The following is a 72,089-nucleotide window of genomic DNA, read 5'->3' as shown; positions in this document are numbered from 1 at the left end:
TCGGGAAATAAATTTTTTAAAAATGGCCTTTTTCAGATACAAATTATCCTTGGATAATGAAGTCTTCCAGTATTTATGAAATAATATAAGCATGTATAGAGAGATAAATAAACACAGACAGAAAATAGTTGAAACTGAAGGATTCTGCTTTTGAAATATACCCTGCGCATGCACGGGTTTCCTGTTGATATTTTTCTGCAATACTCTTTCAAGTTAGATGCTCTCAGGGTTCAAGCTGTAGGGATATGATAATGACAAACAAATGACATGGACGATGATTGGTTTCTGGAGATCAATATTCAGCTCATACTGGCTGTCCGGGATGCTGGAAGCCCACATTTGTCCCCTGCCTCTGACCTCTGGGTTGATCCTTTGCTCTAAGGCTGACAGTCCCATGATTCACCTTGGCCCTAGGTCCCCTCCGTGTTCACCAGCTTATTCAGTGTCTTGGGGGCATCTAGGCTCCTAAGCCATTCCTCTCTTGTTGGGAGAACTGACAAACCAGGAAAAGAGTGGGGTGTGATAAAGTTAATTTGTATATGAGGACCCACAAAATGGAGTCCAGGGGCTCCGGCGGCCCCGCCCACATCACAGATCTAAACGTAAGTCAGCCCGCACTCGTGGGAAATACCTGCCAGGGAACCCTAATGGATACCAGTCACAACCCTCTGGCTCCGCTTCAGCTGGCCTACCTTACCCTAGAAAATACGACCTGCTAGCCTCGCAGAGAAATCTCTGACTTCTTAGCTGATTGGGCCCTGTTTCCATGCTGCCTCTTTTAAGACTCTGCGAGACTTGCCCTTGCCCCACATCTGTCAGGAACAGTGCTCCCCTGCCTGTGAGGCACTGTCCACCACAATCCATGCGTTGTTTCCCCTTGAATAAAGGACATCAACCTTGTTATTAAAGTGTATTACTTTTGCTGTTTGACAAGCGTTCGGATAATTCTAGAACGCCCTCTCCGGGGGCGAGCATTTGTACCCCTTCCAGTTCTTCCTTTCCCCTTTTAAAAGCCTGGACTCCGGGTGAGGAAAATCTGTGATCGGCAAAGGGATTCCCCAAGGCCATCACTGAGATGCTAAATGTTGGCTTGGACAATGACTTCAAGGCTTAAAGGGTTCTATTCCTCACAATGAAGTGGAGACTTATGAATATCCATCAATATACACCGTGGTCTTGGATTCCAGGGACCGGAAGCAGAGCACATGCTCCTTTGTACGTGTTCTGTGGAAGCTACCTCGAGCCCGGAGAGGGGAAAACCGACCCAGTAATGTCACATTGCTTTCCTAGGCTTTCCGATCCCCACCTGATTCCTTTTTTACTTTCCTGCTGCTACCTCTCTAATGTTCTACCCTAACTGCTACAATGCTTGTGAAGATTGGTAGTTGAAAGGTGCATTCACCTCGTCGCCAAACACTTCCCGCTTCCATCGGGGGCATGGTACAGAGTCACGTCGCCAAGACTAAACTCACGTCCAAAAAAGTATGGAAGACGTATAGAACGTCACAGAAGTCTCTTAGACTGAGGGGAATATGATTCATAGCACACAGCCAAATTTCTAAAAACCACCAGAATCATCCGCCCCTGTAGTGTCAACTCATCACAGGGTGACAGCACTTCAGCACCGCCCCCCCCCCCCAATCTCTTTAAACGCTCACCTGAAACTCCCCGGCTCGTCTCTGCCTCACTGCCTTTTTCTCTAGTGACGGTTTCTTCTTAAGAGCAGTCCCAGGTTGTCTCCACAGAAACCCACCTAGCCTCTCCTTCTTCCTGAACTCTTCCTCCCTGCTCCATGTGGGGAAGCAGGATGGCTGTGAAGGTTCATTTTTACCCTCACAGTCCCTTCATATTTCTGCATTCTGAATATCTCGTCTCTGTCAGAATCCCTTAAGGGAACTCTGTCACTACCTTGACCAAAACTCCTGATTTTTCTCAGGGGACCCTGAAAGTCCCCCTGAAGTTTCTCTCCAAAGCAGGCTCAGCAAATGTTCTCTGTAAAGGACAGGATGGTAAATCTGTCTGGCGCTGCAGGTTATAAGGCCCTGAGGTACCTAGTCAAGTCCGCCATTTTGGCAGGAAAGCAGCCCCAGGCGGTATGTAAATGAAGGGTGGCTCTGTTCCCATAGAACTTTATTTGCAAAAACAGGGCTTCTCAACAGTGGCTTTGCATGAGTATCACCTGGGGAGCTTTCTAAACCCCAACCCCCTAGTGCCCCGGGCCACAGGCCAGACCAATTAAACTAGGATCTCTGGGGGTGGGGGTGGGGGTGGGGGTGGGGGTGGGGTGGGACCCAGGCTTCAGTATTGTATGGAAACCAATTTGACAGTAAATTACATTAAAAAATAAATAGATACAATAAAATTTTAAATAAATAAATAAATAAATAAATAAATAAATAAATAAATAACATTCCTCAGGTGGGTCCAATGTGCAGTCAAGGGCCTGCTCTAAAACCCCTCAGGGGCAAGCCAGCTGGCCATCCACCGGCCCTGGATCCCAACCTGGAGCATTTTGATTCATTTGGTCCTGAGTGGGGGTAGCAGGTGTACATAGTGACCTCCTCACACCTTGGGGTGACCAGGTGGGTTCTCCCACGAGCAGCCCCCCCCCCCTCACTTTACCCCAGTGGGCCCTAAATGTGTGGTCATTTTCCATTTGGACTTTGACACAAAATGTTGGGAAGCGAGGACTTCGGAAATCAGCAGCCACAAATGCAAACACTCTGTTAGAGTGATTGAAATTCCTTGCACAGGGGTAAATGGAGCATTTTTTTGGATACAGCTAAATTTAACTATTCACCCTCTTTCAAACCGAGAAATATCAAATGCATTCAGCTGACACTTTTTCTTGGTCCTACGTGCTACATTTAAAACTGAGATTTTAACAGGATTGTCTCTCTCTAGGGAGATTAAAAGGAACTTTGTATTTTCTGCAAGTGAATCAGAAATTCACTGCTGAGTCCTCGGGTGTGCTTCTTTTCAAATCTTCCGGAGTATGTCTGAGTTTGCCAGTGGAGGAATGCATTAGACTAATACCTCCCTATTTTAATTGGAGCCCGGGTTCAGGTGGATGGAAATGCCATTGTCAGTCATTCTAAAATCCAATTGTCCGTGACCATTTTACCTGAAGCACATCAATTTCTAAGCGTGAATTCTCCGTGGCTAGGACACCACTGTACCCAATTACTGCTTTCCCTGCTGTCATTTAAGAAAACCCTGTAGGTGGCCCCAATGGAAACAAATCAGCTGCTTTTCCCTTCCTTGGCCATACTTGGACTGTCGTGTACTTTCCAGTGTCCTCAAAACATCGACCTAACAAGAAAGCACTTCCCTCAGATTTCAGAGCTCGCAAAAACACTTCGTCCAGTATTGAGCTAGGATTATGAGGATCAAGAAATAGTAAGCCCCAGTGCACATCCTTTTCTCCCTCCTTTTGGTTCATGGAACACATGATGGCTCATGGACTTTGGGGCGAGTCCCTGCAAAGCTAGCTCATTGCCTCATGTATGTCTCATGAGCGGCTTGTGCCACACCCCCTCCCAAGGCCCCACTGGGTTGATTCCAAAAAGGTTCTATGAGTTCACTGCAGTAGGCTCAAAGGCTGGTAAGGATCCTTGGAGAAAAGAGTGCAAGTAAAGGTCTTTTTGACATCTCAAAAGCGTCTTTGGAGAATTTCCATGAGAGCAATGACTCAAGATGGTCCCCTCTAAGTTTCCAGGTCTTTGGGTGGCAGTTCTAGGAGGAACAGAAGAACGGTGACCTATTTGGAGGGTTGAGGGACCTCAAAGCTAGGGTAGCAGAGAAATGAATATTATCTTGAGAAAACATTACTGGTGGGCATAAAAAATGTGGGAGGGGATCTGATGGAGCTTGGGGAAGGAGATAAAGTCCCCGCACTTGTTAGCACCCCCCTACCACCTCCCTGGGCATTGCTACTGAGTTATTTGGATTCCCAGCCCGAGTGATCTTGAGTAGGCCTAGAATCAGGCTGGGCATTTTGCAGTGGTTAGCTCTGACTTGAGTGAAGAATTGAATAGTAATGGGAGGAGGAAAAAAGTATGCTGCAGAGGGTAACAGGTTCCATTAGTGTCTTTACTCAGACTTTTCTAGAAGACCCAAGCAAAGAAAGACTCTGTACTTCGCTTGGTTAAGCCCCATCTTTCGTACTAACTTCTGTCTTAACCATAAAGCATTCCACGAGTGTCCCAGGCCTCAGTAATTGACCTTCTTCAGGCTTTCATATTTATTCCTGTAATGAAAACAGTTACTCTACTTACAGAAGGACTGGAAGACTCTGATTTCTGTTATCCTCATTTCCCCCCTGGGCTAATAATCCCTAAGACACTTTCATGAAACCCCCAAGGCTTCAAAATGAAGCCTTGGTTTTCAAAAACCAAATTTGAAAATCATTGCCCTTTATAATTTTCTGGCCCATACCATTAGCTATCTTGTGTTGTGTTCTATCTATGGATTTTCTGTATTACAGAAGTAATATATATGCATTATAAAAATTTGGAAGATACAGGTATACGGAAAGAAAAAAATGAAAGTCCCTGTCACCCTCAGACTGAGATGAACACTAACAACATTTGTCATTTTGATCATTAATCGTGAATCTGTATGAGTATCTAGACTCATACTGTACATACTGATTTAACTTTTTTTTTTAATGTTTATTTATTTTTGAGAGAGAGAGAGAGACAGAGTGCGAGCAGGGGAGGGGCAGAGAGAGGAAAACACAGAATTCGAAGCAGGCTCCAGGCTCTGACCTGTCAGCACTTGAGCCCGACGCGGGGCTCAAACCCACACTTTGCAAGATCATGACGTGAGCTGAAGCCAGATGCTTAACCAACTGAGCCACCCAGGTGCCCCTGTACATGCTGATTTAAAACTAGCCCTTTTATAACCCAACAATCCAATCTGAATCATTTTCACGTCACTAATTATTTTTATACGAGAGTATTTTTTCATCTTGAACAGCTTTATTGAGGTATAATTGACATACAGTAAACCACACTCATTTAAAGGGTACATTCTTGTAGATTTTAACATGTGGATATACCCATGAAACCATTACTGCAATCAAGATACTAAATGCCCCAAATCTTGTAGTGCCTCTTTATAATCCCATTTTCTCCCTTTCTATACCCTCCCCCCACCCCAAGACAGCTACTAGTCTGTTTTCTGTTACTGTAGATTAGTTTGCATTTTCTAGAATTTCCTATCAATAAACTCATACGCTGTGTACTGTTTTGCCTGGGTTCTTTCACTTAGCACTCTTACTTTGAGGTTCATGTTGTTATGTGTATCAATAGTTAAAGTAATAGTTAATCCAGCAATACTGTTGCTGAATAGTATTCTATTGTATGGCTATATCACAATTTGTTCACACACATGCTAACGGACATTTGGATTATTTCCAGTATGGGGCTATAACAAATCTGCTATGAGCATGCATGTAAAGTCTTTGTATAGTCATATGCTTTCTTGTTCCTTGGGTCCAAGGTAATTTTAATGGCTGCATAATATTCCATTGTGAATGTATCATAGTTAATTTAACCCCTATTTTTGATGTTTAGGTTGACTTTTGAGTTCCCTCAAAGCAAGTCCTGAAACAAGACTTTGGGTCCAGGTAACTTATTTGAGAGATGATCCCAGGAAACGGAAGAGAAGGGGGCAGAGGGTGAATCAGGGAAAGGAGCAAAACCAAAAAAGAGTGTTAGTAAGCGGTTGATCGCTGTGAGCAAGTGGGGCTCAATCCCGTAGGGTCCTTCTTAGGAATCATGTAGAATAGCTCCCAAAATAGTTTCATCGAAGGAAGAAGTTGGGGCGTTCATACTCTCTCTCTTCCTCCCATTGGTGGAGGGTGGTTCCCTGGAAATATTAACTATCCCTCCATTCTCTGCTACGTCTGGTAGGATGGCCTTCTTGTGGCATCCAAGAATGTCCTAGAGCAGAAAGCCTTGAGCCACCAAGGTGAGCCAGGAGTGGGAGGCTGGGACCAGGCATGGAATTGTCCACCACAGGTGTGCTAAGGGCAAGGGTCTGAGGAGGGTGGCGTGGAACGTCCATGTGTCTGCTTCAGTGGTTTCTTATCTTGCCTTGCTGCTCTATAGCATCAAACATCTTTGCACTTAGACTTTGATGTATGCCCTTGGTCATTTCCTTGAGATATGTTCATAGATACAGAGTTGCTGGATCAAAGGGGAGGTTATTCATCAGACATGGGGTTTGGAAACGAGCACATTATTTATTTTTAATTTTTTTTTTAACGTTTATTCATTTTGGAGAGACAGAACATGAGCGGGGAAGGGGCAGAGAGAGAGGGAGACACAGAATCCGAAGCAGGCTCCAGGTTCCGAGCCATCAGCACAGGGCCCAACGTAGGGCTCGAACTCACGAACCGTGAGATCATGACCTAAGCCAAAGTCGGATGCTCAACCGACTGAGCCACCCAGGCACCCCTGGAAACGAGCACACTTAAAGCACAAAGATTTGTTCATAGTGATGGGACATCAGGCTTCCAAAAAGTGGCCTGACACTAATTTCTGAGTCGTTTTTCCCAGCCAGCTCCTTCCATTGTGACTTCCAGAGTTGCCAGGCAATTGCCATTTTTGTGTTCAAAAATACTGGGTCCTGGGAAGTGTTTCCCTCAACTTTTGCCTTACTGGTTTGATGCTGGGTCCAGACTTATCCCTGCACCTGACCTCTGTCCTGTACGTCTCTGCCATAACTCCTTGTGTCTTACCTGACAGCTTGTCTTGATTGGAGCCTACTATGTAGTGAAGGTGTATAGGACTTTTTGACTGTTGGTGCTCACAAAACTCAGGCCAGTTGCTTTGCCTATAGACTTCATTACGTCCGGTGTGGTTCAAGAGGTCTGCCTCAAGACCCTAAATCTTGAGACACGTGGGAAGAGTTTTTTCAGTACAGAGAGAGAGAGAGAGAGAGAGAGGGATAGTTGCTGACATCGCATTTTGGGATTGCATACCCCAGGCCATGACTCAGTGTCTCGGAGCTTATGGGCTCTTCTCTGTCTGGCTTTCACCTGTTGGGCTGGCGCTGCCTGTGGCCATGACACTTGGCGCTCGCCTTCCCCGACAGCTGTGCTCCAGCAGGTGGTGTCAGCTAGCCTCATCGCCCAGCTGTCTACACTGACATTTGATCACTTGAAGCTCTTCGTTTGCTTCCCTGTGCACATTTTACCCTCTGTCAGCTCACTGCCCAGCAGTTGTTTACAAATCTGTGAGCAGTCATTCCCCTGACATTTATGCTTAGCTTTGCAGAGCTGACCACAATTATTCCTGCTTCAACACCCCCAGATGGCTATATTTTGGGACTTATTATGACTTGCCGTTTGGCCTATTATCAGGCAAAGGAGGTGAAGTGGTGAGTGGAGAGAATTCATGGACAGAAGATACAAGCGGGGCCAAATCTGGAAGCTTCTAAAGAGGACGGACAGTATTTGTTTGAGAAAATCAATAGTCCTGCTATCAGAGACTGACCTACAGGGATCCCAAACATTTCCTTTTCCAAATAATCTCTGGTTAATGAGCAACGTTTTTACGTTGTCAAATTTTCTTTTTTTTTGGAGGGTGTGGGGAGGACCATCATGCAGATTGTGATGACAGATGAACAGACTATGGACCATGATGTGGGCTACCAAAAGAAACTGAAATTGTCCATTAGGGCATGTTCAGTAAATATGATCTTGCTGTGGGGAAAGAATATGAAAGAAGAGGTATAGAGAAAGAGAAAGAAAATTGACTTCCCTAGAAATCTGTTATTACTGATGAAGAGTCTAGAGAAAGACAACTCTATACAAAAATCTACAGCTGTTCATTAAACCAGCAATGCCCGATACGAAACTGTAATGGAGCCTGGGGGTGGGGGGGAGACAATTCGTCACAGTCTAAATACATAGAGTTATTGAATAAATTCTAACAAAAATGCTTCTAAATAATAGAGGAACTCAAAAATAAGAATGTGAAATCGACAGATACCAGAAAGGAAGAAGAATCTGCAAACCAACAACAACAAAAATAGCACAAACAATATAAGTAGCAAGAAGAAACCCACATGACCAACAAAGATATGAACATCATTAGAAATCACGAAAATTCACGGGGCGCCTGGGTGGCTCAGTTGGTTGAGTGTCCGGCTGCGGCTCAGGTCATGATCTCACGGTTGATGAGTTTGAGCCCCGCAACGAACTTGCTATTGTCAGTGCAGAGCCTGCTTTGTATTCCCTGCCCCCCTCTCGCTGCCTCTCCCCTGCTTGTGCTCTCTCTCTAAAAAAGAAATAAAACATTAAAAAAATTCACATCAAAATGAGTGTGTTTATAACCAACATATTAATAGACATTTAAATCGGAGTGCCCGGGTGGCCCAGTCGGTTAAGCACTGGGCTCTTGATTTCGGCTCAGGTCATGATCTCACGGTTCATGGGTTTGAGCCCCACAGCCAGCTGTATGCTGGCAGTGCAGGGCCTGCTTGGGATTCTCTCTCTCTCCCTTTCTCTCTGCCCCTCCCCCACTCATGCTCTGTGTGTGTGTGTCTCTCTCTCAAAAAATGAATAAACAATAAAGAAAAGCTTAGAAAAGAGAATAGAAATTCTCATTGGCTGCTTATGGGAGCAGTGCTTCCCAAACTTTTCGTGGTGAAGAATTAGGTTCTTTTATTCTTTGTTCTGATAAAAATGTATTACACTACCAATCATACACCACATCCAGCCCTAATTACAACGTACATATTTTTTCACAATATAATATGAAAAAATTATTACATTTTTTACAGTCATCTGTAATGTCTCTTAAGAAACTTTTCCTAAGATATTTATTTTCAGACTGAAAAGCTCTTGAAATCATACTCTGAAAACTATAAAACACTGATGAAAGAAATTAAAGATGACACAAAGAAATGGAAAGGTATTCCATGTTCATGGATTGGAAGAACACATATTGTTAAAATGTCTATACTACCCAAAGCAATCTATACATTTAACGCAATCCTTATGAAAATACCAGCGGCATTTTTCACAGAAGTAGAACAAGTAATCCTTTTTTTTTTTTTTCAACGTTTATTTATTTTTGGGACAGAGAGAGACAGAGCATGAATGGGGGAGGGGCAGAGAGAGAGGGAGACACAGAATCTGAAGCAGGCTCCAGGCTCTGAGCCATCAGCCCAGAGCCTGACACGGGGCTCGAACTCACGGACCGCGAGATCGTGACCTGGCTGAAGTCGGACGCTTAACCGACTGCGCCACCCAGGCGCCCCAGAACAAGTAATCCTAAAATTTGTATGGTACCACGAAAGACCCCGAATAGCCAAAACAATCTTGAAAAAGCAAAGCAAAGCAAAGCTGGAGGCATCACAATTCTGGACTTCAAGTTATATTACAAAGCTGTAGTAATCAAAGCTGTGTGGTAGTTGCACAAACATGGACACATAGGAGAGAATAAAAAACTCCAGAAATAAACCCACAATTGTATGGCAAGTTAATCTTTGACAAAGCAGGAAAGGATATCCAATGGAATAAAGACAGCCTCTTCAACAACTGGTGTTGGAAAAACTGGACAGCGACATGCAAAAAATGAGACCGGACCACTTTCTTACCCCATACACAAAAATAAATTCAAAATGGTTTAAAGGTCTAAATATGAGACTTGAAACCATAAACACCCTAGAAGAGGGCACAGGCAATAACTTCTCTGACATCGGCTATAGCAACTTTTTTCTAGACAGGTAGCCTGAGGCAAGGGAGACAAAAGCAAAAATAAACCATTGAGACTACATCAAAATGACAAGCTTCTGCACAGTGAAGGAAACAATCTGCAAAACTAAAAGGCAACCGACAGAAAGGGAGAAGATGCTTGCAAATGACGTATCTCATAAAGGGTTAGTATCCAAAAGATATTTTAAAAAACTGATAAAACTCAACACCCAAAAACCAATCAATTAAAAAGTGGGCAGAAGACACGAACAGACCTTTCTCCAAAGAAGACATGTAGATGGCCAGCAGGCACATGCAAAGATGCTCGTCATCACTCTGTAGGCGGGAAATGCAAGTCAAAACTACAGTGAGATATCACCTCACGCCTGTCAGAATGGCTAAAATCAACAACACAAGAAACCACAGGTGTTGGCGAGGATGTGGGGAAAAAGGAACCCTCTTGCGCTCTTGGTGGGAATGCAAACTGGGGCAGCCACTGCGGAAAATAGTATGGAGCTTCCTCAAAAAGTTAAAGATAGAACTACCCTACAATCCAGCAATCGCACTACTGGGTATTTACCCAAAGAATATAAAAACACGAATTCAAAGGGATACATGCACCCCTATGTTGATAGCAGCATTATTTATAATAGCCAAGATATGGAAGCAGCTGTGTCCATTCATGGATGAATGGATACAAAAGAGGTGGTGTATATGTGCAATGGAATATTATTGGGACGTAAAAAAGAATGAAATCTTGCCACTTGCAATGAAGTGGATGGACCTAGAGGGTATGGTAAATGAAATAAGTCAGAGCAAGACAAACACCACACGATTTCACTCATAGGAGAAATTTAAGAAACAAGACAAAAGGAAAAAAAGGGAGACGGAAAAAGCTTTTGATGTCATATAATCAATAGTCTCCAAATGGAATCTCCCCATCGTTCTTTTTTTGTTTTAGCATTATTATTTTATTTTTATTTTTATTTATTTATTTATTTAAAAAAATTTTTTTAATGTTTGTTTATTTTTGAGACAGAGAGAGACAGAGCATGAACGGGGGAGGGTCAGAGAGAGAGGGAGACACAGAATCCGAAGCAGGCTCCAGGCTCTGAGCTGTCAGCACAGAGCCCGACGTGGGGCTCGAACTCACGGACTGTGAGATCATGACCTGAGCCGAAGTCGGATGCTTAACCGACTAAGCCACCCAGGCGCCCCTAGCATTATTATTTTAAAATGATCGTTTTTTTTTTTATGCCAGTACTTTTATCAAATACAAAAATCACATGTTTGGATATTATGGAGGTATGAAATTACGATAAGTGTTTCTAAACACTCTCCAGTTGTTTTTATCTCATCGCGGATCAGTAAGTAACAGCTCATGAACCAGACTATAAATTCATCGACAAAGGACTAATTGAAAGTATCTCTTTAAATTAAGCTACATTTAAAAAATACACACTTACCTTATACTTCAACAACCTATTTCTAGAAATTTATCGTAAATATATGTTGGTCCAAGATACAAGGAAACAAGCTGGAAATATATATTAACAGGGGAAGGGAGGATTATAGAATGGCCATATGGTGGAATATTACGCAGTTGTTGAAAAGAACAAGCAATATGTATACGTACTGAGTTGGAAAGAAGTTACGAAGATGGGCTCACATTATTCAAAGATGTGCATATATTTGAAAGGGGTAGAACACAAGTATAGAAATACGTGTGTTTATGAGTATGTGCATGCCTAGATACATACCCGCCCCCTCCCCCAAATGGTTAAGGGTGTTTATCTCTTGTGACAAGAGCGGTGGGAAACACGGATCTCAAATATTTCATTTTGTAACAAGTAAATTGTTCTGTTTAGAATATTTCTCTGTCAAGTGGAACCCAGCTGACACAGGTGCTGCAATTGCCATTTATTCCTCGTGTGTCACCGAGGACAGACGGTAGCATGTGAGGAAAACCCAAGTGTCTGCCCAGGGGCCAAGGTAGAAACCCCAGGCTTCTGGGGAAGCAGAATTGTGTAGACACGTGGCCAGATCCAGAGACAAGCCGCCCCAGTCTGTTTGGGCCTCCCGAGAATCCAGTACAAGACAGATTCTTTCTGGCCCTGAGCAACTTCCCTGCTCTGTGCCAGGGGCTGTGGAGACCATTCCCAGAGTATCAGACATGTTTGCACAGAATGTTGTCTTCCCAAGTTGTTTACCAGCCGCCTTGAGAATCCAGACAACACAAATGAAGTCATTTAATCAGGACCCTGCATTATTGGACAAAGAACCCAAATAGGAAGCCGGATGCCATCAAAATCAGAAAGAAAACGAGGCTCTCTGCACCATTGTATTAGCTAATACAATTCTAGAACAGCTACAGGAGCATTGTTACTGGAAACGAGAAAACAAAATGTATTATTTGGAGATATATAATTGCCTGTTGCGAAACCCGAAGATAATTAAAAAGCGGTTATCTTTATGGGAGTTTATTAAAATGCCTGGTTACAGATAAATGTACCCATACAACCAGCTTTCCAGCTCTCCCCAAAGTAACTAATCAAAAATATATATGTTAGCGGAACAACACTCTACCTGAAAATATGCAGATATAACCTCAATGCAAAAAGAGACTCTAGGTAAGGAGAGTTATAAAATTTACCGAGAGAGTACAAAGAAAATAGGAATAAATGAATACATAGCCCACATAATGGGAAGAGAAGACTGAATATTACAGAAGTATGTGTTTTCCAAATTAGCATCCTGATTTCACACAACTCCAAGAGTAATTAAATGAGTTTCTTTGCTAGATATAAAGGCATACTGTAAATTAAAAAAAAAAAAATTATGGGATGGGAATGCAAACTGGTGCAGCCGCTCTGGAAAACAGTGTGGAGGTTCCTCAAAAAATTAAAAATAGAACTACCCTACGACCCAGCAATGGCACTACAAGGCATGTATCCAAGGGATACAGGGGTGCTGTTTCGAAGGGACACATGCACCCCCGTGTTTCTAGCAGCACTATCAGCAATAGCCAAAGTATGGAAAGAGCCCGAATGTCCATCGATGGATGAATGGATAAAGAGATGTGGTATGTATATATATATATAGAGAGAGAGAGAGAGAATGGAGTATTCCTCAGCGATCAAAAAGAATGAAATCTTGCCATTTGCAACTACGTGGATGGAACTGGAGGGGATTATGCTAAGCGAAATTAGTCAGAGAAAGACAAATATCATAGGACTTCACTCACATGAGGACTTTAAGACACAGAACAGATGAACCTAAGGGAAGGGAAGCAAAAATAATATAAAAACAGGGAGGGGGACAAAACATAAGAAACTCTTAAAAATGGAGAACAGAGGGTTCCTGGAGGGGTTGTGGGAGGAGGGATGGGCTAAATGGGTCAGGGGCATTAAGGAATCTACTCCTGAAATCATTGTTGCACTATATGCTCACTAACTTGGAGGTAAATTAAAAAAATAAAATAAAATAAATCACATGTAAAAACATTTTGACAGAAAATTTTAAATTCCTTATAGTTTTTATATCATTTTCTTCTGTCAGTTAATACATACAGGCATCATTTCAACTATTTTCTGCATAGAAACAACATCCTATAATTAGCTCCTGCTTTCTGTTTATGATTTTAGTTACGATAAGTTTTTAAACATGAAATAAAATATTTATTCAAAATATTTTAAAATGCAATTTATTTCTAGAAGTCTCACCTTGCATTTGTATTTTATTTTTTTAAAGTAATCTCTAAGTGCAATGTGGGGCTGGAACACGACCCCGGGATCAAGAGTTACATGCTCTACTGACTGAGCCAGCCGGGTTCCCCTCTACAAGTCTTAAAGTGTTTTGTATATATACTTATATTTGTTTGTAATGTTATGTAATATGTCAATTGAAAGAGTGTGTGGAGAGGTATATTACCACAGCTGTATCTGCATTCATTTTCGTTAGGTCTCTAAATGTTTTGGGGCGCCTGGGTGGCTCAGTCGTTTAAGCGTCCGACTTCAGCTCAGGTCACGATCTCGCGGTCCGTGAGTTCGAGCCCCGTGTCGGGCTCTGGGCTGATGGCTCTGAGCCTGGAGCCTGCTTCCGATTCTGTGTCTCCCTCTCTCTCTGCCCCTCCCCCGTTCATGCGCTCTCTCTGTCTCAAAAATAAATAAACATTAAAAAAAATTTAAATGTTTCTAGTGGGTAACAATAAAAGGAAAGTGTTTACTAAAAAAAAAAAAAAAAAATTACGGGACCCTGGTCCAATATTTCCTTTGGAAAGAGATGTGTTAGGGGTGCCTGGGTGGCTGAGTAGGTTAAGCATCTGACTCTTGATTTCGGCTCAGGTCATGGTCTCATGGTTCGTGAGTTGGAGCCCCACATCGGGCTCTGTGATAAGAGCATGGAGTCTGCTTGGGTTTCTCTGTCTCCCCCTCACTCTGCCCCTCCCTTTTTTTCTCTTTCTCTCTCTCTCTCTCAAAAATAAATAAACATTAAAAAAATAATAAAAAAGAATGAAATGCAATATTTCATTGTTCTCCTTTTGTTTGTGTGTTACACACACACACACATACGCACACAAAGACACATTTAACAAATGACAGAAATGGTAACATCATGACACTAGCATGAAAATGGATCCATGGAAATAAAGTGATTGTAGAGAAATAATCCCAATCTATTTGAGGAGATAATATATAATAAAGAAAACATCACAAACTAATGGTCAAGAGACTATGCCTCAAAGAGTTAAAAAGGATCAACTATCCGTGAGGGAAATGTTAAATTTAGATTTCACACCATACAAAGAACAAAATGCAAATACTTTTTTTTTTTCAACGTTTTTTTTTTTTTTTTTAATTTATTTTTGGGACAGAGAGAGACAGAGCATGAACGGGGAAGGGGCAGAGAGAGAGGGAGACACAGAATCGGAAACAGGCTCCAGGCTCCGAGCCATCAGCCCAGAGCCCGACGCGGGACTCGAACTCACGGACCGCGAGATCGTGACCTGGCTGAAGTCGGACGCTCAACCGACTGCGCCACCCAGGCGCCCCTGCAAATACTTTTAAGAAGTGGAGAAAATAGTGGAGAAATGTTGACAGTTGAATATTTATTGGAGTGGGGAAGGGCCTTTTAAGCACAAGTCAGAGAAAAGTTAAAAGGGGTAAGATTATTATAGAATAAGGAAACAAGGTTGTTTCCTTAAGAAAATAAAAAAAAGGAATGATATTGGAATTAAAATAAAATCTTAAAAAAGAAAATAAGGATTAAAATTATTATATATAACTACACAAGAATATAAAATTTACTCATGTCAAAAAGATTGTATACACATACCATATGATATTTCAAGTGGGGTTTCTCTTAGCACTGAATAAATATTTTAACTTTTAGAATTCTATTCGTGGTATATCTCCTATTTATTTATTTTTATTATTTTTTAAACATTTCTTTATTTTTGAGACACAGAGGGCATGAATGGGGAGGGGCGGAGACAGAGGGAGACACAGAATCCGAAACAGGCTCCAGGCTCTGAGCTGTCAGCACAGAGCCCGACGCGGGGCTCGAACTCAATGAGATCATGACCTGAGCCGAAGTTGGACGCCCAACTGACTGAGCCACCCAGGTGCCCCGGCTTAAGAATTTTTAAAAAAGAAGATAAAACAGTCATTTGTAAACAATATGATTATCTCCATAGAAAATTCAAAGAATCTATAACAAACTTTTAGACTGATAAGAAAGTCTGGCCAACATTTGTGGGTCCGCAACCCTCTCGGGAGCTTCCCCGGGTGTGAACTGAAACCTTGGAGGGCAGGGAGAAAGGGAAGAAAGAGGCAGTCCACGCCGGGGTGGTAGGTGGGAGTTTTAATAAGCAAGGGGAACTTACATACGAGGCTCGTCTTAGGCGGCAGCAAGGCAAATGGATCCTCCCACCTACCCGCCAAACCTTAAAAGTGTATAAAGAGGCCTTAATGGGGTTTAGCCACGTGTCCTGCGCAGGTGTTCTCAATATCACATCACTGTGTCAAGGCCATGTCCTTGGAGCAGCCTGTAGGAGCCGGAGAGCCAAGAGGAACCCACATTCCATGGATGGGTAGCGGGGGTTGAAGACGACCCTCCAGTGCCTGGGTCCAGCTGCCCAGTGCCTGGGCAGTCGGTGGTCAGACCTTTTCGATGATGTTCCTCAACACTGTTGAATACAGAATCAACACGCTAACCTGTTTAGCATTTCTACACACGGTAGTGACCAATTAGCAACGTTTGAGAATAAAGCTCTCGTTTATCATAGCAACCCAAACTACAAAATACCTAAGAATAAGTTTGCACAAGATGTGAAAAAAATCTCTTGTGGAGAAAATCACAAAACGGCACTGTAGGACGTAAAAGAGGATCCGAATATATGCAGAGATAGCAGGTTCGCGGAGGTCAAGATCATGAACATGGCACGTGTCTCCAAATTAATCTAGAAATGTAATGGAGTTAAAAGAAAAGGCTCAACAGGGTGTTCCCTGGAATTTGACAAGCTGACCCTAACACTTGTATGGGAAAGACAAGAGACCGGAATAGTCAGAATTCTCCAGAGAAGCAGAATCAATGAGATACAAAAACAGGTTTATTATGAGGAATTGGGAATTGGCTTCCATGACGGTGGAGGGTGAGAAGTCCTACAATCTGCTGTCTGCAGGCTGGGAACACAGGAAAGCTGGTGGTGTCATTCCCGTGCTGACAGGACAGCCGATGGCATAAATCCCAATGCCAAGCCGGGAGAAGACGGATGTTCCAGCTCAAACACGCAGGCAGGAAGGGAACAGATCCTCGCTTTTTCTGCCTTTTGTTCCATTTAGGCCCTCAACGGATCAGATGATGCCCATCCAGAAATAACGTTTAATCTGGGCATTCCGTGGCTCAGTCAAGGTGACACATAAAAGTAACCATCACAGTAGCTAGGACGGCCAGAGAGCTTGCTTTGCCAAATATCAAGACTCAATAAAAAGAAATAGTAATGTAGACAGTGTGCTATTTAAGTTGGACAAAGTGAACCCAGGTATATATAGAGACTTGATTCAGGATGGAGAAGAACCTACGAATTCATGTGGAAAGTATGAACTAGTCAACAAAAGAGTCTGGGAAAATTAGTTATCCTTCTGGAAAGAAAATTAAGTCACTATCTTACACCTCACAAAAATAAGTTCCAGGCAGACGATCTAAATGTCAAAAGAAACCATGAACACTTCTGGAAAAAAATTCAGGAAAATCTCTTAATCTTGAATCTTTGGAAGATTCCATCGACACGCACAAGAAAACAAAACCCTTACTTAAGGACAAGGTAGACAAATGTAACTACACTGAAATTATAAACCTACACACACCAAAAAACGCCTGAAACAAAATATTATATATATATTTTTAAAAAGACAAGTCATAGAAAGATATTTGCAATGCACATAATCAACAAATGTTAGTAGGAAAATGTTTACAATTCAACAAGAAAAAGACAAATGGGCAAATCGGCAAAATGTATCAAGAAGCAAATTCATAGAAGAGGAAACCTGAATGTCAAATAAGTGAAGAGCAGCTCTATTTCTCTATCAGGAAAACGCCATCTTGTAGCCAACAGGTTGGCAAAATGGAGACCAAAGAACTTTCATACATCGCTGGTGTAGGTGTGACTTGATAAATCGTGATGGAAAGGCATTTCTCGCTCTACCCTTGTGGCTCTGTAACCTACACAACTCCTCTGGCCCGCGCAAGGAATCACACACCAGATTGTCCTTTGCAGCATTGTTTGTGATGGTGGAAAACGGAAATAGAGTACACGGGCATCAACAGAAGCACACGCGAGGAGACTGTGCGATCGAGATCCAGTAAGGGAATAGTAGAGGGCAGATCAGAAGACCAACAAGGGTGAAACTCGCTGAACAGTGGTTGGAAAGGCAAGCCGCTGAGTGACGCCTCATAGGACGCCATTTTCATAATGACAGTCTTCATTCATATGGACATGTGCAGTAGTAGGTATAAAATATGTACAAGATTTTACATATTTCTGGATACTGGATAAGATACATATTTCTTATGTAATTTACATATTTCTGATAGTGGATAAGATACACGGGAAAAATAAAAACATCTTCAGAAAACTTTACCAGTCTTACCATCCTATGAATTCTAAGCTGAAAACTGTGTATCTGCTGTGCACACACAATTTCAAACACGCGTGCCTTCCCCTTCCCCGTGCTCAGCTCCAAACCAATTGTAGCTTCCGCGTCTGTCCCGGATTGATATTCTGGGGGGGTCACCAGCGCACGCAGCTTTCCAAACAGCAAGGGAACATAAGCGATTCGGCAGCTCCGAGGCTGTCCTCCATCGATGGCCAGAGTTCTCACTGGAGAGCTACGAGATCAACAGTGCATGCGACCAAGCTGCTTCTACTCTGTGTATGTTGTGAGCATAAAACATCTTGGACCCGGTTAATGCATCGCTTCCATCTGGCATTTTTCATATTATGTAAAATTGTTATGTCAGCAACAGATGATAGAACTAAGTGTTAGGAGATTTTACTTATGCCCAATTATCAGGTTGGCAAATCTGAACATCAAACAGCTCGCAGAGTTTTGCGTTCTTGTCTGTTTCTCCTTTCGTCCTCTCTAACAAATCTTGATTTTGTTCGGACATCATCATCTGAGCGCCTGAGCGGATCCCTCCGCCATGAGTCCAGCTGTCGATTACCCATCAACTGCCCTGCTTCCGGATTTGACGTTTCGTCCGATGAAATGTTCCCGTACTGTTCAAGTTTGTGTGAGCTTGGATTTCTTTTAATTAGAGCCCAAAGCATCCCGGTAGGAGATGGAGAAACGTTCATATTCATTAATCCAGAAGTCTCTTGCTATAAAATGCATGAAATACAATGAAAAGGAACCAGAGACGTGCGTCAAGAGCATTCGAGTTCCTGCTTCTCCGCTTGGAGGTCACTCCACTGTCATTCATTGCCGAGGCAGGAGCTCTGAAATCCAGCCTGGGACGGCATGCTGATTTATAGGTCTTACATTTGTTTAGCACCTTACAGAATTTTTTAAAAAAAGTTTATTTATTTTGAGAGAGAGAGGGAGAGAGCATGAGTGGGGAAGGGACAGTGAGAGAGGAAGAGAGAGAAAGAATCCCAAGCGGGCTCTGAGCTGTCAGCACAGAACCCGACGCGGGGCTCAAACTCATAAACCGTGAGATCATGACCCGTGAGTTTGTGACCTGAGCAGAAATCGAGAGTCGGCCACTTAACCAACTGAGCCACCCAGCTGCCCCAGTACTTCACAGTTTTTAAAATACTTCCATATATGATTGTCTCATCAACCGTGTGAGGTGAGCTGTGTAGGCATTTTTTTTTTTTTTTAAACTAGCGGTTCAGGGTAGTTTGGTAACATTATCAAGGGCAAACAAGTAAGAAACAGATCTCCTACACTTAGGACCCTTGAATTTTCTTCTGACTCCTAACAACTGTTCAAATATTACATGTGAATAAGTGTGTGCAGAAGACAGGCCATACCAATACTTAATTATGTGACAATAAATGTTTTGGAAACTGTTACGGTCATGCTGCAGTCATAAATTCCCCCCAATCTCAGTAGCTTGTGACAGGGGATTCTCTCTCCTCAATGGGAACAGTTGGGTTGGCGACACCCGTGGGTGCCCCAGACGGGGGAAGCCATCTCTAGCTGAACGCGGCTGGTCACCATGGCGGAGGGAAATGTGCGTAGAAAAGCACAAGCTCTCAGACCCCTGCCTGGAAGTCACATGAGTTGGGTCCACTCACGTTCCATTGGCCTAAGCAAGGCTGACATTAATGGCGTGAGGCGTGAGCACTAGGGACTACGAACACAGAAGACGTCTCATTTTTCAAAGGAACTTCTGTTTTCATTCCGTGTCCCTAGACCCTCAGCCTCGAGAACGAACAATTCACAGGGCTGTGATGTCACTCACGATTTGACGTAAACCGTGACTGACCCACGAATGATGTAGCAAAGTGTTTCTCAAAGCCTGGCCTCGAGAACGCTAGTTGCGTGAAAGGAACGTCCCTGAAGAATGGTTTGCGTGGCCTTACGATTTGGGAAAATGCTGCGTAGCAAATTGTCCCCTGTAACTTGGCAATAGGTGGTAGTATGTTCAAGTCTCGGAGACGTCCTGAAAATGCTTTCCAAATCTAGTTCATCATGAAGCTTTTCTTTTTTTTCTTTTTTCTTTTTTCCTTTTTTGGCTTCGTAACTTTGTTTTGCATCACACTGCCTGTTCCCTGACTACACTTTGGACCAGGCTGCTGCAGTGAAACCAGACTTGAGGTCAGGTCTCCATTTTAAGTCCACTTCTTTCACCAAACAGCCGTGTGAACTTGGTGTATCATTCATAATTCTGTTTTAATTTCCACGTTTGTTACACGGACATAAGATCAGCCCGGAAGCCTCTAGTGAGATCATTAATGTGAAAACACCCTGAGTGGTATAGTGTGTTATATACGCAAGCACCCGGCCTTGGACGAACGCTTCAAGATCCATGTTTATCCGAGTCCTGACCCTTCTTTTCACACGGTTCACGAGCCCATGCCTCTGGGCCCATGTCAGAATAGGGATAAACCCACACGTGGACTTGATCTGAGCTGAGCTATGGGTCATCTTTATGAACCATCTTTATGGTTCAGCCGGGCCGTAAGCACTGAGTTCTCCTCCCCCTAATGGTTCACAGATATGAGCCATATGTGAGACAATATATAGGAAAGGGCTTTGTAAACTGTGAAGTGCCAAACAGATTCATTGATTGATGAATGATCCGTCCCCCTTTATTATATATTAGTTCTTTTCAGGATTTTGTTTTGAAAGGCAACAGTAAGTTGCCTTTCAAGTGCTACATTTACTTTTGGATTGAATAACGAGTTTTCGTTGGACATTTTGAAAATGTCCACACACCTGTTCATTCATTTATTCTCACAGCAAACACATTTTGAGGGTCAATTTAAATATATGTGAATTTAAATAAATATTTCTAATATAAATAAATATATATAAATATAATAATTTATATATAAATATATATAATATGAAATATAGATTTTATATTTATATAAAAATCTATTTTTATATTTATATAAAAATGTATGTTTTTATATTTATAAATATATTTTTGTATATTTATAAATATATATTATATATTATATATATTTATATGATATTATTATATTATCATATATTACATATTAATATATGATAATATAATATATATTATATTATAATATTGTATATATTTATATATTTATAAATATAAAAACATACATTTTTATATAAATATAAAAATATAGATTTTTATATAAATATAAAAATATATAAATATATATATAAATATAAAAAGTATATAAACACAAACATATTAATAATATAAATATATTTTTATATTTATATAAAATGCATATATACTTGTTTATATTTATATACAAAAATATATATTTATATATATATACCTGGTTTTAGCTCCCTCTAAATTTGAAATGGATTGCAAGTATCCACAAGGCACAATAAAACAGGAGGTAACTAATTTGATGAAAAGGTGGGGGGAAGCTTGATCAGGGGTATTCAGCTCCCGCAGTAGATTCCAGAAGGTCCTGCTTTGCTTTTTCAGCCTTTGGACACAAGCTTGACTTTGAGCTCTCCAGGCCAATACAAAGACCAAAACACACTCCATTACAGATTTCCTTCAAGAAAAGCTAGAAAGCAAATGATGGTTTGCTATAGTCCAAGTTTTTCAATGTCGTCAGCTAATTTAACTTGGTTTAAAAACTGTGGGCTGAACACAGTCTTGGTGAAAGCTGACTCTAGCCTACGGGTCTCAAGGCTGCAATCTCAAATGCGCTGGTCGTGAGAGGGTGGCTTGCGTTCAGGGAGAGGTGGGGACGCTGGGGCCCCTCTGGAAAATGGATACAGCACAGAAGGCGGAGGACGGGAGTGCTGTGGACTGAACGTGTCCTCTTCCAATTCACACGTTGAAGCCCTAATCCCCAGGTTGACTGTATGTGGATACGGGGCTTTTAGGAGGTAATTAAGGTTAAATGAAGCCATTAACGGTAGAGTCCTAATCCAAAAGGATTGGTGGCTTTTTACGAAGAGGAAGATGGCTGTCCACGCGCAGGCACCAAAGAACGACCACGTGAGAACACAAAGGGGAAGAGGCCGTCTACAAACCAGGAAGGGTGCAGTGACCAGAATCTGCCCGTGCTGGCACCTTGAGCTGGGCCTTCCAACTTCTGGGACTGTGAGAAAATCTATTTTGATGGTTTAAGTCAGCCAGTCTGCTACGGTACTTGGTTATGGCAGCCAGAGCAGGCTAACCCAGGGAGCTGAGTCCAATTTCCTGGCCCTGGTGACGGATGGGCTGCTGAGCTCAGGGGCCCGTTTTCCTCTTCAGTCTTCTGGAGATAGGTTTTGTCCGGAAATGAAGAAGGAAAAAGACTTCGGAGGAGTCTTCAATTTGAAGGCTGGGTTTCCGGAGGGAGTGACACTAGGGCTGGTGGAGATGAGCAGCAATGAGCTCCCGGATTCAAGAAGACACGTGCCACCGAGTCTTGGGTCCCTATCACATCTGCTGCTGAAGGTGTATCTCGTAGTTGGTATCAACTGTAAGAAGTTTAGGAGCCTGCCTTTTTGGGTAACAGCCTTTAAATAGCCCCATTTTTCAGTCATGTCCTCCTCATGCTTTTAGGGGAGCAGAGGAGATTTTGTGAGTGATCTGTGTTAAAGCCAGAGAGAAAAGAATATGTCGCCTGATTCTTAAGCTACCTGGAGAGCATAATACGCTATCTGATCAACTTGTGCATTTGGGACGAAGTCCTTTCGAAGGGTGGTAGAAAAGTTGCTTTCAGACGAGTTCCGTTGCGGATATAATTAGGATTTGATACGAATGAAAGTTAGTCCATGCAAAAGAAAGATATCATTTGGGAGGCTTCTAATACACCTTCACATTATACGACTGGACTTTTCATACTTAAGTGAACTTCCCTCAACTTACATTTCCAAGGTCTTCTCTTTCCTCTATCCTCCCTTCAGTTTTGGCCAGTCGTGTGGCTTTTCAGACATACCTGCAAATACTACCAAATATGTCCCTACATATGTGGAGGCAGCAGATCGTTGGGTTTAAAAGCATGAACTCTAGGGGCGCCTGGGTGGCTCAGTCGGCTGAGCGTCCAACCCTTGACTTTGGCTCAGGTCACGCTCTCACGGTTCGTGAATTTGAGCCCCGTGTTGGTCTCTGTGTGCTGACGGCACAGAGCCTGCATGGGATTCTCTCTCCCTCTCTGTCCCCTTCCCTTCTAACTCTGTCTCCCTCTCAAAATAAATAAATAAACTTAAAAAAATAGAAAAAAAATAAAAGCATGAACTCTAGATCTAGGCTTGCGAGTTCAAAGCCCAGCTATCACAGTTCCTGTTACTTTGGGCAAGTTACTCATTATCTTTGTGGCTTAATTTCTCAGCAAGGTGGAGCATGAATAGGACTTACCTCACAAGGATGCTGCAAGGAGAAAATGAATTAATACTTGTAAAACTTTTGGAATGTTGCCCAGTGGATGTTAATTCCTACGTGCTTATTAAATACAATGCCTCTATGTCTTTGTGTTCGCTTTTCTTTCCGCTCAGATGCCTATCCTCCACTTCCTCAGCCCACACCCTACTCCTATGACTTAAAAAAAATTTTTTTTAACGTTTATTTATTTTTGAGACAGGGGAAGAGGGGAGAGAGTGAGGGGGACAGAGGATCTGAAGCCGGCTCCACACTGACAACAGGGAGCCCCATGTGGGGCTCATACTCACAAACCATGAGGTCATGACCAGAGTGGAAGTCGGACACTTAACTGACTGAGCCACCCAGGCACCCCTGTGACTTAAAAAAAATGTTATTTTAAGAGAGAGAGAACACGGGGTGGGGGGAGCAGAGAGAGAATCCCAAGCAGGTTCTGCACTGCCAGCGCAGAGCCTGACATGGGGTGTGATCTCGCAAACCATAAATCATGACCTGAGTCGAAATCAAGAGTCAGATGTTCAACCGACTGAGCCACCCAGGTACACCCCTATGATTTTTTAAAAAACAGATTTTTGGGGGCACCTGGGTGGGTCGGTTGGTTAAGTGTCCGACTTTGGCTCAGATCATGATCTCACAGTTCATGGGTTCAAGCCCCTCATCGGGCTCTGTGCTGACAGCTCAGAGCCTGGAGCCTGCTTCAGGTTCTGTCTGTCTCTCTCTATGCCCCTCCCCTGCATGAACTCTCTCTCTCTCTCTCTCTCTCTCTCTCAAAAATAAATATTAAAAAATTTTTAAAAAGATTTACTGAGGTATAATTGACATACACAATGAAAGTTCTGGCATATGTGTACATGCATGAACACATCACCGTAATCAAGGTAATGAACATACTCATCATCCCCCAAAGGTTTCTCATGCCCCTTATAATTCCTGTCTTCCCTCCCTGCTCCTGCTTCCCCCACAACCACTAGTCTGCTTCCTTTCTCTCAAGATTTGAATTATCTCGAGTTTTATCAAAATGCAATCATCATATATAGCGTTTGGTATCTGCCTTCTTTCACTTACTGTAATGTTTTTGAGGTTCATTCCTGTTGTACTACATATCAGGAGTTAGTTCTTTATTGTGAAGAGGTGTTCCGTTGTATGGATATACCACAACTTATCGGTTACCTGCTGGGAGACTTTGGGATTCTGTCTACTTTGTAACAATTGGTTTTTACTGCCTTGAACAGGTTTTGTAACAATTGTTTCTTCCAGGGCCTTGAACAGGGCCTGGCACCGAGTAAGTGCTCCATAAATAATTTAAACCACATGCACAAAAGAATGTCCTTCCGGTGTGCTTCAACTTGTCCTTGCAGCTCCAGTTAATTGCCGAAATGGATATTTTGCAACCATGATGAGCTAGGTTTTCAGAGAATATTTGATCGTGTGCAAGAACGAAGATTGCTGATAAGATAGGAGGCAAAAAGGGGAAGTGTCAGCATGCAGAAAGGCCTAGTATGCGTGGAGAAGGATTCTAATAAAGAACGACGGATATGATGTCTTTGACGTTACACTCGGTGCTTTCCATGCTTTCCACATTTTTGCCAATGAGGACGTAAGATGTTTGTCTTGTCAAAAGTGTAACTATAAAGAACACTCTGCCTCAATGTTCCTTCCTCCGTCAAGCCTTGGCCATCCCTCCCAGGCAGGATCAATGATTTCCTCCGTGAAGGCAACACATCTCAATGGCTTGTAACTACAAGATTTTCTCACTCTTGGGTCTGCTGGTTGGTTAGGTGGGGTGCTACGCCTCAGGCCGGGGTTGACTAGGCTTCTGTCATTTCTTGGTCTCTGACCTCTTGAGATGGTCTTCTCCTGAAGAGGTGAGCGCACAGAGGTCCGGAACTGGCCCGTGGCTGGAGGACCAGAGACTTCTCTGAGGGAGGACGGGTGTGCTCAAAGATGGCCTATCATGCTGGAAAATTCTTGCCTGCATGGCAATGCCGTTGGAGGCTCTTACCCCTCGACCCCCTCCTCTTCCTCCCTCTCCTTTCTGTGAGACCCACCAGCTTTGCAGAGACCCTGCCTGCCCCCTGCGTCCTCACCTCCATCCTGCACAGGAACCGCCTCCCGGGAACCGCCTGGCACCACTTGCCCCTCGTTGCATCTTGCCATTTGCTTCTTGGTGGATTGAGCCCGAGAGGCTATCGAGCGTCTAGAAAAAGCGCCTATGGTCTTTCCTTTTTCTGGCATTTGACCTTGTGTCTGCGCCAATGAAATAAACTGGCCGATAGATCCGAGTAGACATGTGCATATGTCTTCCTAACTAAAAGGACCCCGGGTCACTTCAAAATAAAAGCACAGCCATTGCCTTCCGAGAAGATCAACTGTGGAGCAGCTAGGCACCTGCTAGGCTTTCGACTCTGTGCAGGGCTGGTTCCCAGGCCTAACGAAGGTACCGGAGAGCAAGCACCGGGAGAGACCGCCATGTAGAGCCAGCTGGGAATTGGGGGCGTTGAAGTCAATCTTACCAATGGCGTATCACTAACTCCAGCTGGATTTGGCGACTTGGAGACACCTTTCCGGCAAGGTGATGATACAGGGCAGGGTTCCTCAAACTGACCACTATTGATATTTGGGGCCGGGCCGTGCTTTTGGGATGGGAGCCGTCTTGTGCATTGTAGGAAGTTTCTGGCAGCATCCTTGACCACCATACACCAGATGCCAGTGTTACTCCATTGGCCTCTCAAGTGAGGACAACCCAAAGGTCCTCTAGGCCCTTGTGAAATGTCCCAAGGGGGTGGGGAGTGGGGGGGGGGACAAAGCCACACCTGGCTGAGCACCATTTAAGTCAAAATGGCCACGAATGAATCTTACCATTGTATGATGCCTGTGTTGCTGCATTTTGAATGTGGAGATACTGTTTTTCCAGGTGTTTCTTTTAAGGCTTTTCTGTTTGGATTTCTGGGCCAGAACGAGGAAACGGAAGAAATGCTTTTGAGGACCTCGTATTCTCTCATATCCTTCCTTCCTTCTTACTCACACTTGCTTGGGCGTTTTGTTTGTTTTCTTTCCTCTTCCTATTGAGAAATAACTATTGTCTTACCGAATTGACTTACGCTTGCGGTTTATTTTCCCAGTGCACTAACTCAATCAACGTACACTTTTCCATAACAAACAAGAAAAAAGACCTTTTGACATGTGGTTTTTACTTGCCGGCCTTCATTTCAAAAAGCATGTCCAGGGGGTTTCATTTTATGAAGCATCACAAAACACTTCATTTTGCGAGCATCAATAAAGTTCCAAAGCTAAGTGCTAAATACTCAGAACTATACATGGAAAAAAGCAAATGTTACAATGTTTTGACTTAAACAATTATTTTTTTACGCTTAATTTTCATTTTGCAATTACAATTTTGAAAAGAAAAAAAAAAGATCTTCAAACTAAAAGAAATTAAGTATTGCCCAGTACAATCTTATCGTTTTAGAGACTAGGGAAATAAAGCTCAGAAAAATGTGACGACTTTGCTTAAAGCCACAGAACTGGTTAGTAGCAGAATCAGAGCTTAGATCCAATCATTTGATTCACTGGGTGAGCACTCTATACAACAAACCTGTCCAACCTCTCCGGGCACAGGGCCGATTTTTTTTCCCTCGCTCAGTTACCCTAAATGATGTTATTCTCAATAATCTGGAGACATTGAGAGATTCAAATGAACACATTCACTGTGAATGTGTATGAAACAACAACAAAGAAATCCTCTGTCGTACATATGTAACGTATTAAAGTAAATGTACAAAAAAGTAAATGTATTTTGTAGTTAGTACATACGTAATGTACTAAAAAGTAAATACATTGCAGCGGAAAATACAAAAACAAAAATCGTCTCTCAGGTGGAGGACTGTTAGGCAGAAGACCCCAGGACTTCGGTTGCCTTGAGGACTTTCTGTGGCTTGAGGGCAAAGCAGTTAACTCAGTAAGCATCCTCTTGGCCTAAGCCTACCCGGGAGCCAAAGCTTAATTAGTGTTTGTAAAACATTTTTGAGATGGAAAACACCATTAGCTCAAACCACTGCTATGAAAAGTGTTACTTTCCAAACCCCACCGACACACTAGCATCTGTCTTAACTAGTCCTGGGGGAGACAGAAAAGACTAGAAGTACCAAAGGGGGACGGAGATGATGGAGGTCCTAGCATGACTCCCGGCGCCAGGCAAGGTGATGCTTGAGATAATGATATATTCAGCAGCTGGCTCGCTGTGTGTAGTCCGGCTATCCAGAGCAGTCTTGAGCAACTAATTATTTGAGCGAATAATGGAAAGGCTTCTATTTGTTTTCCGCCTTGGATGTTGCTGAAATGGGAAATCGATTTCAAATCCAGAGTGAGAACCAGGAGACAGAGCTAGCCAGCTGGTGAGGGTGAATCTGCTGAGATTCAGAGAGTAAGGGAACTGGCCGGAGGTCATGAGGGCGCCAGGAATGTCCCAAATGAGGCTCAGAAGTCTTGGTGGCCTCCCCTCAGGGCGCGGCCCTTTTCTGAGTCAGAGGTAGAGAGGCAGGGAGGGGACATCCATTTTCCGGACATGGTTTGGAGCAGAGAGCCCATGGATTTGAGGAGCTTGGAATTCATAAAACCCAAAGGCAAAGCAAAGCTGAACTAGGATGTGTCCCTTCCTCTGAGCTGACCTGGTTCTGTGAGCAAAGTGACCTAGAACCTGGCCCTCGCTTCAGCTTCTGCAGCCTGGCACCCGTGTGTTGCATACAACCCACGTGGCCAAGTGTTGGGCCTTGGGAGGCTAAGCATAGCAGGAGGGAGGTGTGCCTCTGAGCTGTACCACTTTAAAATGCCTCAGGAGGAGCGTGGAAGCTGCTGGAACACCCATCAAGGACCTCTACCAGATTGTGGAACCCTGCTCCTCCCTCCCTGTCCAACCAATTTCATGGAGGAAGCCATGGGAGGAAACCAAACCCATGGGAGGAAGTTTGCCCCAAATCGCCACTCCCTTGCGTCTGGAGACTTGTCCCAACTACGTTTAAACTGCAAAATCCAACAACTGGCGGAAATGAGGCGAGGGGAAGGGGAACGAACTTGTAAAAATTCGCATTTGTTTGCAAGTCTGTTCTAACGTCCTAAAATTGCACGCTTTGATGTATTTTATCCATTAATACTTTGGCGGGGGCGGGGGGGGGGAGTTGTAAAAGTTTCTTGAGAATTTGAGCTTAGTAGTAAGCTTGAAGTCCTATCATAATGGACCTCCCATGCCGGTGTTGGTAATAACTGGGCATGAGTTGTCATTAAGTCGTGGTCCCTGTGGCATTACTACAGGAGCCACTGGGATTTAGGTTTCAGAGTGCCTCATCAGGTACGGATCTGCTGTACTATGGCATTGAATAAATTGGGCAAAGACACACAAATTAAGTTACTTTGTTCTTTCTCAAAGACCACCCACTGCATTTCAAATGGAAGTCAAGTTCCTTGCCGCGATATACAAGGCCTTGTGCAATCTGGTCCCTGTATATCCCTTGGCCGCACCCTCCCTTCATGCACTGCACTCCATCTGTCCTGCCTCTTTCTGTCCTCCCGACACATCTACTTGCATTTTCTGTCCCCAGAATGCTTACCTTCTCAATCTTCACCTATTGGCTCCTTCTTTTCACTGCTTTAGCTCTCCTCAGAGAGACCTTCCCTGACCGACCACTCACACAAAAGAAGTCCCTTTCCCCAATTACCATCACCTTACCTTATATTCTTACAGGACTTATTTTTCTCATTAAAGTAGGTCCTGTGTATTGTCATATCCACGGTGTCCATTTCACGTAGTGCCCAGAATGAGATACCCTTGAGAGCGAGAGCGATTAGTAATTATGCTGGGGTCATGGAAATGCTGAAATAACGGGGCCACCAGATGTATGGGTCACTGGAATGGGAACATACTAGAAAATGTAATCTTCCTTAGGGCATGGATGTTGTCTAGCTTCTTCACCCGTGATCCCCAGAGCCTGGAACCGTACCGACTACTGGTAGGTACTTAAGTGTTGAATGAAGGACTTCTAGGGGCACAGGTTTGCATGTTTAATTTTTCCTGGTCATTTTTGCAATTTGCTAGATATTAAAATATGTGCATGTATATTTACAATTTTAAAAGAAATCAGAACACAAAATGATATCGGCCTTATAGTAACTATATACTATGTATTCATATGGATGATTAGTTTTTCCTTGGCTCTTCATGTGTTTCCCCTGGTGGTATAATAGTTGGCTTTTTCAACGTCTTTTATCCCTATGGCAATATGGCCTGAATTTTCAACAACTAAAAGAAAAAAAAAGTGGGAAAATGAATGTCTCTTCAGGTAGCACATTGGACCCTGAGCTAGGTCTCTGGCATTGGTTTACCTGCTTTATGAATTAGACGAACTCCTATGCATCTGGCCAGAACCAAGGCACCCCTGCCACATTCTGTGCCAGCAAAATGTCTGTCCACTCCTTTGCCCTTCTACCTGGGACTTAATTCCAGTAAAAGTTAAACATCCTGTTACACTGGATGATGGACCCTGAATCACACATCCATGTTGCAAGAAGCCTGGGAAATGGAGTTTTAGCTTTCGTGACTTCACACACAAGAATGAATGAATGAATGGTGGCTGAATGAACTGATCCTTAATCATCCAACCTGTCAAGAAGCACTCATTTACTTAGAAAAATACTGAGCGCCTACTGTGCGCAGGGATGGGGGTGAAGACATCTTGTCACGTTTGTTTATCTTCGTTAATTTTCTTTCTCCAACATTATCATCATCCAATGTTGCAGATTCAACCCTTTACTTCTCTTTTCCTATGGAACTAGACCTACCAGGTCTTGCTCTGATATATGTTCCATTGGGTTGAAATGGAGAGTGCTGGTTCCACACTTAGATGAACAACGGTTGTAAATGGATCGCAGGACGGTTCTATCAGAGGAGAAGGGAAGTTCACAGGGATCCCGCTCGGCTGAATTGCAATTCAGACTAGGTTGCTTCCCTTCACTGGAGACATCTAGAGCTGGGGGTTTAGGACGGAGACCCAGGGACAAGGAGAATTTTATACTGACTACATGAACAAAAAAGCAAAGTACACGACGAAGAGTCTGGCCAATTGGACGTACATTTCCTGAGCTATATCGATTCTAACAAGCGCCTGGACGCTTGCTTTATTGCTTTTTAATTGGTCTCAGGTTTTCAAACCAGGAAAGCAGAGTAGTGGAAAGTGCACTTCACGACTAGACAGCCGTGTGACCTTGATTAACCACCCCGTACTCCGCAAATTCTTTTGTTTTTTAAAGTTTATATATTTATTTTGAGAGAGAGAGAGCATGCAAGCAGGGAAGGGCAGAGAGAGAGAGAGAGAGAGAGAGAGAGAGAGAGAGAGAGAGAGAGAGAATATATCCCAAGCAGGCTCTGGGCCATCAGTGCAGAGCCCCATGTGGGGCTTGAACTCATGAACCATGAGATCATGACCTGAGCTGAAAACAAGAGTTGGACCCTTAACCAACTAAGCCACCCAGGCACCCCAATGATCATCAAATTCTTACTCAGCTCTCATTTTCTATATGGTAATGATATAAACTAAGTAATTTAATAACTGAGAATTAGGTAAGAGATATTCAAGTTCCCCATTAATCTCTATCACGATTCACATATTTTTTTCTAACATACCATCTAATGCCTATTCATATCAGGAGGGTGATACAAATGTTTTTTTCTCCAAAATATGTATACCAATATTCTTCTTCCTTGGTTACCCCAACCCCTTTTTTTTCTAAGTTCTTTTTTTAATGTTGATTTATTTTTGAGAGAGAGAGAGAGAGACAGAGCATGAATGGGGGAGGGGCAGAGAGAAAGGGAGACACAGAAGCTAAAACAGGCTCCAGGCTCTGAGCTGTCAGTACAGAGCCCGACGTGGGGCTCGAACTCATGGACAACGAGATCATGACCTGAGCTGAAGTCGGATGCTCAACCGACTGAGCCACCCAGGCGCCCCCGCCCCTGCCCCCCAACCCTTTTAATGAAGAATTGGGTCGACAGCCTAGTTTTCCTAGTGTGGTTAGGAATAACCACATTTCAGATGAAGTGGGTCTGTATCGATGGCCCCAAGATATTAAAATATTTCATAAACGTGAGCCTAAGACGCCTGGTGCAAATGTCATTATGGAGAAAGTGAATCAAGAAATGGATAGAACAAAATACAATTTCGAATAACATTTACTAGTCATTGAATGTCAAAATTCTTTTAACAAATTATATAGTTCAAAAAAAAAAGCAGCATTCCATTTCTTCCACCTCCACAGCCACCAATGTTGACGGAGATGCCATCGTCTCTTGAGTGGATATGTGCAAATTTCTGTCGTCATTAGTGTGGTTAGGACCATCATCATCTCTTCCCAGAATACCTTAAAAGTCTGAAGAGAAATAATATGTTGTAGATACAGGGTATCTTACCTGGATACCTGCAAAATCTCGTTGTAACTAACATGGTTAAGGCCATACCACTGCTTATCTGAACAACTAAAATATCCTAACGCCACTAGCACGGTAAGGGACAGATCAACTCTTACCTGGATACATGTAAAATTCAAAGGTCAGCACTCTGGAGACAGACATAAGCATCATCTGCCCGCGGACCAGTAAAAGCCCCCGGGCCACTAATATAATCAGACAAATACCATCTCTTACCTGGACACCTAGACATGTGCAGGGGAATCAAGATCATGGCAGGGGCATGTCGCCTCTTGCTTGGGTAACTGCAAAATCCCATGATCGTTATCTGGATTAGGGACACATTACCTGGACACCTACGAATTTCCAAGAAAAACACCTTAGTTAGAGACACCTTCACAGTGTGACAGGATATCTGCAAAATGTCCCTGATCACTGCTTACAACTTAAGAATACTTAAAAATAAACATGGTCACTATGTTGGCTTAAGAACACCAACAACACTGTCTGCCTGGGTATCTGCCAAATCTCATGAGCTCTAACTGTGGTATAAACACCATTAACTTGTACTTGAACGCAAGCAAAACTTCGCCTTCAATACCACTTGAGGTTCTCCACAATTGTTTAAGGATAATTCTATAACATGGACACCTTAAAACCTACTGAGCCCTACAGACTTAAAGGTAACCATAAAATTTATCCAGATACCTGCAAAGCTCCAGGGACAAGACCCTTGAATAGAGACATGATCTCCTCTTGAGCTGGTGTCTGTCAAAATACAAATCAAGAGATGATGGTTCAACTGACAACAATATGTATTGATTTATTTACTCATTCATTCATTCATTCGATTTTATTTTTTGCTTTTTCTCATTTTAGGAATTGGAGCAAGATTTTTTTCATAGGCAGCTATTGAAAATGGAAAATCTTGTTCCATGACTTGAATAGGTCATTTTTTCATTGGGATTGTGTTTGAATCCCCTTGTATATGTATTTTTAAAATTTTAATTCCAGTAAAGTTAACATGCAGTGTAATCTTAATTTCAGGCATACAATACAGTGATTCAACAATTCCATACATCACCCAGTGCTCTTCGTGACCACAGTAGGTAATTTGGGATTTTTCTGGTATCTAATCAAGAGAGGATGTAAGGCCTTCCATTATCTCTTGATTGGGTTCTACAAAAATTCATGGCAAAAACTGTGTTAGGAATACATGTATTACCTGAACACCTGCAAAATCCCATCGAATTTATGAGGCCTATCAAATCTACCTAGAAACTTGCAGAGTTCAAGGTCAGCCTCCAGTTAGAGACACAATACTGTCTCGACAAGACTAGTGTAAGAATCCATGGTCAATAAACAGGAGATGGTCAGTAACTTACCTGGACACTTGTGTTATCTCTGTCACTACTGAGGTTTTACAAATGTTGTATCTAAGCTTTAAAATAATAAGGGCTGGGGCACCTGGGGGGCTCAGTCAGTTAAACGTCCTACTCTTGATTTCGGCTCAGGTCATGATCTCATGCTTCGTGAGTTCGAGCCCTGCATCGGGCTCCGTGCTGACACTGCAGATCCTGCTTGGGATTCTTTCTCTCTCCTGCTTTCCGCCCTTCCTGCACTCATGCTCGCTCTCTCTCTCTCTCAAAACAAATAAATTTAAAAAATTTTAACGAAAGGGCTAATGCTTACTAGCATTGACTAACAATATCATTTCTTAGCCGAATACTTGCAAAAAACACACACACAAAAAACCCAGCAACACAAAGCTAGGAGCACCATCCGTACTTACATAGATATTGAATATTAGATGGTCTATTGCATGGAAAAGGCTATCATCATCACTTACCCGGATACAAACAAAATCCCTTTCATCATCTTTATGAAGCTTACCATCGTATCTTAAGAGTGACCTGAAAAACACACTTGAACACATGTGATATGACAACACTTTTATTACCTGGACCCTGGTAAGAACCTTGTCCCTTGTATCACTGCGGGACTCATTAAGTCTACCAGTAACCTTAGGTAGGCTGATCTCACCATTAGAGACACGATTATCTCTTAATTTACAGTCTCTAGAATTGGCAAGATTCTTCCTTCTTACCTGAATACCTGCAACAAAATCATGGTAATAAAAAGTGGCAGCACATGTCATCACTTACCTAAATACACGAAGATCAGATGGTCCGTGTCATGGGTTAGGGCCAGAGCAGCACTTACCTTAATACCAGTGATGTCCCCTCCATTAACTGCTATAGATAGACTCATTGTGATCTCTTGGCATGTTCTGAAAAACATACTGTGGTTCACGTTTGGGACATGTCTCATTCTACCCATGCACCTGCAAATTCCCTGGTCACTTGTATCCTTTGGAGACCCATAAACATTACCTGGACACTTCCAGAACTCTGAATTTAAACCCTAGTCAGACACACTTTCCTCTCTTGAAGGGATACCTGCAAACATTCCATGGTTAATAATGCAGTTAGAAAAATATGATACGTGACTTAGATATCTGACATACCACTATGAGTGAGAAATACACGTTATCTCCAGATAAGAAAACAATAAAAACTGCTTGCTAGTATTATTAGGGTCAAAAATTAATTTAAAAAATGTAATTTATTGTCAAGTTGGCTGACATAGAGTGTATATAGTGTGCTCTTGGTTTTGGGGGTAGATTCCCGTGATTCATCGCTTACATACAACACCCAGTGCTCATCCCAGCAAGCGTCCTCCTCAATGCCCATCACCCATTCCCCCCCCCCCCCAATCAACCCTCAGTTCATTCTCTGTATTTAAGAGTCTCTTATAGTTTGCCTCTCTCCCTCTGTGTAACTAGGTTTTCCCCCTTCCCGTCCCCCACGGTCAGGGTCAAATTAACTTAACTTCTACTTGCCAAAAACAAGGGAAGGAGGAGTCTTAAAAACAATTACATAGATAGTTGAAAATAGGAACATCGATGAGTTAATATTATATCATCTCATACCCTTGTACTACCAAAGACCTGAACAGGGTACCTGGAAAAATATATGGTAACACAAGTGTTAGGGACACCATCGTCACTTATTTACGTGTATGAAGGTCATATGATCTGTACTGTGGGTTAGGCCCACATTATCACTTACCTCAATACCTGCTATGCACGCATCATTAACTACCACTAACCGGCTCATAGGGAGGTCTTCACATGAACCTGAAAAAAAATTGTGGAAAATGTGTTTGGTACACATCTTACTCTACCGGGACACCTGCAAATTCTTTGGTCAGCCGTATCACTGAAATTCATCAACGTTACCTGGATAGCGGCAGAAATCTGAGGTTAAACCCTAGTAAGAGACACCTTCCACTCTTGAAGGGATACCTGCAAAAATCCCACAGTCAATAATGCGGTGATGGACAGTGTGATAAATTACCTGGATTTCTGCCTATCTACCACTATGGGTGTATAAAAACACATCATCTCTGAATACGAAGACGCTAAAATCTCATGCTTACTAGTACTATTTGGGTCAAATTAATTTCTGAACTGCACACGTGCCAAAAACATAGTTAACATGGTATTGAAAACATCATTTGCATGTACGAAAAACAAGCAGCTCTCTATTGAGTTAATGCCACATAATCTCATACCCGTATACTAGGAAAGGACTTAACAGGGCACTTGCAAAAAACACAAAGTGACACTCTGTTAGGGAAACCATGCTCACTCGGATATCTGAAGATCACACGGTCTGTAGCGACGTAAGACCCACTTTATCACTTACTTGGTTACTGGTAAGGTTCTGTTAATGACGATTTTTAGGTTCACCGTTATTGCATGACTGCCAGAACCTGAAAAACACGTTGTAAAAAAGCTGTCTATAGATACACCTTTCCTACTAGGATACCGCAAATGGCCTTTTTCATTACGTGTGACCCAACATTTAACTCTGCCTGGATTCTTGCAGTACTCCAAGGTCTATGCCATGGTCAGAAACACCATCATCTCTTTTGAGATGACTGCTAGAATTGATAAAACACTACCATTTTGTACCTGAATACCTGAAATAAATCACATAGTAGAACAAGTTTAGCCCATCAATATCACGTACCTAGCTATGTGACTATCAGATGGTCTGATGTGGTGAAGGCATACGGCATAACCTATCTGGATACCAGAAATGTCCCCCATTAACCATTGATTTCATCTTGATCTTTCGGCAGGAATCTGAAAAGCACGTTACGGATGTGTAAAAAGACAGAACTTGCAGCAAGAAACCTCAAATTAATTACCTGAGACGCTTCCTTCATTAGCAGAACATCAATTCTGCCTAAATATTTGCAGTATTCCAACCAAGGTCAAGATCATGATCAGATATAACAACATTTCATTATGAAACACATGCAAAATTTCCACGGTTACGGCTAGGGTTAGATACATCATGATCATTACCTGAATATGGCAACCCCTCATCACGCACAAGAATAAAATAAAATTTTCTCTAAAACATAAAAAGAAAAAACTCAGGGTTTCCAGAATTGGTAAGGACTATTTCCTACCTGAATACTTGCAAAGAAAAATGGTAACAATTGTTAGGGAAACCTTCATCACTTACCCAGCTAGATGGAGATCGGATGGCTTGGTCTAGGCCCACGTCATCACTTACCTGCACACTAGGAACATCCCCACTGATGAGCAATGTTAGATTCATCAATTCGTGACTTTAAGCTGGAAAGACATTACGAGCGTGTGTTGAAGGACATAGCTTTTTCCTACCAGGAAACCTGCAAATAACAGTGTTCACTTCATCATCACGAGACACATCAACTCTACTGGATACTTACAGTAATCCAAGGTTAATACCAGTATCAGATAAGACCATCATTCTATGATTGGACACCTGCAAACAGCCTATGGGTAGGACTTTCACGGGCAATATCATGATAAATACCTGTATACGTGCAGTCCCTCAACACTCAGAGGGTTAAAAATGAACATTTCCTGAAATACAGAAAGCAGAGAAACAGGGTCTTTGGAATTAGTAAGGACTCTATCATTTCTTACCCGCACACCTTCAAAAAATTCATGGTAACAGGAAGTGTAAGGACACTCACCATTTACCTCAATGTATGAAAGCTGGATGGTATGTACTGTGGTTTAGACCCACAGGATCACTTACCTCCATTCCAGCGATGTCCCACATTCATTATCATTGATAAAGTCACCGTGAGGTCTTGACGTTAACCTGAAAAAAACACGTCGTGGAAAATGTTTTGAGCACATGAATTATTCTGCCTCCACACTTGCAAATTCCCTTGGTCACTTGTATCATTTTGAGACCCATCCATATTACCTGGATACTTACTTGCAGAACTCCAAGGATAAACCCTGTGAAGAGACATCTACTTCTCTTGAACGGACACCTGAAAAAATTTCCAAGGTCGATAAAAATGATGACGGTAATAGAGTAAGTTACTTGGATTATACATCATCCCTAAATAAGAATATGAAAAATCTGATTTTTCCTCGTATTATTAGGGTCAAATTAATGGTTTTTTTTTTTAATTAAATAAAATTTTTTTTAATGTTTTATTTATTTTTGATAGAGAGAGAGAGAGAGACAAAGCACAAGTGGGGGAGGGGCAGAGAGAGAGGGAGACACAGAGTCCGAAGCAGGCTCCAGGCTCTGAACTGTCAGCACAGAGTCCGACGCAGGGCTCAAACTCACGAACTGTGAGATCATGACCTGAGCTGACATCGGTCGCCTAACCAACTGAGCCACCCAGGCGCCCTGACTATACTTTCTTGATAAGAAACTGAAGAGACACATAGGACAGAGATGCTCAAGGACATGACTTGTTCTACCAGGACACCTGCTGACAATCCTTTGCACTTCCATTATTATGGAGCACATCAACTCTACCTTGACGTTTGCATCAACTCAGGTCAAGACCTGTATCAGAAGAAGGCCATCATGTCTGAAGCAGACTTCCTGCAAATACACTGTGGTTACTACTGGGGTGGGAAATTAACAGTTATGGATACAATCAGCTCTCAAAACTCACAGGGTTAAACGTTTATCTCTAAAATGTAAAACGTATAAAGTCAAGGTCACTAGATTTGGTAAGGACTATCTCTTACCTGAACACCTGTAACAAAATCATAGTAACAAGAAGTGTTAGGGCCATAATACCTTACCTGCATATAGAATCAGATGATCTGTGCTGTGATTCAGGCCCACATCATCACTTACCTCCATACCTGCTATGTGCCTCATTTACCACGATGGATATACTCCCCATGATGTCTTAACCTGAACCTGAAAACACAGCATAGAAAACTTGTTCCATGTACATTTTATTCTACTTGGACAACTGCAAATTCTCTTGGCCAGTGTATTATTTTGGGACCCCCTTCAACATTACTGGATAATACGCAGAACTCAACAGGTTAAATTCTAGTTAGATTTACCTTCATCTTTTGAGTGGATGCCTATAAAAATCCTATGGTCAGCATCATGGGTATGGAATATATGACAAATTAGCTGGATGACTGACTGTAGGTCCATTGGTATGAGTGTAAAAACACGTATTATCTCCAAAAAAGGAGACAGCAAAATCTCATGCTTGCCAGTGCTGTTAGGGACAAGTTAATTTCTGCACTGTGTATATGCCAAGAAAACTAATATAAAGGTTTAGGAAGTATTAATTACCTATATATCTGAAGATATGAAATCCCTGATGATTTATTGTCACATCACCTCAATTTTATACTAGCAAAGAACTTAATGAGATTGTTAATAGTAGAATAACTTACCTAGATACCTGTATATGCCTCCATCACTGCTAAGTTTAAACACCCACTGAATGTTAAGCTCTATAGTACTAAGGGCTAATGCTTACTACTAACATTGGTTGGGACAGTATCATTTTTCAACTGAATCCACACAGAAAAACATGCTATCCCACACGTTAGGACCATCCACGCTAATCTAAATATTTGAAGACTGGATTGTGTGTAGGGTGTTTCAGGCTCCTATCTTTCACCTGGCTGCGAGCAAAGTTCTGTTCATAGTCATTATGAGGCATACCATGATTTCTTGACCGGAAGCTGAAAAACACATTATGACAAAGGTGACTATGGACATACTTCTCCTCTCGGGACCCTCCAAATAACCTTGCTCAGTTTCGTCAACGCAGGACCTATCAACTCTACCTGGATTCTTGCAGTATTCCCCAGTCTACACCACTGTTAGAAACACCATCATCTCTTGAATGTTTGCCAGCAGCAATACCACAGTTACTACTGTGATGCACAACTTTGTGATCATTACGTGGATACCCACAAATTGATCAACACTCACACGGTTATACATAAGTTTTCTCTAAAATAAGTAACAGTAGGATAACATGATTGCCAGAATTATTACAACATCATTTCTTACTGGCAAACCTTAAAAAAAATCACACAGTAAAACAAGCTAAGGCAATCAATACCTTACGTATCACACACACACACACACACACACACACACACACACACACGGAGAGATCAGAGGGTCTGAGGTGGTAAAGATACACATCACCGCTTACCTGGACACAAGAAATGTCCCCCATTACCGACCACTGTTAAGTGCTTCAGGATCTTCAAGGAATCTGACAAATACATTATGACATATGTGTAAAGGGATGTGACCTGCTGTAAGCAGAACACCTCTAAGGCACCTTGGTCACTTTCGCTATTATGAGAACGTCAACTCTACCTGAATGCTTGCAGTACTCCAAGATCAAGACCATTGTTGTCAGGGAAGACAGTATTTCTTTACAGGACACCTGCAAAATTTCCACGGTCATTGCTATGGTCGGAAGCATCATGATAAATATCCCTTAACACTCAAAGGGATCCCTTAACACTCACAGGGCTAAACAGACATCTTTTCTAAAATACAAACGCTAACAACTCACACTTTCTAGAATTAGAAAGGACTATCAATTCCTACCCGAATACTTGCAAAGAAATCATGGTAACCACCCTTAGAGACACTGTTATCCCTTACCTAGGTATCTGGAGATCGGGTGGCCTTACCTGCATATCAACAGGCTATCCGCCCCTATTCATGACTGCTGCTAAGTTCGTCCTGAGGTCTTGACAAGGATCTGGAAAACACGTTACGAAATCAGGGTTAATGGAAACAACTTTTTCTACCATGACACCTGCAAAAAAGATTGTTCACTTCATCATTACGGAACAAACCAACTCTGAGTACTTGTAATTGAAAGTTAGCAACAACGTCAGAAAACTGTCAGTGTTCGGACGCTTCTAAATATCATATAAATAGTACCACGGAGGGAACACAAGATAAATACTTGGATGTATGTAACGCCTCACAGTGTTCAACATAAACCTTCCGGAGATATAAAAGTGAAAACTTGTGTTTTCTACAGTTGGTAAAACCATCATTTTTTTTCCCCCGAATACTTGCCAAAAAAAAAAAAAAAATCACGGTAAGGAGAAGTGTTAGAACACTTAATCACTTGCCCATGCATATGCAAATCAGATGGTCTGTGCTGGGGCCCACATCATCACTTACGTTCATACCACCAGGGTCTCACATGAACTACTATTGACAGACTCACTGTCATGTCCTGAAGTGAATCTGAAAAACACACTGTGGAAATTTTGTTTGTGTTTTATTTAACCCATACACCTGCAAATTCCCCTGGTCACTTGTATTGTTTTGGGATCCATCGACACTACCTGCGTACTTGCAGAACTCCAAGCTCAAAGCTAGGAAGAGACTGGTTCCTCTCCGCAGGGATACCTACAAAAAAGCCACGGTCAAGAATACTGTGACGGACGATACTCTCAATTACCAGAGTACCTGCATATCCTTCCATCGCTACTCGTTCTAAAAAATACAGTATCTCTGAACAAGGATAAAACTCTCATTCTTACTAGCATTTTAGCAATACACTGATTTCTTAACAGAATACCTGCAAAAACAATGTGAATACTAGAACCTGAAACACATTAATATGCGGGTATCTAAAAATAAGAACGTCTCTATTGAGTTAAGGTCACATTATTGCATGCCTGTGGGCAAGCAAAGACCTTAAAAGGGTATGTGCAAATGAACACAGTAACACAGTGTTAGGGACACCACCCTCACTTACCTAGATATTGGGGATTACATTGGTCTGCAGTGTAGTGAGACCCACTGTATGGCTTACCTGGTTACTAGTAAGGATGCGTTCCAAACCGGTGGAAGGAAGGTTCACTGTGTTCTCTTGACAAGAACCTGTAAAAGCACAAGCAACAATGGGTTTGAAATGCAAATTATGCTACTAGAACACCTGAACATAACCTTTTCACTCGCATTACTATGGAGCACATCAACTGGACATCTGCCACATTCTCTGGGTCCTACTGGGGTGTGAACTCCATGACAATCACCTGTACAAGAACCATCCTTCGACACGAACAGGGCTATAGATGTTCTCTACACTTAAAGGGGAGAACTCACGGTTTTTATTACTGGTAAAGGCTACATCGTCTCTTACCTCAACACCTGCAGGAACGTAATGGGAATGAGAAATGTTATAAACGTCATCACTTACCTAGCTATCTGGAGACCAGATGGCCTGAGGTTTAGGCCCACATTCTTTTATCTGCCTCCTTGCAGAAAGTTCCCCATTACTGACCATCACTAGGTTCGTCGTGATGTCTCGACAAGAACCTGACAAACACACTGCGAAAAACACGTTTGGTACAAGTTTATCCTGATGGACAACTGCCAATTCCCTTGGTCATTTGTATCATATTTCAGGACCCATCAGTAATACCTGAAAACTTGCAAAACTCTGAGGTCAGCCCCTAGTAAGCGCCACCTTCCTCTCTGGAAGGATTATCCGCAATCATCCCACGGTAAGTAACACAGCGATGGACAATATGATGAATTATCTGGATGTCTGAAAGTCCCACTATCAGTCCAAAACATATTATCCCTAAACAATAAGAAATTCTCAGGCATATTATGATTGTCAGGGACAACTTAATTTCTTAACTGCATACGTGCCTCACACTAGGTTACTGTAAGAGCCTGAACAATGTCATTAGTCACAAAGAGCTTTGAAAATCATGTCTACGTCAATGTCACATCATCTCATACCTGTTTACTAGCAAAACCTTGATGGCTTATCTGCAAAAAGATGAGAACACAAATGTTAGAGACCTCATTCTCACTTGCTTTGATAATGTGAAGATTAGATGGTCTTCACTGTAAGTAACACTCTTTATCCCTTCACTGGTTACTAACAAGATTTTGTTCATGACCATTATTACATTCACAGTGATTTCTTGACAGGAACCTGAAAAAAGAGGTGTCAAAAATGTGTGTAAGGCAACAACGTTCTGCCAGGGGGCCTGTAAAGAATTTTGGTCAATTTCCTCATTGTGGGAACCATCAACATTACCTGGATCCTGGCAGAACTTCATGGTCTACATGGATATTAGAGACACCATTACCTCTTGACTGACCACCTGGAAAAATCTTATGGTCAACACTGGGGTATGAAGCCTGGATAACTTACCTGCATAGATCTCGGTCACTATTTATGTTCAACACATATTAAACATAAGCTCTTACGTATTTATTTATTTTTAAGTAAGCTCTAGGCCCACGGTGGGGCTTGAACTCACAACCCAAGATCAAGAGTCACATGCTCCACGGATGGGCTAGGTGCCCCTAAACTCTTAAGCCTGTGAGAGCTAATAATGCTTACTAGCCCTGTCTGAGGTACTATTTTTACACACACACACACACACACACACACACACACACACACACACAAAACAAAACCGTGGTCACACAAGTGTTAGTGATATTATCGTCACTTACCTAGACATCTCAAGACAGAAGGTCGGTGGGGATGCTTAAGGCACATCACCACTTACTGCAAGACAAGGATGTCGCTGGTAAAAACCATGAGGAAGTTCACCATGAGCTCTTGATGGGAACCTGAAAACCACATTGTGATACGTGGGCAGATGGACACTTATTGTCCACCGGAATACCTGCAAAGGACCTCCGTCCTTTTCACCCTCATGAGACACCTCATCTCTCCCTGGATACTGCAGTTGTCCAAGGTCTACGCCACTGTTAAAAACACCCTCGCCTCCTAACTGCTGTCAAGGGACACAGGGTTACTACTGGAACAGGGAACTCCATAATCATTAGGTGGACACCCATACATCACTCAAAACTCACAGGGTTAAACATACATTGTCTCGAAAAAAAGGAAGGTACGTGGTTACTAGTACTGATAAGGAGAGTCGCATTTCTAAACTAAATACCTAAACTAACAGACAAATGGTAAGCAAGAGAAATAGGGCAACAAAAAGCTTAGGCAAGCTAGGACTTCCTTAGGTATAGGACAGATGGCATGTACTGTGGGTTAGGCCCACTTTGTCACTAACCTTGACATTGGCAATGTCCCACGTTAACTACCAATAAGAGGCTTACCTTACCGGAATGTTCTGACAAGAACCTGAACGCCACGTTGTAGAGAGTGAATCCTTTTCCCTCTACACTTGAAATCTGTCTCGGTTACTTGTAAAACTCTCCGGTTAAAAAGTGAGGAGGACCTACCTTCTCCTCTTGATGGATACTTGCAAAAACTCCATGGTCAATAATGCTACGATAGACTATGTAATAGAATACCTATATCATTCTATCACTACAGGTATTAAATACACAGTATCCCCAAACAAGAACACAGAAAATTACACTCTTCCGGTGTTCTTAGGATGTATTAATTTCTTAACAGAATACATGCCAAAAATTAAGATAAATGTAAGAGTCATGAACATTAATAATGTAAATACCTGAAAATGAGAATGTCTCTAATAAGAAAACGTCACATCATCTTGTACCGTTTAGTAGCAAAGACCTTAACGGGATACCTGCAAAGAAACAAGTTAACACAAATGTCAGGGACATCACCCTCACCGACCTTCCTATGGAAGATCACATGGTCTGGATGGTGGTAGAACCCACTCTATCACTCACCAGGTCAAGAGCAAGCTTCCATCAGTGAATACTGTGAGGTTCACTGGGTTTTCTTGACAAGCATCTGAAGAGACACATAGGAAAAATATGTTTAAGTACACAACTCTTCTACCAGAACACCTGCTAATAATCCTTTTCACTTCCATTATTATGGAACACATCAACTCTACTTTGATGCTTCCATTAATCTGGGTCAACACTTTTGTCAGAGACACCATCATGGACTCCTGCAACAATATGGTGTTTAACTTGGCAAGGAAACTCCTTGACAATTAGGGATACATTCAAATGTCAAGACTCACAGGATGAAATGTAAGTGGTCTCCAAAATTTAAAAAGGGTAAAGTCATGGTCACTTAGACATGGTAAGGACTCTATCATCTCTCAGCTGAACACCAGCAACAAAATCATAGTAACAGAAGTGTTAGGGACACAATCACTTACCTACATATTAGGATCACGTGATCTGTGCTGTGGTTTAGGCCCACATCACCACTAATCTAGATACTTCCATATGCCTCATTAAATACGATAGCTGAGCCTATCAATCAGGAGAGCTTCACATAAACCTGAAAAACACATTGTGGAAAATACGTTCAGCACATACTTTCTTCTATGTGATCGGCTGCAGATTCCATTGGTCAAGTGCATCATTTTGAGAGGCATCACCACTAGCTGCAGACTTGCAGAAGTCCAGGACTAAACCCTGGTGGGAAATACCTTCTTCCCTTAAAGAGAGACGTGTAAAATTTCCACATTCAGGATTATGAAGACGGACAATGTGATAGATCATTTGGATACGTGCAGAACCTCTCATCAGGGGGAGTGTAGGAAACACAATCCCTGATCAATATCGTTTTTACCAGGATTATTAGGGACAAATTAAACTACTGCCTATAAGCCAGAAGTATGTGTAACGGAAGAGTATTCAAACATCAATAATCACATGCATATTGGAAAATAGGGATGTCTAATGAATTGACGTGACATCATCTCATGCCTGTGCAACAGCAAAACTTGAACATGATACCTGCAGAAAAGACATGTTAACGCTGTGGTCAGTGTTTGGGACACCATCCTCACTTACCTAGACATCTCAAGAACAGTTGATCTCCACTAATTGGTGACATCCACAGTATCACATAGCTGGTTACCGGAAAGTTCCTACTGACGACCACTGTCTATCACTGTGGTGTCAGGACTGCTAGAATCTTAAGAAACATACTTATAACAAGCAAGTGGCAGGATACAACTTGTTAACCTGCAAAAAGAAATAGTTTATTTACAAATAACCTGGGTCACGTCCGTCATCAGGGAAAACAGAACACGACATGGATCTTGGTAGAACTTGAGCTCAACACCACTGTTAAACGCACTAAAATCTCTTCTAGAAAGAGAAGAGAAATCTCATGGCCAAGGAGATGTGCAACAGGAGAAGTTCCCCGGAAATGCACGTCCCTTTATCACTACTGAGGTTAAATACACATTATATCTAAATTAAAAAAAAAATGAATAGGGGCTCATACTTACTGGTAATGGACAGTATCATCTTTGATGTGAATACCTGCATAGAAACATGGCAACAGAACAGTTAGGTAGACCGTCTACCCTCACCTCAATATCTGAAAATCCATTTGTAGGGTGCTTAAGGCCCATATCATCACGTACCTGAATATAAACTAAGTCCCATCAATGACTATTTGGAAATCTACCATGATCACTTGATGGTAGTTCAAAAACACTTCGTGAAAAATGTGTCTCCTCTTCGACTAGGCCACTGCACATCATCTTGTTCATTGCCATCAGCGCAGGACCCGTCAACTCTTCCTGGATTGTTGCAGTCCTTCAAGGTGTATCCCGAAGACAGACACACAATCACCTCTTCCCTATTCACGTGGAAAGACATCAAAGTTATTACTATACCACACAACTCCATGATTATGGCTATTCACATCCGGATTCACCTAACACTCAAATAAGTAAACATACATTTTCTCTGAGATAGAAAACACTAGAACAGCATGATTTCAGTAACTGGTAAAATGCTGTCATTTCTCACCTGATTATTAAAAAAAAAAAAACCAAAACACATGTGCTAAGCAAGTTTAGTCCATCGATAACATTCATCCAGATACGAGAAGATCAGATGGGTTGAAATGGCGAAGGTGAACATCACCACTTGTCCGGAGACCAGAAATGTCCCCAGAGAATCACTAGTGCGAGTTTCATCATAATCTCTTGACAGGAAACCTGGAAAACACATTACGATACACGTGTGAAAGGACACAGTTTGTTCTACCAGGACACCAATAAGTAATCTGGGTCACTTCCGTCATTATGGAAGCATTACCTCTGCTCGAATAGCTGTAGGACTCCAAGGTCAAGACTACTGTCAGGTAACACAACTTCTACGGAGCACCTGCAAAATTTCCACCATCACTTCTGTGGTTGAGACATACTGACAAACACCTGACATGTGCAATCCCTCATTAGAGTTAAATGAGACTTTTCTCTAAACACCGAAAACCCGTGGTTTTGAGAATTAGTAAGCGATCTGTCATTTCCTACCTGAATACCTGCAGAGAATTCATGGTAACGACAAGTGTTAGGGACACCATCAGCACTTACCTAGCAGTCTGAAGATCAGATGGTCGGTGCTGTGGCTAAGGCCTACATCATCTCTACTGTGACATTAGCAATGTCTTATGTTAGCTATCATCAATAGGCTCAGTGTGATTCAATGATACGAGTCTGAAAAAAGAAAAACGTTGCAAAAAATATTATGGGCGCGTCTCAATCTACCACTACACCTGCACATTCCCTTGGTCACTGTATCATTTCAGGACCCATGGATCCTTGCAGAACTCCAAGGTCAATCTCTAGGAAGACGCACCTTCGTCTCTTCAAATTACTTATACTAATTCCATAGTCAATAAAGGAGCGAAGGACAATATGAGAAACTTCCACGATATCTGCAAATTTGTAACTGCTATGTTAAGTGATCTTATTTCCAAACAAGAACACAAAATAATCCTATTGCTACCAGCATTATAAGGGACACAGTCAACTCTTAACTGAATACATCCCATAAAGAAAGTAAACTGAAGAGACTTGAAGTGATAAATTATGTAGATACCTGAATATAGAAATGTCTTTAGGGGTACCTGCCTGGCTCAGTCGGTGGAGCATGTGACTCTGGATCTTACAGTTGTGAGTTTGAGCCCCATGGAGGGTGCAGAAATTACTTAAAAATAAAATCTTTAAAACAAAGGTCTTTAATCAGTTAATATCACACCATCTCATACCTGCACACTAGCAAAGATACTAACCTGATACCGACAAAAAAAAAAAAAATAAGCCACATTAACACCAATGTTAGGGATATCACCCTCGCTTACCTAGATACTCAAGGTCACATGGTCTTCATTGTAGTTGGATTCACTTTGACACTTACCTGCTTACTAGCAAGGGTATGTGAACCATTTTCAGTTCACCCTGTTTTCTTACCAGGAACCTGAGGAAACACACAGAAATGTGTTTAATATACAATGCGTTCTCCCAAGACACCTGCATGTGAACTTGTTCCCTTCCATTATTATGGAACCCATGAATTCCACCAGCACACTTGTACCAAATCAAGATCAACGCACCGTTTTCAGGAGAGACTAACACTAGTTGACCGGATACCTGAAAAAATCCTATGGTTTCTACTGTGGTGAGTATACGATACAATTACCCAGACGGGATCAATTTCTCGATACTTACAGGATTAAGCATAAATTTTCTCTAAAATATGCAAAGTAGAAACTCATGGTTATTAGAATGGCTAAGGAATCTGTCATTTCTTTTATTTCCCTAAGTTTCTTTACTTATTGTGTGTGTGAGAGAGAAACAGACAGACAGAAAGGGTTCGCCAAATTTACACACATTATTTCCTGACTACACATCTCTAAATTGCCATGGGTACAATTGTGAGGTGGAAATCCAGGAATTACCCAGAAAAATGGAAATTACTCCACACTCACATAGTTAAACGTATATTACCTGTACAACAGGACAGCAGGATAATGATTGTTAAAATTAGCAAAACATTATGATTGCTTGTTTACCTGAACATCTGCTAATAACTCACGTAGTCAAACAGGTTTCGACAATCCAGCATCATTCACCCAGACGGACAAAGATCAGAAGGTCTGTGATGTGCCTGTCCTCACTTACCTGCATACCAGAGATGTCCCCCCTGTTAATGACTTCTGGTTCATCATGGCCTCTTGACAAGAACCCAAAACACATTTTTTGAAGTATGTATGAAGGGATACAACTTTTTTTTTTTTTTAGCCAGAACATCTGCAAATAACCATGGACACTCTATCATCACAGAGCACATCAAGGATCCTTCGATTAATTCAAGGTCAACACCAAGGTCAGATAACATCATCATTTCATAACAGGAACCTTATAAAAATCCCATGGTTACTTACTGGGGACAGAACATCATGACAACTGTTTGGATACACGCAATCCCTCAACACTCACAGAGGTAGACATAATTTTTCACTTTAATATAAAGTGTGAAAAACAATGGTTCCCAGAATTGGATGGAATCTATCCTCTATGATTTGAATACTATTCAGAAGTGTGTTAAAAAGAAATATTAGAGATACCCATCACCTCTTATGTCTGTATGTGAAGATCAGATGATCTGTGCTATGGATTAGGCCCACATCACTCACCTCGGTAACAGCAACGTCCCATGTTATCATTGGTAAGCTCACAGGGAGGTCTTGACATGACTCGAAAAACACATCGTGGAAAAAGTGTCTGGTCCATGTATCATTCTACCTCTACACCTCCAAATTGCCTTGGTCATTTCTATCATTTCAGCACCCAACAATAATACCTGAACACTTGCAAAACTCTGAAGTCAGCCGCAGTAGGAGCCACCTTCCTCTCTTGAAGGAATACCTGCAAAATGGCTATTTTTAATAACACAGTGATGAACAATATGATGAATTCCCTGGATGCTGAAAGTCCCCCTATCAGTCCAAAACACATTCTCTCTAAACAAGAAATTCTCACGCATACTATGATTGTTAGCGACAACTGAATGTCTTAACTGCCTACATGTCTAACACTAAGTTATGTAAGAGCCTGAATAATATCGTTAGTCACACAGCGCTCTGAAAATAATGTCTAAGTCAATGTCACGTCATCTTATACCTGCATAGTAGCGAAGGCCTTAACGGGATACCTGCAAACAAACACGGTACCACAAATGTCAGGGACATCAACCTCACCCACCTTCCTATGGAAGATCACGTGGTCTGGATGGTGGTGGAACCCAATTCATCCCTTACCAGGTTAAGAGCAAGCTTCCATCAGTGAATACCGTGAGGTTCACTGGGTTTTCTTGACAAGAACCTGAACAAACACATTGAAAGAGTCTGTTGAAGTACAAACTGTTCTACCAGAACAGTTTTTACTTCCATTATTACGGAACACATCAACTCTACTTTGGTGATTCCTTTAATTTGGGTCGACACTTTTATCAGAGAGAACATCATGTTTTAACAGGACTCCTGCAAGAATACGGTGTTTACAAGTTAAACTACTGCATATAAGCCAAAAGTATGTGTAAGGTAAGAGCATTCAAAACATCATTAATTACATACACATCAGAAAATAGGGAGGTCTAATGAGTTAATGTGACATCATCTCATATGTGTGCAACACAAAGACTTTAACAAGATATCTGCAGAGAGAACATAGTAACCCTGTGGTTAGTGTTTGGGACACCCTCTTCACTTACCTACACATCTCAAGAACAGGTGATCTCAACTACACTGTCACATCCACAATACCACTTACCAGGTGACTAGCAGGGTCCCATGAAAGAGCATAACCAGGGTCACTGTAACATGACTGACTACCATGACCTGAAAAAACACAACTGACATGTAAGGTATTTCCATCATTAGAGGAATCATCAACCCTTTGGACCTTGGCCAAACTAGAACTTCAAGGTCAACTCCACTGTTAGAGAAACCATCATCTCCTGAGTACCTATACAATTTCAGGCTCATGACTGTGCTGTGGCCCCGTAGGATAAGGGACTTGCACACCTGTGTATCCCTCTGTCACCACTAGGGCTAAACACCCATTCTATCTAAACTTTAAAATACTCACTAGCATGCATCCTACCATTTGTGGGGACCATGTCATTCCTTACCCGAATACCTGTCAAAAAAACACAAAGACAAAAGCATACTAACAACAACTTGGGAAATCCATCCACACTTATCCACTTATCAGATGGCTAGGATGTTTCCAGGGTGAAGGCCCACGTTATCACTCACCTGGAAAGGCACAGTCCTAGGTCTGGTCAGTATGAGGCTCACTGTGATTTCTGCACAGGACAGGGAAAAACACATTGTGACATCACTCCTCAGCGTCTTGGCTAAGATCAAGTGAAAACCACGTATGATAAATGGGTTCATGTATAACCCCCTCTACCAGGACATGGGCAGTATCTGTGTATGCTTCCATCACTGTAGGACCCATCAAACCTACCTGGGGTCTTGCAGTACGCCAAGGTCTAGGCCACTGTCAGACGCCATTATGTCTTCATCGCTCACCTACCAGAATACCATGGTAACGCGTGTGACCCGCAACTCCATGATTGTTACGTGAATAGCCACGAATCACTAAATATTCACATGGTTAAATGTAAATTTCTTCTAAAACATCAAATAGGGGGATAATATGTTTGCTAGACTTGGTAAAAATACTATCATTTCTCCCAGAATGCTTTAAATAACCCACATGGTAAACAAGTTCAAGCAATTAACAAAACTTAGCATAAATAGATGCATGAAGATCAGAGGGTCTGATACAGTGAAGGTACACCTCAGCATATACCTGAAGGCCAGAAATGTCCCTGCCTTGATGACCCTTGTCAGGTGCATTGAACTCGTTGACGGGCACCTACAAAACACAATACAACACATGTGTCAAGGGACACAACTTGTTCTACCAGGACACTTGCAATAACCTTGGTCACTTTCCCCTCATGAGACACATCAGCTCTACCTGAATAATCACAGTCCTCCAAGTCAAAATCATCACCAGTTAGGAAATATGTCTTCACAGGACACCTGCAACCTTTTCACGGTTATGACTGTGGTTGGGGCATGTGTTAATTCCATGGATATGGCAATCTCTCAACACTCACAAGGCTAAGCAAAAGTCTTTTCTAAAATATAACCGGTAAACCCTCATGGTTTCTAGAATCAGTAAGGACTATCAAATCGTACCAGAATACCTACAAAGAAATCAGGGTCCCAACGCTAAGAGACACCATCGTCACTTACCTAGCTATCTGGTGATCAGACGGCCTGTGCCGGGGTTGAGGCCCACATCCTCACCTACCTGCGGACTAACAGCCATGCCTGCCATCTCCTTCCATGTCAGGTGTACAGTGATGTCTTTTCAGGTTTCTGTCAAGACATTATGAAATCTACGTGAAAGGAAACGACTTGTGTTAGCCAGTATCTGGAAATAGCCTGGTTACTTCGTCATGAGAGGCACACAAACTCCACCTGGTACTTTCGGTAATCAACGATCAACACTGATGTCAGACAAACTCAGCGTCACTTCACTGGACACCAGCAGAAAGCCCATGGGGAGGACTGTGGGGAAGACACGGTCGTAAATATTTGCATATGTGCTATCCCTCAACGCTCACAGGGTCAAACAAACTGTGTCTCCAATACAAAGTGAATGGACCTAATGACTTACTATCACGTCATCTTGAAACGGTAAAGAACTAGCAATGAAGTCAATAGGAAACTTTCAAAAAAGCACGGTACACTGTGCTAGAGACACTAACCTCACTCACCTGGAGAGCTGAGGATCAGATAGGTCTATTGCGATAACACACTTTATCACATACCTGGTTACCAGTAAGTTCCCATTGATGACAACAGTCTGGGTCACTGTGATGTCAGGACTGCTAGAATCTTGACACAAAAACTCAACAAGCCTGTGGCAGGATACAACTTGTTTACCTGCCAAAAAAAAAAATTAAGTAAATAAATAGCCTATTTTCACATAATCTCAGTCACTTCCATCATTAGGGAAAACATAACACGATATGGATTTTGGCCCATTTGAATGTCAACACCATTGTCAGACACACTAACATCTCTTCTAGCAGTACTTCTAGAAGTCTCACGGTCACTATTGCTGGCTAAAAGGAGAAGTTCCCTGGAAATGCATATCCCGTTATCACTACTGAAGTTAAATACACACAAGATCTCAATTTAAAAACAGAAATAAATAAGGGCTCATACTTACTAGCACTGTTTGGAACAGTATCATTTCTGAACCGAACACCTGCATCGACACGTGGTAACAGAACAGTTAGGAACACCATCTACCCTTACCTAAATATCTGAAAATCCATTTATAGGGTGCTTAAGGCCCATAGGATCACTTACTTGAACAGATGCAAAGTCTAATCAATGACCATCTTGAAATTTACCATGACCTCTCGATGGTAATTTAAAAACCACTTTGCGAAAAATGCGTCTATGGACACTCCTCTTCTACTAGGCCACGGCACATCATCTTGTTCATTGCCCTCACTGCGGGACGCTTCCACTCTCCCCGGATTGTTGCAGTCCTTCAAGGTCTATGCCAAAGACAGCCACACCTTCACCACTTTCCTGCTCTCCTGCACATACCCAAGGGTACTACCCCATCACACAACTCCATGATTATGGCTATTCACCTCAGAATTCACCTGTATCACTCAGAGAAGTAAACATAGTCTTTCTCTGAAATAGGAAACACTAGAATAGCGTGAGAGCAGTAATTGGCGAAATGCTGTCATTTCTTACCTGCTTATCTAAAACACACACGCACACACACAAGCATACACACACACACACACACACACACACACACACACACGGTAAGCAAGTTTAGGCCATCAATCACACATGTGTCGATCGATATGAGAAGATCAGATCATTTGAAACAGTGGAGGTGAACATCATCACGTGTCTGGGGAACAGAAATATCCCCAGAGAATCACTAGTGGGTCGTTCATCATAATCTTGACAGGAAACCTGGAAAACACAATATGATACATGGGTGAAAGGACACAGCTTGTTCTATCAGGGCATCTATACATTAGCTCAGTCATTTCCATCATTATGAAAGCATTACCTCTGCTTGAATAGCCGTAGTACTCCAAGGTCAAGATCATTTTCAAGGAATACAACTTCTACAGAGCACCTGCAAAGTTTCCATGATCACTACTGTGGTTGAGACATAACGACAAACACCTGATACGTGCAATCCCTCATCATTCAGAATTCAACAAGAATTTTCTCTAAACGCTGAAAACCCATGGTGTCGAGAAGCAGTAAGGAATCTGTCATTTCCTGCCGGAATACCTGCAAAGAAATCAAGTTATCAAACAAGGGTTAGCGTTCTCTCTCTCTCTCTCTCTCTCTCTCTCTCTCTCAGGGACACCATCAGCACTTACCTAGCTTTCTGAAGAGCAGATGGTCAGTGCTGTGGCTTAGGCCTACATCATCTCTCCTGTGACATCAGCAATGTCTCTGTTACCTATCATTGCCGGGGTCACTGTGACTCATTGACACCAGTCTCAAAAAAAAAAAACCACAAAAAATACCAGTGTAGAAAATATTTCTGGTGTCTCATTCTAAGTCTATACCTGCAGATTCCCTTGGCCACTGTATCATTTCAGGACCCATCAACACTACACGGATACTTGGAGAACTCCAAGGTCAATCCTTAGGAAGACACACCTTCCTCTCTTCACATTACTTATAATGATTCCATAGTCAATAAAGTACTGCAGGACAATATGTTAAATTTGCTGGATATCTGCAAATCCGTCTACCACTAGTATGTTAAGTACCTATTTTTAAACAGGAATACAAAGAAATCATATTGCTATGAACATCATTAGGGACAATTTAAAGTCTTAGCTGAATACATGCCCAAATCCAAATTAACATAAGACGCTTGAGATCATAAATCATGTATATATCTCAATATAGAAGTGTCTTTAGGGACACCTGCCTGGCTCAGTCGGTTGAGCACGGGATCTTGATCTCAGAGTTGTGAACTTGAGCTCCATGATGGGGGTAGAAATTAATGAAAAATAAAACCGTAAAACAAAGGTCTTTAATCAGTTAATACCACATCACCTCATACATGCACACTAGCAACGATTTTAATCTGATACTCAAAATTTTCAAAAGAGAAACACATTAACGCCCATGTCAGGCACATCTTCCTCACTTGAACCTGAACATGTTCCCTTCCATTGTTAGGCAACACCTCAACTCCACTGGCACACTTGCACTAATTCAAGGTCAACACTGTGGTCAGCAGAGACTAACATTACTTGAGTGGATACCTGGGAAAATCCTATGGTTTCTACAGTGGTGAGGCTCCACCACAATTGCCTAGGCAGGATCAATTTCTCAATACCTACAGGAATGACCATAAATTTTTTCTGAAATGTGAAAAATAGAAACCCATGGCTATTAGAAATGCTAGGGACTCTGTCGTTTCTTATTTTTCTAAGTGTATTTATTTTGAGTGAGTGAGGGGAAGAGAGAGAGAGAGAGAGAGAGAGAGAGAGAGAGAGAGAGAGAGAGAGAAAGGGAGAGAGAGAGAAAGGGAGAAAGGGAGAAAAGGAAAGTGAGAGTCCCAAGCAGGCTCTGTGTTGTCAGCCCCGAGCCCGATGCGGGGTTGATCTCATGCATCGGGAGATCAGGACCTGAACTGAGATCAAGAAGGGATGCCTAAATGACTGAGCCACCCAGGCGCCCCCGGACTCTGCCATTTCTTACCTGGACACCTGCAATAAGTCACGGTGAAAAGACGTATTAAGGACATAAGCATCACTCACCTACAGGTGCGACGATCACATGGTCTGTGCTTGTGGTTTGGGTCCAAATCACTTACCTCGTTACCTGCGATGTGCCTCTTTAACTGCCACTGACAGGCCTGGTCTTAACAGGAACCTGAAAAACACGCCATGCAAAGTGTTCGGTACACATCCCATTCCGCCTGGACGCCCACAAAATTCCCTTGGACGGTCCCATCATTTCGTAACTCATCAGGTTCACCTGAATAACTGCAGAAATCTAATGTGTAACCCTGGTAAGAGATACCTTCCTTTAAAGGGACACCTGCAAACATTCCATGGTTACTTCTCTATCTGTTACCACTACAAGTATACAAAATACATTCTCTCTGAATCAGAAGACAGTTAATCCTCAGGCTAACAAGAATTGCTCAAGACACATCAATTTCTTAGCGGTATACGTGCCCCCAAACCAGGTTTTTCGAAGAGTTTTGGAAATCTTATTGATTACCTAGAGGGCTGAAAGTAACAACAAGTCTCCTGTGAGCGTATGTCCCATCACATCATGCCTCTAGTAGCAAAGAACTTAACAGAACACCTGCAAATAAAACAGACACATGTGTGCGGGACACATCCTTACCCAGATACTGAAGAACAGAGTCCACATCGTCGTAACACCTCCTTTATCACTTACCTGCTTTCTAACAACGTCCCCCAAATGACCATTGCTCCATTCGCTGTGATCTCTGATCACCTGAGAAAACAGACGCAACGATTGTGTTTCAGAACACAACCTGTTCAACAACAACAACAACAACCAACAAAAACAAAAAACAAACAAAAAACAGAAAGAAAGAAAACAACATGTGCTGCCACGACTCCTGCTATTAATCTTGGTCACCTCCGTTAATGGGGAAGCTTCAACACTACCTCGATCTTGGCAGAATTCAAAGTTGACACTGTTAGAGACACCACCGTTTCTTCTGGAGAAATCTCTTGGTCCGTAGCATTTGGTATCGAGCAGTGGGATAACGTGGACACCTGTTTATCCCTCAGTCCCTTCTACGTATAAACATACATTACATCTAAACTCTCAACTACCAAAGGCGACTGCTTACTAGCACCAGTAGCAACAAGACAGTTTCTTACCTGAATACCTATCAAAAATAGTAAGACAAAGGTTAGGAACAGCATCCTCATTTGCCTCAATATCTGAAGATCATCTGATCTTTAAGCTGCCTATGGCTCATACCATGACTTCTTGTGATCCATGCAAAGTCTGTGGTAATGAACATGAAGAGGTTCACTATGAACTCATGAGTGGAACCTGAAAAACACAATGGGACAAATGTTTATCTGTGGACACACATCTTGCATATGGACACCTGAAAATAACCTCCTTCACTTCCATCATGGCTCCATCAACCTAAACGGATTTTTCAATATTCAAGGGCTAGCCACATTTAGCCTCATCATCTCCTGACTACACATCTCTAAAATACCATGGTTACAATGGTGAAGCAGAATTCCAGGGTAATTACCTGGATAAATGCACATAGGTCCACACTCACACAGTTACACGTACATTTTCTGTGCAAGAGGACAGCAGGTAACATGGTTGTTACAACTGGCAACATATTTTGATTGTTTACCTGATCACATGCCAAGAACTCACATGGTAAAACGGTTTTAGACATTCCAGCATCATTCACCCAGATACAGAAAGATCAGATGGTCTGTGATGTGCCTGTCCACACTCACCTGCATACCAGAGATGTCCCCTCGTTAATGACTTCTGGCTCAGCATGGCGTCTTGACAAGAAGCTGAAAAACATTTTGTGAAGTATGTTACTAAGGGATACAACTTTTTTTCTAACCAGAACATCTGGAAATAACCATGGACACTCTATGATTAAGGTCAACACCATTGTCAGATAATATCACAATTTAATAACATGGGGCTTGAACCCATGAACCATCAGATCATGACCTGTGTCAATGTCGACACTTCACCAACGGAGCCTCCCAGGGCCTGCTGGAATCTATCCTTTATTAAGTGAATACTTGTAGGAAGGATGCTGACAAGAAATGTAAGGGATACCCATCACCTCTTACCTCTGTATATGAAGATCAGATGATCTGTGCAATGGTTTAGGCCCGCATCGTCACATACCTTGATAACGACAATGTTCCATGTTAAGTTATCATTAGTAAGCTCAGGGTGAGGGCTTGACTTCATCTGAAAAACACATTGTGAAAAAAGTGTTTGGTCCATGAATCATTCTATCTCTACACCTCGAAATTCCCTTGGTCATTGTATCATGTCAAGACCATCGACACCTGAATGCTTGCAAAACTCTGAGGTCAGCCCCCAGTAGGAGCCATCTTCCTCTCTTGAAGGAATACCTGCAAAATTCCCATTGTTCGTAACACAACAATGAACAATACGGTGAATTCCCTGCATGTCTGAAAGTCCCACTATCAGTCCAAAACACATTCTCTCTAAACAAGAAGAAATTCTCAGGCATACTATGATTGTTAGGGACAAGTGAATTTCCTAACTGCCTACATGCCTAACACTAGGCTACTGTAAGAGCCTGCACAATATTATTGTTCACACCCAGTTCTGAAAATAATGTCTCAGTCAATGTCACATCATCTCATACCTGTGTAACAGAGCAAAAGCCTTAACGGGATACCTGCAAACAAACATGGTAACACAAGTATAAGGGACATCACCCTCACCCACCTTCCAATGGAAGAAATCGTGGTCTGGATGGTGGTAGAACCCGCTTTATCACTTACCAGGTTAAGAGCAAGCTTCCATCAGTGAATACTGTGAGGTTCACTGGGTTTTCTCGACAAGAATCTGAAGAAACACATAGGAAAAATATGTTTAAGCACACAACTTGTTCCACCACAACACCTGCTAATAATCCTTTTTACTTCCATTATTATGGAACACATCAACTCTACTTTGATGCTTCCATTAATTCGGGTCAACACTTTGGTCAGAGAGACCATCATGTTGTAACTGGACTCCTGCAACAACACGGTGTTTACTACTCGCATGGAAACTCCTTGACAACAATAGATACATTTGAAATGTCAACACTCACGGGATTAAGTATAAGTTGTGTACAAAATGTAGCAAGTGTAGAGTCATGGTCACTGGACTTGGTAGAGACTCCATCATTTCTTACCTGAATACCAGCAACCAAATCATAGTAACCAAATTGTTAAGGGCACAATCACTTACCTACATATTAGGATCAGATGGTCTCTGCTGTGGTTAGGACCACACCATCACTTACCTAGATACTTCTGTATGCCTCATTCAATATGGGGGAGCCTATCAATCAGGAATATGTTCAGTATATGCCTGATTCTACCTGATCTCCTGCAGATTCCATTGGTCAAGGGCACCATTTTGAGATTCATCACCACTAGCTGGATACTTGCGGAAGTACAAGACTCAATTCTGGTAAGAAATACTTTCTTTTCTCACAGACATACCTATACCCATGTTCAATACTGTGAAGATGGACAGTAACACAGATCACCTGGATACCTGCCTATTCTTTTTTCAAATAGAGTTGAAAAACACAATCCCTCAAGAAGGATATATCGAAATAGTCTGTGTTCCAAGTATTGTTAGGGAGAAATTAATTTCACTGCATACAAGCCAGAACCATGGGTAATGTAAGAGTATTCAAATCATTAATTAGATACATATCTGAAAACATGGAGTTCTAATGAGTCAATGTGATAATGGGACATCATCTGATTCCCAAGCAACAGCAAAGACTTTAACATGATTTCTTCAGAAAAGAAAACATATTAACGCTGTGGTTAGTGTTTGGGACGCCATCCTCACCTACCTAGAATTCTTAAGAACAGCTGATCTCAACTATAGTGTCACATCCACAATACCACTTACCAGGTGACTAGCAGGGTCCCATGAAAGAGCATAACCAGGGTCACTGTAACATGACTGACTACCATGACCTGAAAAAACACAACTGACATGTAAGATATTTCCATCATTAGAGGAAACATCAACACTTTGGACCTTGGCAGAACTAGAGCTTCAAGCTCAACTCCATTGTTAGAGAAACCATTATCACCTGAGTACCTATACAATTTCAGGCTCATGACTGTGCTGTGGCCCCGTAGGATAAGGGACTTGCACACCTGTGCATCCCTCTGTCACCACTAGGGCTAAACACACATTCTATCTAAACTTTAAAATACTCACTAGCATGCATCCTACCATTTGTGGGGACCGTATCATTCCTTACCCGAATACCTGTCAAAAAGAAAACAAAGACAAAAGCTTACTAACAACAACTTGGGAAATCCATCCACACTTATCCACTTATCAGATGGCTAGGTTGTTTCCAGGGTGAAGGCCCACGTTATCACTCACCTGGAAAGGCACAGTCCTAGGTCTGGTCAGTATGAGGCTCACTGTGATTTCTGCACAGGACAGGGAAAAACACATTGTGACATCACTCCTCAGCGTCTTGGCTAAGATCAAGTGAAAACCACGTATGATAAACGGGTCCATGTATGACCCCCTCTACCAGGACATGGGAAGTATCTGTGTATGCTTCCATCACTGTAGGACCCATCAAACCCACCTGGGGTCTTGCAGTACGCCAAGGTCTAGGCCACTGTCAGACGCCATTATGTCTTCATTCCTCACCTACCAGAATACCATGGTAACGCCTGTGACCCGCAACTCCGTGATTGTTACGTGAATAGCCACGAATCACTAAATATTCACATGGATAAATGTAATTTCCTCTAAAACATAAAACGGTGGGATAATATGTTTGCTAGACTTGGTAAAAATACTATCATTTCTCCCAGAATGCTTCAAATAACCCACATGGTAAACAAGTTCAAGCAATTAACAAAACTGAGCACAAATAGATTCATGAAGATCAGAGGGTCTGATACAGTGAAGGTACACCTCAGCATATACCTGAAGGCCAGAAATGTCCCCGCCTTGATGACCCTTGTCAGGTGCATTGAACTCGTTGACGGGCACCTAAAAAACACAATACATGTGTCAAGGGACACCACTTGTTCTACCAGGACACCTGCAATAAGCTTGGTCACTTTATCCTCATGAGACGTATCAGCTCTACCGGAATGCTTGCAGTCCTCCAAGGTCAAAATCATCAGCAGTTAGGAAATATGTCTTCACAGGACACCTGCAACCTTTTCACGGTTATGGCTGTGGTTGAGGGCATATGTTAATTACATGGATATGGCAACGTCTCAACACTCACAAGGCTAAGTAAAAGTCTTTTCTAAAACATAACCGGTAAACCCTCATGGTTTCTAGAATCAGTAAGGACTATCAAATCGTACATGAATACCTGCAAAGAAATCAGGGTCCCAACGCTACGAGACACCATAGTCACTTACCTAGCTATCTGGACATCAGACGGCCTGTGCCGGGGTTGGGGCCCACATCCTCACTTACCTGCGGACATAACAGCCACGTCTGCCATTAACATCAATGTTAAGAGCACAGCGATGTCTTTTTCAGGTTTCTGTCAAGACATTATGAAATCTACGTTAAACGAAACGACTTGTGTTAGCCAGTATCTGGAAATAGCCTGGGTACTCTGTCATGACAGGCACACAAACTCCACCTGGTACTTTCGGTAATCAAGGATCAACACTGATGTCAGACAAACTCAGCGTCACTTCACCTGCCACCAGCAGAAAGCCCATGGGGAGGACTGTGGGGAAGACACGGTCGTAAATAGTTGCATATGTGTTATCCCTCAACGCTCACAGGGTCAAACAAACTGTGTCTCCAATACAAAGTGAATGGACCTAATGACTTACTATCACATCAACTCGAAACGGTAAAGAACTAGCCAAGAAGTCAATCGGAAACTTTCAAAAAAGCACGGTACACTGTGCTAGAGACACTAACCTCACTCACCTGGAGAGCTGAGGATCAGATGTGCGTATTGTGATAACCCACTTTATCACATACCTGTTTACCAGCAAGTTCCCATTGATGACGACGGTCTGGGTCACTGTGATGTCAGGACTGCTAGAATCTTGACACAAAAACTCAACAAGCCTGTGGCAGGATACAACTTGTTTACCAGCAAAAAATAAATAAATAAATAGCCTTTTTTCAAACAATCTCGGTAACTTCGATCATTAGGGAAAACATAACACGATATGGATTTTGCCCAACTTAAGTGTCAACACCACTGTTAGACACACTAACATCTCTTCTAGCAGTACTTCTAGAAATCTCATGGTCACTATTGCTGGCTAAAAGGAGAAGTTTCCTGGAAATGCATATCCCGTATTCACTACTGAAGTTAAATACATATTAGATCTCAATTTAAAAACAGAAATAAATAAGGGCTCATACTTACTAGCACTGGTTGGAACAGTATCATTTCTGAACCGAAAACCTGCATAGACACATGGTAACAGAACAGTTAGGAACACCATCTACCCTTATCTAAATATCTGAAAATCCTTTATCATCACTTACTTGAATAGATGCAAAGTCTAATCGATGACCATCTTGAAATTTACCATGACCTCTCGATGGTAATTTAAAAACCACTTTGCGAAAATGCGTCTATGGACACTCCTCTTCTACTGGGCCACGGCACATCATTTTGTTCATTGCCCTCACTGCAGGACCCTTCCGCTCTTCCCGAATTGTTGCAGTCCTTCAAGGTCTATGCCAAAGATAGCCACACCTTCACCACTCTCCTGCTCACCTGCACAAACCCAAGGGTACTACCCCATCACACAACTCCATGATTATGGCTATTCACTTCAGAATTCACTTATCACTCACAGAAGTAAACATAGTCTTTCTCTGAAATACAAAACACCAGAATAGCATGAGAGCAGTAATTGGCAAAATGCTGTCATTTCTTACCTGATTATCTAAAACAACCACGTACACACACACACACACACACACACACACGGTAAGCAAGTTTAGGCCATCAATCACACATGTGTCGATCGATATGAGAAGATCAGATCATTTGAAACAGTGGAGGTGAACATCATCACTTGTCTGGGGAACAGAAATGTCCCCAGAGAATCACTAGCGGGACGTTCATCATGACCTCGACAGGAAACCTGGAAAACACAGTATGATACATGGGTGAAAGGACACAGCTTGTTCTAGCAGGGCACCTATACATAAGCTCAGTCATTTCCATCGTTATGAAAGCATTACCTCTGCTTGAATAGCTGTACTACTCCAAGGTCAAGACCATTTTCAAGGAATACAACTTCTACAGAGCACCTGCAAAATTTCAATGATCACTACTGTGGTTGAGACATAACGACAAACACCTGATACGTGCAATCCCTCATCATTCAGAGTTAAACAAGAATTTTCTCTAAACGCTGAAAACTCATGGTGTCGAGAAGCAGTAAGGAATCTGTCATTTTCTGCCGGAATACCAGGAAGGAAATCAAGGTATCAACAAGGGTTGGCTCCCTCCCTCTCTCTCTCTCCCCCCTGCTCTCTTTCCTCCCTCCCCCACCCCCCGCTCTCCCTCTTGCTCTGTCTCTCTTCCTCTCGAGAGGAAGAGCTCCCTCTTCTCTCTCTCTCTCTCTCCTCCCCCCCGCCTCTTTCTCCTAGCAAGAGCACTCTCCTCCCCTCTCTCTCCTCTCTATCTCTCTCTCCTCCCCCCTCCCCGCCCCCACAAGCTAAAACTCATAAACTCTCTCTCTCTCTCAGGAACACCATCAGCACTTACCTAGCTTTCTGAAGAGCAGATGGTCAGTGCTGTGGCTTAGGCCTACATCATCTCTCCTGTGACATCAGCAATGTCTCTGTTACCTATCATTGCCGGGGTCACTGTGATTGACAGCAGTCTCAAAAAAAAAACCACAAAAAATACCAGTGTAGAAAATATTTCTGGTGTACGTCTCATTCTAAGTCTACACCTGCAAATCCCTTGGCCCCTGTATCATTTCAGGACCCATCAACACTACACGGATACTTGGAGAACTCCAAGGTCAATCCTTAGGAAGACACACCTTCTTCTCTTCACATTACTTATAATGATTCCATAGTCAATAAAGTACTGCAGGACAATATGTTAAATTTGCTGGATATCTGCAAATCCGTCTACCACTAGTATGTTAAGTACATATTTTTAAACAGGAATACAAAAAAATCCTATTACCATGAATATCATTAGGGACCATTTAAAGTCTTAACTGAATACATGCCCAAATCGAAATAAACATAAGACACTTGAGATCATAAATCATGTATATATCTCAATATAGAAGTGTCTGTAGGGACACCTGCCTGGCTCAGTGGGTGGAGCATGGGACTCTTGATCTTAGAGTTGTGAACTCAAGCTCCATGCTGGGGGTAGAAATTACTGAAAAATAAAATCGTAAACAAAGGTCTTTAATCAGTTAATACCACATCACCTCATACATGCACACTAGCAACGATTTTAATCTGATACTCAAAGTTTTCAAAAGAGAAACACATTAACGCCAATGTGAGGCACATCTTCCTCACTTGAACATGAACATGTTCCCTTCCATTGTTAGGCAACACCTCAACTCCACTGGCGCGCTTGAACTAATTCAAGGTCAACACTATGGTCAGCAGAGACTAACATTTCTTGACTGGAAACCTGGGAAGATCCTATGGTTTCTACAGTGGTGAGGCTCCACCACAACTGCCTAGACAGGATCAACTTCTCAATTCCTACGGGATGAAGCACGTATTTTTTCCAAAGTGTGCAAAGTAGAAACTGATGGTTATTAGCATTCGTAAGGACTCTGTTTTTTCTTGGTTGTTTTTCGTTTTATTTTTTGAGACAGAGAGAGAGAGAGAGAGAGAGAGAGACGCAGATAGAAAGAGGCAAAGAGAAAGAGAGAATTCCAGGCAGGCTCTGCACTGTCAGCACAGAGCCTGATGTAGGGTTCCATCTCCTAAATCGTGAGATCATGACCTGAGCTGAGACCAAGAGGGGACGCTGACCTGACTGAGCCACCCAGGCGCCCCAGACTCTGTCATTTCTTACCCGAATACCTGCAACAAGGTCAGGGTAACAGGAAGTATTAAGGGCATCAACATCACTCACCTACATGTGGGAAGATCAGATGGTCTGTGCTTGTGGTTTAGGCCCAAATCGCTTACCTCCTTTACGCCACGTTAAATACCGCTGACAGGGGCGTGGTCGAGGTCTTAAGAGGACCCTGAAAAATATGCGAAGTGTTCAGGACACATCACATGGGCACCCACAAAAAATTCCCTTGGTCAGGTGCATCATTTTGTAACTCATCAAGTTCCCCTGAATAACTGCCTAAATCGGAGGTTACTCCCTCAGAAGTTACTTCTCCCTCAGAAGGTTACTTCCTTTACTTAAAGGGACATCTGCAAAATTTCCATGCTTACCGGCGTATCTGTTACCACTAGGAGTATAAAAATACATTACCTCTATAAGAAGACAGTGAATACTCATGCTTACCAGAAGTGCTCAGTTCACATCAAATGCTTAACTGTCTATGGGCCCCCAAACGACGTTCGTGGAAGGGTCTTAGGAACCTTAACTACCTAGGTGTCCGAAAAGAACAAAAAGTCTGTAGTGAGTGTCTGTATGATCACATCATACCTCTCTTAGCAAAGACCTTAACGGGATACGTACAAAAGCAGAACGCATGTGCTGGGGACACATCCTAACCTAGACACTGGAGATGAGATAGTCTACATCATAGGAAGACCTACATTCTCGCTCATTTGCTTACAAACATTGTCCCAATAATGACCGTTGTCACACTTGCTGTGAGTTCGTGCCTGGGACCTGAGAAAACACGTGCAATGATTGTGTTTAAGAACACAACCTTTTTCCAAAAACAGAAAGAGAGAAAGAATACAACGTGTGCTGCCACGACTCCTGCTATTAATCTTGGTCACCTCCGTTAATGGGGAAGCTTCAACACTATCTCGATCTTGGCAGAATTCAAAGTTGACACTGTTAGAGACAGCATCGTTTCTTCTGGAGAAATCGCCTGGTCCGTAGTGTCTAAGTCAATGTCACATCATCTCATACCTGCATAGTAGCAAAGGCCTTAACGGGATACCTGCAAACAAACATGGTAACACAAATGTCAGGGACATCAACCTCACCCACCTTCCTATGGAAGATGACGTGCTCTGGAATGTGGTGGAACCCACTTCATCACTTACTAGGTTAAGAGCAAGCTTCCATCAGTGAATACCATGAGGTTCACTGGGTTTTCTTGACAAGAACCTAAAAACAAACACATAGGAAAAGTCTGTTGAAGTACCAAAGGTTCTACCAGAACACCTGCTAATAATCCATTTTACTTCCATTATGGAACACATCAACTCTACCTTGGTGATTCCTTTAATTTGGGTCGACGCTTTTATCACAGAGACCATCATGTTTTAACAGGACTCCTGCAAGAATACGGTGTTTACAAATTAAACTACTGCATATAAACCAAAAGCTTGTGTAATGTAAGAGTATTCAAAACATTATTAATTACAAACACATCTGAAAATAGGGAGGTCTAATGAGTAAATGTGACATCATCTCATATGTGTGCAACACAAAGACTTTAACAAGATATCTGCAGAGAGAACATGTTAACCCTGTGGTTAGTGTTTGGGACACCCTCCTCACTTACCTACACATCTCAAGAACAGGTGATCTCAACTACACTGTCACATCCACAATACCACTTACCAGGTGACTAGCAGGGTCCCATGAAAGAGCATAACCAGGGTCACTGTAACATGACTGACTACCATGACCTGAAAAAACACAACTGACATGTAACTTACTGCCATCATTAGAGGAATCATCAACCCTTTGGACCTTGGCCGAACTAGAACTTCAAGGTCAACTCCATTGTTAGAGAAACCATCATCTCCTGAGTACCTATACAATTTCAGGCTCATGACTGTGCTGTGGCCCCGTAGGATAAGGGACTTGCACACCTGTGTATCCCTCTGTCACCACTAGGGCTAAACACACATTCTATCTAAACTTTAAAATACTCACTAGCATGCATCCTACCATTTGTGGGGACCGTATCATTCCTTACCCGAATACCTGTCAAAAAAAAAAAAAAAAACAGACAAAAGCATACTAACAACAACTTGGGAAATCCATCCACACTTATCCACTTATCAGATGGCTAGGATGTTTCCAGGGTGAAGGCCCACGTTATCACTCACCTGGAAAGGCACAGTCCTAGGTCTGGTCAGTATGAGGCTCACTGTGATTTCTGCACAGGACAGGGAAAAACACATTGTGACATCACTCCTCAGCGTCTTGGCTAAGATCAATGAAAACCACATATGATAAATGGGTCCATGTATAACCCCCTCTACCAGGACATGGGAAGTATCTGTGTACGCTTACATCACTGTAGGACCCATCAAACCTACCTGGGGTCTTGCAGTATACCAAGGTCTAGGCCACTGTCAGACGCCATTATGCCTTCATCACTCACCTACCAAAATACCATGGTAACGTGTGTGACCCACAACTCCATGATTACTACGTGAGTAGCCATGAATCACTAAATATTCACATGGTTAAATGTAAATTTCCTCTAAAGCATCAAATGGTGGGATAATATGTTTGCTAGACTTGGTAAAAATACTATCATTTCTCCCAGAATGCTTCACATAACCCACATGGTAAACAAGTTCAAGCAATTAACAAAACATAGCACCAATAGATTCACGAAGATCAGAGGGTCTGATACAGTGAAGGTACACCTCATCATATACCTGAAGGCCAGAAATGTCCCTGCCTTGATGAGCCTTGTCAGGTGCATTGAACTCGTTGACGGGCACCTAAAAACCACAATACAACACATGTGTAAAGGGACACAATTTGTTCTACCAGGACACCTGCAAAAAGCTTGGTCGCTTTATCCTCATGAGACATATCAGCTCTACCTGAATGCTTGCAGTCCTCCAAGGTCAAAATCATCACCAGTTAGGACAATATGTCTTCACAGGACACCTGCAACATTTTCACGGTTATGGCTGTGGTTGAGGGCATATGTTAATTACATGGATATGGCAATCTCCCAACACTCACACTCATATAACCGGTAAACCCTCATGGTTTCTACAATCAGTAAGGACTATCAAATCGTACCCGAATGCCTGCAAAGAAATCAGGGTCCCAACGCTAAGAGACACCATCGTCACTTACCTAGCTATCTGGAGATCAGACGGCCTGTGCCGGGGTTGAGGCCCACATCCTCACTTACCTGCGGACATAACGGCCACGTCTGCCATTAACATCAATGTTAAGAGCACAGCGATGTCTTTTTCAGGTTTCTGTCAAGACATTATGAAATCTACGTTAAAGGAAACGACTTGCATTAGCCAGTTATCTGGAAATAGCCTGGGTACTCCGTCATGATAGGCACACAAACTCCACCTGGTACTTTCAGTAATCAAGGATCAACACTGATGTCAGACAAACTCAGCGTCACTTCACTGGACACCAGCAGAAAGCCCATGGGGAGGACTGTGGGGAAGACACAGTTGCAAATATTTGCATATGTGTTATCCCTCAACGCTCCCAGGGTCAAACAAACTGTGTTTCCAGTACAAAGTGAATGTACCTAATGAGTTAATACCACAGCATCTCCTATCGCTAACGTAGCAAAGAAGTCAATAGGAAACTTTCAAAAAAGCACGGTACACTGGGCTAGAGACACTAACCTCACTCACCTCGAGAGCTGAGGATCAGATAGGTGTATTGGGATAACCCACTTTATCACATACCTGGTTACCAGCAAGTTCCCACGAAAAACAACGGTCTGGGTCACTGTGATATCAGGAGTGCTAGAATCTTCAGACAAACACTCAACAAGCCTGTGGCAGGATACAACTTGTTTACATGCAAAAAAACAGTGTATTTGCAAATAACCTTGGTCACTTGGGGAAAGCATAACACAACACGGGTCTTGGCCGACCATTGTTAGACACACTAACATCTATTCTAGCAGCACTTGTAGAAATCTCATGGTCAATACTTGTTGTGCAAGAGGAGAAGTTCTCTGGACCTGCACATCCCTTTACCACTACCGAGGTTAAATACACATTAGATCTAAATTTTAACAAATAAATACCTAAGGGCTCATACTCACCAGCACTGGTTGGGACAGTATCAGGTCTGAACTGAATACCTGCATAGACACATGGTAACAGAACAGTTAGGAACACCATCTGCCCTCACCTACATATCTGAAAATCAATGTACAGGGTGCTTAAGGCCCCTGTCATCACATACCTGAATAGAAGCAAAGTCCCATCAACGACCATTTTCAAATTTACCATGCCCATTCGATGGTAATTTAAAAGACACTTTGTGAATGACGCGTCTATGGACACTCCTCTTCTACTAGGCCACGGCACATCATCTTGTTCTTTGCCCTCACTGCAGGACCCTTCCGCTCTTCCCGGATTGTTGCAGTCCTTCTGCGCGCGCGCGTGCGCGCACACACACACACACACACACGGAGAGATCAGAGGGTCTGAGGTGGTAAAGATACACATCACCGCTTACCTGGACACAAGAAATGTCCCCCATTACCGACCACTGTTAAGTGCTTCAGGATCTTCAAGGAACCTGACAAATACATTATGACATATGTGTAAAGGGATGTGACCTGCTGTAAGCAGAACACCTCTAAGGCACCTTGGTCACTTTCGCTATTATGAGAACGTCAACTCTACCTGAATGCTTGCAGTACTCCAAGATCAAGACCATTGTTGTCAGGGAAGACAGTATTTCTTTACAGGACACCTGCAAAATTTCCACGGTCATTGCTATGGTCGGAAGCATCATGATAAATATCCCTTAACACTCAAAGGGATCCCTTAACACTCACAGGGCTAAACAGACATCTTTTCTAAAATACAAACGCTAACAACTCACACTTTCTAGAATTAGAAAGGACTATCAATTCCTGCCCGAATACTTGCAAAGAAATCATGGTAACCACCCTTAGAGACACTGTTATCCCTTACCTAGGTATCTGGAGATCGGGTGGCCTTACCTGCATATCAACAGGCTATCCGCCCCTATTCATGACTGCTGCTAAGTTCGTCCTGAGGTCTTGACAAGGATCTGGAAAACACGTTACGAAATCAGGGTTAATGGAAACAACTTTTTCTACCATGACACCTGCAAAAAAGATTGTTCACTTCATCATTACGGAACAAACCAACTCTGAGTACTTGTAATTGAAAGTTAGCAACAACGTCAGAAAACTGTCAGTGTTCGGACGCTTCTAAATATCATATAAATAGTACCACGGAGGGAACACAAGATAAATACTTGGATGTATGTAACGCCTCACAGTGTTCAACATAAACCTTCCGGAGATATAAAAGTGAAAACTTGTGTTTTCTACAGTTGGTAAAACCATCATTTTTTTCCCCCGAATACTTGCCAAAAAAAAAAAAAAAATCACGGTAAGGAGAAGTGTTAGAACACTTAATCACTTGCCCATGCATATGCAAATCAGATGGTCTGTGCTGGGGCCCACATCATCACTTACGTTCATACCACCAGGGTCTCACATGAACTACTATTGACAGACTCACCGTCATGTCCTGAAGTGAATCTGAAAAACACACTGTGGAAATTTTGTTTGTGTTTTATTTAACCCATACACCTGCAAATTCCCCTGGTCACTTGTATTGTTTTGGGATCCATCGACACTACCTGCGTACTTGCAGAACTCCAAGCTCAAAGCTAGGAAGAGACTGGTTCCTCTCCGCAGGGATACCTACAAAAAAGCCACGGTCAAGAATACTGTGACGGACGATACTCTCAATTACCAGAGTACCTGCATATCCTTCCATCGCTACTCGTTCTAAAAAATACAGTATCTCTGAACAAGGATAAAACTCTCATTCTTACTAGCATTTTAGCAACACACTGATTTCTTAACAGAATACCTGCCAAAAACAATGTGAATACTAGAACCTGAAACACATTAATATGCAGGTATCTAAAAATAAGAACGTCTCTATTGAGTTGATGTCACATTATTGCATACCTGTGGGCAAGCAAAGACCTTAAAAGGGTATGTGCAAATGAACACAGTAACACAGTGTTAGGGACACCACCCTCACTTACCTAGATATTGGGGATTACATTGGTCTGCAGTGTAGTGAGACCCACTGTATGGCTTACCTGGTTACTAGTAAGGATGCGTTCCAAACCGGTGGAAGGAAGGTTCACTGTGTTCTCTTGACAAGAACCTGTAAAAGCACAAGCAACAATGGGTTTGAAATGCAAATTATGCTACTAGAACACCTGAACATAACCTTTTCACTCGCATTACTATGGAGCACATCAACTGGACATCTGCACATTCTGTGGGTCCTACTGGGGTGTGAACTCCATGACAATCACCTGTACAAGAACCATCCTTCGACACGAACAGGGCTATAGATGTTCTCTACACTTAAAGGGGAGAACTCACGGTTTTTATTACTGGTAAAGGCTACATCGTCTCTTACCTCAACACCTGCAGGAACGTAATGGGAATGAGAAATGTTATAAATGTCATCACTTACCTAGCTATCTGGAGACCAGATGGCCTGAGGTTTAGGCCCACATTCTTTTATCTGCCTCCTTGCAGAAAGTTCCCCATTACTGACCATCAGTAGGTTCGTCGTGATGTCTCGACAAGAACCTGACAAACACACTGTGAAAAACACGTTTGGTACAAGTTTATCCTGATGGACAACTGCCAATTCCCTTGGTCATTTGTATCATATTTCAGGACCCATCAGTAATACCTGAAAACTTGCAAAACTCTGAGGTCAGCCCCTAGTAAGCGCCACCTTCCTCTCTGGAAGGATTATCCGCAATCATCCCACGGTAAGTAACACAGCGATGGACAATATGATGAATTATCTGGATGTCTGAAAGTCCCACTATCAGTCCAAAACATATTATCCCTAAACAATAAGAAATTCTCAGGCATATTACGATTGTCAGGGACAACTTAATTTCTTAATTGCATACGTGCCTGACACTAGGTTACTGTAAGAGCCTGAACAATATCATTAGTCACAAAGAGCTCTGAAAATCATGTCTACGTCAATGTCACATCATCTCATACCTGTTTACTAGCAAAACCTTGATGGCTTATCTGCAAAAAGATGAGAACACAAATGTTAGAGACCTCATTCTCACTTGCTTTGATAATGTGAAGATTAGATGGTCTTCACTGTAAGTAACACTCTTTATCCCTTCACTGGTTACTAACAAGATTTTGTTCAGGACCATTATTACGTTCACAGTGATTTCTTGACAGGAACCTGAAAAAAGAGGTGTCAAAAATGTGTGTAAGGCAACAACGTGTTCTGCCGGGGGGCAATTTCCTCATTGTGGGAACCATCAACATTACCTGGATCCTGGCAGAACTTCATGGTCTACATGGATATTAGAGACACCATTACCTCTTGACTGACCACCTGGAAAAATCTTATGGTCAACACTGGGGTATGAAGCCTGGATAACTTACCTGCATAGATCTCGGTCACTATTTATGTTCAACACACATTAAACATAAGCTCTTATGTATTTATTTATTTTTAAGTAAGCTCTAGGCCCACGGCGGGGCTTGAACTCACAACCCAAGATCAAGAGTCACATGCTCCACGGATGGGCTAGGTGCCCCTAAACTCTTAAGCCTGTGAGAGCTAATAATGCTTACTAGCCTTGTCTGAGGTACTATTTTTACACACACACACACACACACAACCGTGGTCACACAAGTGTTAGTGATATTATCGTCACTTACCTAGACATCTCAAGACAGAAGGTCGGTGGGGATGCTTAAGGCACATCACCACTTACTGCAAGACAAGGATGTCGCTGGTAAAAACCATGAGGAAGTTCACCATGAGCTCTTGATGGGAACCTGAAAACCACATTGTGATACGTGGGCAGATGGACACTTATTGTCCACCGGAATACCTGCAAAGGACCTCCGTCCTTTTCACCCTCATGAGACACCTCATCTCTCCCTGGATACTGCAGTTGTCCAAGGTCTACGCCACTGTTAAAAACACCCTCGCCTCCTAACTGCTGTCAAGGGACACAGGGTTACTACTGGAACAGGGAACTCCATAATCATTAGGTGGACACCCATACATCACTCAAAACTCACAGGGTTAAACATACATTGTCTCGAAAAAAAGGAAGGTACGTGGTTACTAGTACTGATAAGGAGAGTCGCATTTCTAAACTAAATACCTAAACTAACAGACAAATGGTAAGCAAGAGAAATAGGGCAACAAAAAGCTTAGGCAAGCTAGGACTTCCTTAGGTATAGGACAGATGGC

General features: G+C 42.3%; 4 long non-coding RNA genes across 6 annotated transcripts; all 4 read right to left on the bottom strand.

Moving 5' to 3' along the window:
- Positions 1-31,529: 31,529 nt before the first annotated feature.
- Positions 31,530-33,259, bottom strand: LOC125157892 (uncharacterized). Its single transcript, XR_007149085.1, has 3 exons — positions 32,418-33,259; positions 31,947-32,065; positions 31,530-31,672 (listed from the first exon to the last, which is right to left on the bottom strand). It is a non-coding gene; the product is annotated as an uncharacterized LOC125157892 (long non-coding RNA).
- A 1,171-nt stretch (positions 33,260-34,430) lies between these two features.
- Positions 34,431-37,018, bottom strand: LOC125157893 (uncharacterized). Of its 2 annotated transcripts, XR_007149087.1 has the most exons (4): positions 35,807-37,018; positions 35,011-35,546; positions 34,841-34,908; positions 34,431-34,732 (listed from the first exon to the last, which is right to left on the bottom strand). It is a non-coding gene; the product is annotated as an uncharacterized LOC125157893 (long non-coding RNA). The 2 variants fall into 2 exon arrangements; XR_007149086.1 differs by having other exon boundaries at positions 34,431-34,908.
- A 33-nt stretch (positions 37,019-37,051) lies between these two features.
- Positions 37,052-40,006, bottom strand: LOC125157894 (uncharacterized). Of its 2 annotated transcripts, XR_007149089.1 has the most exons (5): positions 39,781-40,006; positions 39,458-39,527; positions 39,288-39,350; positions 37,619-38,805; positions 37,052-37,118 (listed from the first exon to the last, which is right to left on the bottom strand). It is a non-coding gene; the product is annotated as an uncharacterized LOC125157894 (long non-coding RNA). The 2 variants fall into 2 exon arrangements; XR_007149088.1 differs by lacking the exon at positions 37,052-37,118 and having other exon boundaries at positions 37,465-38,805.
- A 3,754-nt stretch (positions 40,007-43,760) lies between these two features.
- LOC125157930 (uncharacterized) lies at positions 43,761-45,008 on the bottom strand. The gene is made up of 3 exons (XR_007149093.1): positions 44,849-45,008; positions 44,206-44,330; positions 43,761-43,826 (listed from the first exon to the last, which is right to left on the bottom strand). It is a non-coding gene; the product is annotated as an uncharacterized LOC125157930 (long non-coding RNA).
- Positions 45,009-72,089: the final 27,081 nt, after the last annotated feature.

The sequence above is a fragment of the Prionailurus viverrinus genome, chromosome X (genome assembly GCF_022837055.1).
Source record: "Prionailurus viverrinus isolate Anna chromosome X, UM_Priviv_1.0, whole genome shotgun sequence".
NCBI classification, from domain to species: domain Eukaryota; kingdom Metazoa; phylum Chordata; class Mammalia; order Carnivora; family Felidae; genus Prionailurus; species Prionailurus viverrinus.
The sequence above is the reverse complement of the archived record's forward strand: the minus strand, read 5'-3'. Positions and strand labels throughout refer to the sequence as shown.